Here is a 72,089-nt window from a genome sequence, read left to right as displayed (position 1 = left end):
CTTAAAATCTCAATGCACCAATACTTATAGTACTACATCCTGCATATACTGGTAGTCTTAATTAATGCTGGTGGGTGCTAACATGGAGAAACCGCCGATTGTTGTAGGGCTGGGACGAGTCCAAATTTACTACCCGGGTACCCACCCCCCTATTACCCGACCCTACCCATGTACTTGCTGTAGGTCTCAATAGATAAATACTAAATGTTTGATTGGGAATAGTTTGACCGTACCCCCTGGCAAAATGTATTGAGATACACGTATAAAACAATCTGGTCATGCATACACTGAAGTTGACTGAAGTTTTATCTTTATTTAGACATATATACTGAGTAAAGTCAGAAAGAATGCATGCATCATCAGAAAGAAATGCAAACACTTCTAGTGTAGCTATAGAGTTCTAGATAATTTTTGGCATTAAACAATATATCACATGGCTTACCACGGGTCCGGGTAGTCCTGTGGGTACCCAGGTCCTACTCAGTACCCACCCGAGTACCCATGTTACCCATCCCAGCCCTAGATTGTTGAGATTCATTTATGGTCCTGCCTCTGAAATATCACCAGGAAAAGAATACTGAAATAAAAATATTATTCTTCAGTGTCTTTTCTTCGACTTTATAACAAAGTTCCAAAACTATTGCAGACCTGGGAACTCAAACTAAGATTCTGTTCCATTTCCAGGATTTCATGACCCATATGAAGTCTTGTTTCATTTTTGAGTGAGTGAGTTGGGTTTAACGCCGCTTTTAACATTATTCCAGTTATATCACGGTGTGTCAGCTTAATGTGGGAGGAAAGCCCGAAGTGATGCAGGTCTCAGACGTTTACTTCTTCGGTGAAACCCACGAGCACGGGTATGGTACTGACAAACCTAGAAACATAATTGGGGCGAACTTGGATTCGAACCCACAATCATAGGTTTCTGGCGTGTCTAAGAGACACAACTCTGCACAGCGAATCGCGGCGCTTTTGACGACTGGGCCACCCTTGCCCTCAGTTTCATCTTTGATTAGACTCTTCAGAACATCAGTTTGGTGATGATATTTCTGTTGTAATACTCTCATTTCAATATCCACAGGACCAGGGGGGACTACGAACAGCTCGCCAGGAGGGACTCCCAGCTGTCTGGATGGAGGAGGTACTGCAGCGCCGCCACCAGGGAGGGGAGGGCCAGTGTGAGTACGAACCAAAGAATCAGCAATAATACCTTAACCAATTTAGACAGAACCTACGTCAATGTTCAGTTGAATTTGAACTCTTCACCAAATTGATAGCTGTGTGGCTAAAATATATAGAGGATATTTCATGTGTCCAGTGAAATATCATGTTTCTTTCATCGATCGACAGGGGGAGGGAAAGGAGATATTTTCACGAGTGGCATAAAATATTACATTTGATATTACTGATTGTTAATACTGAAAGGTAATTTATCATTGGGGGTGGGGATGGGAGTGGAATTATTCTTTCTCCTCTCCCTACACCCCCAATACATGCAGAGTTTTACTCGACGCACAAATGTTCGATTGGACAAAGAAGAAGAATATGCTGTGTCTCGAGGGATCAGCGTCATGTACCTACACCGCATCAAGAGCAGTTATGGTGTCTGTCATTTCATCCATCAATCATGACCGCTGTCCACATGATCATTGATTCATTCCAGGCTGTTAAGTTACTAACAAAACGTACAGTACACTACGCCATTTCATTACTTTACAGGACCCTCATATTGCCAGCGACCACCCTCAATATTTATCATTGGGGGTTCCTTGGACCCCATGTTTGTAAGTCAGGGTAAAACCTTGTACATGTGACATTTTTCCCTGCCCCCACCCCACCCACCCGTGTTAAATTACTTATCCCTAAAGTTGGTTGGTTGGTTTGTTGTTTAACGCCGCACTCAGCAATATTCCAGCTATATGACGGCGGTCTGTAAATAATCATCTCTGGACCAGACAATCCGGTGATTAATATCATAGGCATCGATCCATACAGTGGGGATCGATGACATGCATCAACAAAGTCAGCAAGCCTGACCACCCGATCCCGTTAGTCGCCTTTTACGACAAGCATAGTCACCTTTTACAGCAAGCATGGGTTGCTGAAGACCTATCCTACCCTGGAATCTTTACGGGTCACTTGTCCCCAAAGAATTTTCAAAATTAAAAATAAAAAATATTTGAAAACATAGAACTGTAATTTTGAACAGTACTTCAGTCAAGTCACGGCGTGTCAGCTTGATGTGGGAAGAAAGACGGAATTGATTCAAGTTTTAGACACTTATCAGTTTGTTTAAACCTATGAGCATGGGCTTTTATCCATACAAAGATTATTATGTCTTCATGTTCAATCAAAATTCTGAATTGCAATCAGAGACTTATGAAATATGTTGCAAATTTTAAGATGTAACATCTACTGGAGTTTTGTTACTTTTAGGTGTTTTGTATAATTTATCAGTGTGTTGTTTTTTTCAGATTGTCGTTGCCACCTATGCAGTAACAGCAATTACAGGCTACCTCATGTGGAAGAAATACACCTCGTCAAAGGAGGTCCAGTCAGGATTAGGACAAGACTGAATGTGAGCCAGTTCTTCAAGAAGCTGTGGCAAACAGGATACGTATAGGTGTGATATAAACAGGATACTTATAGCCTAAAAGTATCCTGTTTATATCACACCTATATGTATCCTGTATATAAGTTATAGGGGTGATACAAACAGGATACTTATCGCTGTGATACAGATAGTGTTTGCCTCATAACACTGGCGGACCTAAATGGATACAGGATGATTTCATACATCTTGTGAGACATTGTGTGGGGTTGTTTTTGTTAATTTTTGATATTGATAGAGTGCACTGCTACTTCCTCAAAATGTTGTATCAGTTGCATTGTGAAAGTGAGTGAGGGGAGGTGAAATGAGCGTTAGAGTGATGTTTAAGATTATTGTGCATGTTCTTGTCTGTGGCTGCTTGTACTAGTCCTGAGTAATGCAGGTGTAATAATAATAATAATAATAATTGATTTGTAAAGCGCCTAATATCCATCGACAGTTGCTCACTGGCACTGTGACAAAGTTAAAAAGTAATGTTTATGTACATATGCCAACAATCACAAGATCTATTAAAAAGCTGAAGTGAAGAAGTGGGTTTTGAGGAGAGACTTAAACGTTTCCTTAGAAGCAAAGTTTCTCAAATTCAAAGGCAAAGAGTTCCATAACTGTGGACTGCAAAAGGAGAAGGCACGGTCAGACATAGCAGAAGTAGACAGAGGCTGATACAGTAGAGTTCCACCAGAGGATCAGAGAGCTACTCTGGAGAGTACAGGGATATAAGATCTTTGAGATAGTCTGGATAGTCGCTATTGTTAATAGTGCCAACCACTGAGATACTATGTCTCAGTTTAACATGGATACCCCCCTCGGACACAGACCAGGTATCAAGTACCATCTACTAACATCCTGTGGTTTGAGGGGTGATGGGTTAGCCTTGTGGTTAAGGCGTTCGCTTCTCACGCTGAAGGTCTCTGTCCACCATGAAAGCGGTCTTGTTATGTCAGTGGGTCTGCAAGACAGCACAGTAGTCAATGGTAGTGATGATTAACATTGACTGACAAGGGTGATATACAGAGACATCGGTACAAAAGAGATTGGGCATGGACAAGTGGAAGAAGAGGAGTAAAATGTCCAGATATTTCTGGCTGTGTCCTTGGGTATATACAGTTATGTTACCCGCAACCAACTTGCCAATAATTCCATCCTCACCTTGCTGTGTACTGCATTTATATAATGAGAATAAAATCCATTTTTACATGGCCATACACATTTGACTTTTGGGGGCGGTGGGGTAGTCTAGTGGTTAAAGCGTTCCCATGTCACGCTGAAGTCCTGGGGTCGATTCCCGACATGGGTACAATGTGTGAAGCCCATTTCTGGTGTCCCCCGCCGTGATTTTGCTGGAATATTGCTAAAAGCGGAGTAAAACAATACTGACTCACTCACTCCCTCCCTTATTTGACTGTTGAAAATGATCAGCATTTTATTACCAAAGGTTAGAGTGGTCGAAAACAACATTCTAATCGCCCTCACAATCATAAAATCTGATGCGTGTTTCGTTTTTATTTCCATTAAAAAAAAAAAATCCTAATACTTACAAAAACTGCGATCCAATATAGCACGCAGTTACTTCCCTTTTCATGAGCATTGCTTTAATGCGCATCTCGTGTTTTGGTCATCGTGGCAACAGGAGATTGTATTGTATGTTTATTTATGTAGGGAGGCCTTTTCCCAGGTTGAATACACAACTGTTTATTTGGTTACATACCAGTTTGAACAAGCAAAAACAAACACTCCATACACTATATTTTCAACAGTCATTGCTCTTTAATTTTTTAAGCCTTACTACTTATTTAGCTCAACAGTTGCCACATCATTCATCACTTCCACTGTGATTAAAGGTTAAGTGCTAATATACTGACCGAAAAAGGTGCAACTATAATTATTTATTTCTTATTCAAGTTAACTTTCACAAGGAAAAATGTTTTCTTTAAAAAAAAAAATCCGGTGAGGTGGGGGTCTGGCTACGGCACTGCTGCTACTTCCATTTTCTGGCTGCTGCACATGGCAAACACGTGCGCCACTTGTGATTCTCACGATGTTACCAGACTGAGAAAGACATGTTTGTTGACTGCACTGTATTTTTAAACTCTGATTGTTATACGTGAGAAACGTGACATCGAATAAGTTTCTTTGTACAGCTGCAGACGTGTGACAAGTCTTTTCCTTTGTAAGCGTGTATATATTACAGGCAATTTGTAAAATGTGATTCTCTCAGGCAATTTATAAAATGTGTAAATATTTCAGTCATTTTGACTGAAAAATCTGTCCATTTCTTTTACAGATTGACTAAAACTGAGGCAATCAAAAGGGCCTTTAAACATCACAATAGATTATTATGTAGGATTAGAAGCCAAACAATTTAGAAATGTACATTTTATCGTAACATTTCAATCTCTTGGGGATGATATTAAACATAAAAATGTTTGGAATTCGTTATCATAATAATACAGATGGACATATTTTTCTGTCAATTTGTAAAATAACTGAATATTCAGGCTTTTAAGAAATTTCTTAAGTGAAAAATTCGCACTTTTTGACTGTACAAAATATAAACACGATAAAATAAGCAATGCTCAGGAGAAATATTTATTTTGTGTAGCAAGTCAAAATAGTGTAAACGAAAATCGCACAATTACCAAGCAAATGACTTATCAAAAGTTCGTCACCATTACCGATGCTACCCACAAAGATACCTACATTTCCTTATTATTTCCAAAACTGTATTTCATTTTGTTGATAGATGTGACCATACGCTCTTATACTATCAATAAAAGTGACAAATGCGCTTACGAATTGCGCAGCACAGGTCGCGAACTTGTCTAGGTCGCTGCTATATCATCCGGGTACTCACGGGAAAAACAATAACAAAGGCAACAACCAGTCCCGGGGGATTGCTTTAGGTCAGTGCCCCTTTAAAAGGGGCACTGATCTAACGCAATTCCCCGGACTGGTTGTTGCCTTTGTTATTGTTTTTTCCCCCGTGAATACCCGGATGATACGCAACGCAACTGAGCGTGACCAGAGACTGGGCTACCGTCTGCAAGGACAGCTAAATAAACTTGGAGGCTGGAAGCAATATTTGTTTTACGCATTTTTGCATAAACACTGATTGGTTAACTGTGATCTATAAAGATTTCGACAAAGGGCGCATGTTAATTAATTTCTTCAGCCTAAACAAACAGACAAAAAGAACGTCGGAGCTCATCGGATGTCGTCATTTGGAAATACCCCAGATGGTTATAGTTTAATACTAAAAAAAGGATCCATGCAGTGAAAGCATTTTCGGATTTCGGATTGCCTCGATAATACGATTACTACTCCCTTGTTGTCATTCACGTTTTCTCGTATAACCCTACACTTGTGTATTTGTTGTCATTCACTTGATGCTCAGTTAATGAATTTATTACAGGTACAATTAGTGGTAGCACCACTTAGATTACCTGACAAAGGTTCCCATTTGGCATTTATTGTGTCTGGGGTAATTATTCAATCTAAATCCAGGTTTGAAGTGAGGTGAAATGTGTGTTATGTAATATGCACGTGGCAGCCCAGCAAGAGATGATACTTTTTTTTGTAAATCAACGGATCGTTCCTAGTCATCAAAGGATTAACAGAAAACACGTTGATTGATTAATCACTGTTATCTTGCGCAGTGGATATGTCAAAAGGGAGTGTTTACATGTCTAGGTTTACTAAAACAAAGGGAATACACTCATATCATGGCGTGAAGTGCCGATGTAAAAACAACATACTGATAATACGTTGATTGACTGCTCATTGGTATCAATCACTCAATGGATTTTTTAGGAACCGTGGAGTTATGAAAATAGTTGTCACGTCGGGCTTTCTCAGCCGACCTTTGAGACGTGACACCTATGTGAAACACCTGAAACAATACCAAGTGATCAGTTGAGAAACGAACACGGGTTATAATATACCGAAACGATATATATCTTTTAAAATATTTGATTTTTACAGAGACACGTGACATCGAATGCGTTTCTTTGTACAGCTGCAGACGAGTGGGATATTGTTCCTTTGTGTGGATATTCAAGGATACATTCCTCGAACAAGGAAGCTGCCTACAATTTATACACATAAATTTGGTAGGTTGTAATTATGGTATTTGCATTTTGTTTTCCTTCATTTGAACCGATTCGTTCTTGTTTCTCTACGTCTTGGTTGGGAAATTCTTCAATGCGCGATAGACGTTGTTTTCACAGGTCTTTTCCTTTGTAAGCGTGTATATATTACCGTCAATTTGTAAAATGTGATTCTCTTAGGCAATTTATGAAATGTGTAAATATTTTAGTCATTTTGACTAAAAAATCTGTCCAGATTGATTAAGACGATCAAAAGGGCCTTTAAACATCACAACAGATTATTATGTAGGATTAGAAGCCAAACAACATAGAAATGTACTTTTCAAGGTAACATTTTCAGTCTCTTGGTGATGACATTAAAAATCAAAATGTTTGGAATTCGTTATCATAATAATAGAGATGGAAATGTTTTTCAGTCACTGTGTAAAATAACTGAATATTTAGACGTTTAATAAATATGTTACACATTTTGACAGTAAAAAAATACACACACTATAAAAAAAATGCTCAGGTGAAATATTTACTTTGTGTTGCAAGTCAAAATAGTGTAAACGAAAATCGCAAAATTACCAAGCAAGTGACTTATCAAAAGTTCGTCACCATTACCGATGCTACCCACAAAGATACCTACATTTCCTTATTATCTCGAAAACTGTATTTCATTTTGTTGATCAATGTGACCATACGCCCTTATTGCTACCCATAAAAGTGACTAATGCGCTTACGAATGGCGCAACAACCATTCCCGGGGAATTGTTTTAGATCAGTGCCCCTTTAAGTAGTGCCTGGAGTAGTTTAGGGGGTGTCTAGCCGGGAGAGCCACATTTCAGAAATGGCTATTGCCGGTAAAGCCACATTTTCAGCTGAGTGCATTTCGCCTATTCTAGCGGGTAATTAATTAATCCGATTACCGATACCTTTATATGAGTGTCCCACATTTAAATTACTAAGCGCGGTACTCCCAGACTGAGGGAGGCGACCAGTTCCTACACCGTGTTAGTGACGACATCATCATCTTCACTACAGACAAGAACATTGAACATTTGTGTACTGCAGACATTGTATTTTGTGATGGTACATTTTATGCCTGTCCCAAGATGTTTGATCAGATTTATTGTTTACATGCTGAGGTGTTTGGCCCTATGTTTCCATTAGTTTACTGTTTGTTGTCCAATCGAACAAAAGTTATGTCAACATGTTTCAGTACCTATGCGATTTTGCTAGTAGAGGAGGTCTAGAGTTTGCCCCACTTACAATTCAGTTGGACTTTGAACGTGCAGCTCACAATGCCGTGACTGAGGTATTTCCTGGGACATTAGTTAGAGGGTGTTTCTTTCACTTCACCCAATGTATCTGGAGGAGGGTGCAGAAAGAAGGTCTGGTGTTGGACTATAAGGAAGATGAGGAGGTGAAGAAGCTGGTGACAAGAGCTGCTGCCCTCCCTCTAGTACCTCGTGACAAAGTGGATGATGTGTGGCTTGATGCCATTGCTGACTCTCCTGCTGGCCCTAAAGTGACTGCCTTCATGGACTACGTGACAACCTGTTGGGTTCAAAGAGGGGCCTTCATGCCAGAGATTTGGAACCATTTCGAAAACCAAGGCCACCGTACCAACAATCACCTGGAAGGGTTGCACAACAAGATAAAGAAACTTGCCAAGAAGTGCCACCCGAACATCTACGAGGTAGTGAAGCTATTTCAGCGAGAGCAGTCACTCAAAGAGGTTGCAGTCCTTAGACTCTCACACCAGTGATCAGAACCTTCACGAAGAAAGAAGTACAAGGCAATCGATGCACGTATTGCGTCCCTCAAGATCCAGCTCCTGAACCCACACCTGAGTGAGATGGAATATGCTGACCACGTGGGCGACCTCCTTCATCTGCATTATGATATTCATATGCTATTCATATTCATCAATGTAAAGTTTTGATGAATATGTTATCCTTGTTGAATAGAAAATGAGAAAACAAGACTTGTTTTGTTATATACGGTAACCTGTTAGAATCACAAAGCATGTTTTGACAGCATAGCCGCGAGAGCCACATTATACAATCACGCAACCATAACCATTGCCGCGAGAGCCACATCAATTTGGGCTATCTATTTTCGAAATGTGGCTTTGCCGGCCTGTAACCGTTTAGGGTTGTTGTTTTTAATTAGTTGGTAGGAAGTTAGGTCCAATCCTGGGGCTGTGCCCTTTTTCCTGTTTTGGATGACGTAGAGTAGCTCCTCCATTGTGTAAGGGTGATTTATTTCTAGGTTGTCATTATTTGGTTCTTTGGTGGATTTGTTTTCTTTTTTAAGTTTATCTTGATTTTTTTTGGCTAAAGTTGTTGTTACTGCTTACGACCGAAAACTGGTTGGCGAGGTTATTTGCCTTTTCGGCGGGGTTTGTTGAATTAGTAATGTTAGGTGTTTTTTTATGACGTTTTAAGCCTCTAATGGCGTGGATTTTGCGCCAGACCGTTCTGGCGTCTGTACGGTTATTTATTTCCAGTTTCTGGTTTTAGATATTTTGACTAGACTTTTGAACTTGGTGGTTTAGTTTGTGAGCTATTTTTAGATGTTTATAGTCGCGTTTGGCTTTATTGAAGGCTGATTTACGTTTACGTCTAGTTTGTTCTATTTCCTCGTTCCACCATGGTACCGTAGGTTTGCCTGTTTTAGTTGTTTTAAAAGGGATGGATGTTTTGGCTGCTTTTATTATGTAATCTGTTAGGTTTTTACAGTAGATTTCTGGATCATTATTTTCTAATTCGTTTAAATTAGCCTGATTGCAGATCTCTTGAAATTGGTCCCAGTTAGCTTGGTTATAACGGAATTTTAGTTCTTGTTTTTCTGTTTGTATTGGTAAGTTTGTATCTCCTATGGTTATGTTTATGGGGAAGTGATCACTACTTAATGGAACATCGTGTACTTCCCATTGAGTACTTTGGGCTTGATCTGCAGTGCATATAGGTCGATAGACGACATTTTGTGGTTAATCTTATCGTACCTCTTGGGTTGGTTGTTATTTAGAAGTACTAGGTCGTTTGTTTCTATCCATTCGGATATTAGTTTGCCATGATTATCTATTTTATCATTTATGCTCCAGGTAGGATGGTGAGCGTTAAAGTCTCCTAGGAATATAGTGGATTTGTTGCTTATTTGGAGTAGCTTATCTAGATCCTCAGGTTGGACTTTTTGTTCTACCCAGTGGTACATATTAATGATGTTTATCTTTTTGTTATTTAATGTGATTTGAATGCTGTTAGCTTCTAGGTTTGGCTTGTCTATCTTTATTTCTTCGTAGTTTATATCTTCTCTGATATATATATACTGAACAGCATTGAAAACCCACCACCATGAAAATGGATGTATTTTTATACGGGCTTAAGTCATATGAAATATATAAGTGAATGAGTAATATACGACGTTCTGGACGAAGCATGAAGAACAGCTCGTCAAAACACATACCTATTTTTTTGTGAGCGAAATCGACAAAACGCAACAAATTGCGTGCACATGATGGAAAACGTGTTTGTTTCACGGGAAGCATGCAGAATAGGGCTATAAAAGACAGACTTTTAAAAGCCACATCACTTGTTGCTGCAGACGTAAAGGGTACTGACACAAGAAATGCCAAGATTAACAGCAGAGGAACGTGAACGTGAACGTGAACGTGCCTTCAAGTTGGTACGTCAAGTAGAGTCGTTGCACAACGGTTTCAATGTCATCATTCAACAGTCCTCAGGCTACTTAGCAGATACCAGCAGACAAGAACCACCAGAGATCGACCACGTCCGGGTCAACGTCGTGTAACTACACCACGTCAGGATCGCCATATTGTTCGTCGGCATCTTCGTGATCGTACAGTTTCGGCCAACAGGACTGCAGCAACCGTACAAGGCCGACGGAATTGATCAGTGCTGACACCGTTCGTCGACGTACTATCTGTTCTAACTGAGTTATAGTTCGGTAGTGTGAATTAGGATTTTTTGGAGAATTTAGTTTCCTGAATACAAGCAATATGTGGGCCTTTATCTCGTTTAAATTAAGCTTTTAGTTCATGGCCGTGGGAGGTGAGTCCGTTGGCGTTCCACTGACAAATATTTAGTCCTTCCATTATTGGGGTCGGGTGTTTGGTAATTTTGGTTTTAGTTTTATTTTACTTGGTGACTTCTTTTAGGTGGAGGTTAAAGAGGAAGAAGGGGAGATTGGTTAAGTTTAGATTGAATGCTACTTTGTGGAAGGATTTCATGCTAGCGTTTGGTGAGTTTTGACTATGCATGTAAGCTAGGAGTAAAGTGAGACTATTTCGGATTTTGATGTTGGTTACTTGGTTTTTTTGCGGTTTAGTTTTTTGTTTCTTTTAGGGGCTGAGAAGGTAGTTTCATTTGCTTTAGTTGGAGTAGCTTCGATTGTTTCTTCTGTTGTGGAGTACTCTTCTTCATCAGTTAAATTAGATTTAGCTGTTTGGGTTTCCATAGGGGTGGCTTGCGGTGTGGAGGGTTGTGTTTGAGCTTGCGGGGTGGGCGTAGCTGTGGATTTAGGTTTGTGTTTTTTTGTTGTGCTTGCTTATGGGGTTGTGTTGTTGCCTTGTGGGCTGTAGAATGTTTGGATGAGGGTCGTGTTGTGGTGGTCGTTTTGTGGTTCGTTTTGCATGCGGGTGTTGATGTTGTGGCTATGTGAGGTATGGGAGAATTGGTGGGTGGTTGTGTGGCTGCATGTGTGTGTGGGGTGGGTGCGGTTCTATGTCGTCGCCCCAGACAGAGCTTGCGGTTATGGATGTGGTGTTTGTTTGAGGGATGGTGTTTGGGTGCGGTGTAAGGATAAGTGGTTTTGATGCGGATGATGCAAATTTTCGTGTTTGGATTTTGGCCGTTTCTATGTTAATGTGTTTGTTGGCCTTTATTATTTCGTAGAAGGCTACGATTTAAATTCAATTCTAAATGGTAATTCAAATGTAACGACAGTAACAAATCTTGAAATTTTGAAACCAGTGCACAGTTTTATTCTATCGTCTTGTTATGCGATGTTGTGCTGAATGTAAATAATAATGTAACTGTAGTTATGGAAGATAATCCAGTAATTAAACACTTACAGAACAATACTTACCTTTAATGCCAATTATACAATGTATGCTATTGCTATTTCTCATGTCACTATCAATACATTGCTATTCGTATATGTATCATGTTTGGGAGAGGCATTCAGATAAGCAAAATTGGCTTGTTTGCCAATCCCTCCACTTTATGGAAATAAATATGTTTATATCACATATATAAAGTGTTTTAGCTACAACAATTCTAGAAATGTTTCGCAGGAGGACGCAGACTAAAGACGTGCTAAAGATTGCCAGGTGTGGTCAGCCTGTTGGTTGGGATCTCTCTCTCTCTCTCTCTCTCTTCCACTGATGCTTGACAGGAGGGGCCATGCTAAACAAACACGGATCCAAACATCGCTAAAAACATTTCATTAGAATACATCCACGAGAAATGGCGAGACTGGTGCCACATTTACACAGACGGATCCTCTGATCCGCCCTCAAAGCACACCGGCTTTGGCGTCCACATCTCAACCTCTAAAACAAAATCTTACCGACTCCCCAATAATCAATCTTTACGGCCGAACTCATGGGCATGGCCACAGCCCTTCAAAACCCACAAATAAAAACCAACCGAAACATCCTCATCCTCAAAGACTCACTCACAGTGGACTCCAGGCCCTAACAACTAGAGACACTAAAAACCGCCCCAAACTAGTTAATCAAATACTAAAAAAACCTAATGAACTAACTATAGCAGGCAAACAGAATTCGTTTGGATACCCGCACATGTAGGAATTGATGGTAATTAACATGCCGACCAAGCAGCTTAACTTTCAAACTGTCAGCTCAAAAAAGTACTAAAAAAAACCTAACTAAAGCTAACATTCTTCACCCATCCAAAAAAATCGACAGGGAGATAACTAAATTACAAACAGGTCACACCAAACTAAACAGCCACCTTCAAACACTAAAAATACACGCAACAGGCACATGCCCATACTGCACTCAAAAAGAAACCACAGGATATACATTCATCCGCTGCCCACACAAGACACACAGAACAACACTCCAAAACACACTAAACTTAAACTCCGAGTTAACTCGAGAAAAAATCTTAAAGCCACTAAATAACACCTTCAACTTTAAAGCCCCAGGCAAATACCTAATTAAAACAGATCTTATTAACTGAATATAAATATAATATAAATAATTAATAAATAAACCAAACAACTTACCCAACACTCACACCTCCCTTAACCCCCCCCCCCCCCCCCTCCTGGGTTGCACAAATCCCTTCCTTCATAATTTTTGGCAAATATACTAAATGGCCTGGCGGGCCCGTGTGCGACATACGCTGGCAGTCGGAAAGCGCACGTAAAATCCCCAACCTCAGTCAGTCAGAGAGGAAGGGGTGTCGCATTCATATTGAGTCACATGTTTGGCTAAGGGCCAGCGGTCGCAATGTTTTGGAGACGCATTTATTTACAGTATTTGAAAAAATACGTGTATCTCCTACATTGGATAAGTATTAGATAAACAGTATGATAGCATGTGATTGTCAGGTTGACTGAGGAGTGAGTGAGTTGGGTTTAACGCCGCTTTTAAACAGTATTCCAGTTATATCACGGTGTGTCAGCTTAATGTGGGAGGAAAGCACGAAGTAATGCGGGTCTCAGACGTTTACCACTTTGGCAAAACCCACTAGCACGGGTATGGTGCTGTCAAACCTAGAAACATAATCGGGTCGAACCGGGGTTTGAACCCACAATCATAGGTTTCTGGCGTGCCCAAAGGACGCAACTCGGCACAGCGAATCCTGCGCCTCAGACGACTGGGCCACCCATGCCCCGATTGACTGAGGATATTAGCCCTCTTGTCTACGACATTAGTAGGCAGACCTGCTATGTTCTAACTAAAATACTGTTCAAAGCAGTGTTAAACACGCCCCTTACACACATGGATTGCAGTGCATGCTCTCACAAGGTTTGTCTAGTCCAGGCTCCATCTGTTTAAGGCAAAAAAAATAAAGAATTGGTTCTCATGCAATAACTTTTGAAAATATATTGTGGACAGTCAGTGTTTTTTTGGTTGCTTGTTCAAACTAGTACATAACCAAACAAGCATGAAATACTCATATCCCCCGCCAATATGACATGTCCGGTTGCGTGCAATGCATTTGCTCCTGTGAGCTATGTTCACTTGACCTTTTTGTAAATGGCCTTAATACAGCACTAAAAAAGTTATTACTGGTGGTGTTTTGTCATATGCAGGTTATGATAGAATATGTAACTGTATTTGCAATGAGTTGTGTTATTACTTAAACATTGACCAGAGAAGTAAGGGAGTTCTTACTTAACTTAGAGATCAATGAGAGCAGGGGTCACCATGAGGTGTACTGAGAAGTACAGCACCAATCATCTGATGATCTGCGTAGTAGACTAGAGTCTGGAATGCTACAGCACTGGTATGATCAGTAAACAACAAGTCCAGTGTAGGTCGAAGACAGTGAGTTGGAGAGTGAATGAATTGAGTCATTTTCCGCACATCAAAGAAATCTTTAAGTTTCAGCTTTTCACGCAGATCACAGTTGAAAGCCCCAGTAACTAGGACATGTTCACATTCAGGCTGCTTGGAGACATCCTGATGTTTCTGCATGAAATGAGTAAGTGAATGTGACAACTTTGTCCATGACTCTTTTGGAGGAACATACACACAAGCAATGCAGAACTTACCAACAAGAAAGGAAATGTATTCAATACTGCCAGATGACATAACATCACACAGCTGGACACATACATGTTGAAACATATACACAAATACCATGTGTAGTGTCTCCTTGATAGTCTTGATATCATGCCAGGTCACTTTCACTGTAGTCATTGATGTGTGTTTCTGTGAAACACTAAACATCAAGCACACCAACAAACTTGCACTGCCAGGAAGGCTGGTTGGGTGCCACTGTTCATGATACCGGCATGCACTGCGAGGAAGTAGGCTGGTTGGGGTGCCCCTGTTCATGTTACCACTACCCACTGCGAGGAAGTAGGCTGGTTGGGGTGCCCCTGTTCATGTTACCACTACCCACTGTGAGGAGGTAGGCTGGTTCAGGGTGCCCCTGTTCATGTTACCACTACCCACTGTGAGGAGGTAGGCTGGTTCAGGGTGTCCCTGTTCATGTTACCACTACCCACTGTGAGGAAGTAGGCTGGTTCAGGGTGCCCCTGTTCATGTTACCGGTACCCACTGCGAGGAAGTAGGCTGGTTGGGGTGCCCCTGTTCATGTTACCACTACCCACTGTGAGGAGGTAGGCTGGTTCAGGGTGCCCCTGTTCATGTTACCGGTACCCACTGCGAGGAAGTAGGCTGGTTGGGGTGCCCCTGTTCATGTTACCGGTACCCACTGCGAGGAAGTAGGCTGGTTGGGGTGCCCCTGTCCATGTTATCGGTACTCACTGTGAGGAAGTAAGCTAGGTCAGGTGCCACTGTACGGTATGGTATAGGTTCTCAGACATCCCTACATAGATGTTTTTGTAGAATATGTAAACGGTTTTCGAGTTATGCTCTTGCTAAGGAAACATTTTTAAAAATTCACAAACTATCAAAAGGCACCAGTTTAGCACTAGACCTATTTATATGCCAAGTTTGGAAGAAATATTGTACGGTTTTCAAGATCTGTGCCAAGTTTGGTGATTTTCAGTGCAAGTCAAAGTCGTTGCCAGGGAACCTCAAAAAATTATTTTTTTAAAATCCCAAACTATCAAAAGGCACCAGTTCACCACTAGACCTATCTATGTGCCAAGTTTGGTTAAGATATCTCTCATGTTTTTTGTGTTCTGCTCTGGAAACAAAATGTGATGGACGGAAAGACGGCACCCATTCCTATACCCCCCTTCCACTTCATGGCAGGGGATAATAAACAGTCGCATACCATCAACCTTGGAAAGGGCCTCCCTACAAAAACAAGCAAACAAACTCCTATTGCTGCCATAACCATAACACAAGATGCACTGTAATGACGTGCGCATGTAAAGGGAAGTAACTGTGCTATATTGGATGGCATTGTTTCTAAGGCTAAAATCATAATAATCTTGGTTCACAGGCACCGCCTGCATCATCTCAAAGTTCGCTGCTAGTTTTGTTTTTATTTCCATTTAAAAAAAATAAAAAATCCTTAAATATTCCAAGTCCAACAGTAGTCAAATACTGTATTCCAGTATTTTACTCATCAAGGAATACATTTAAGTTGGGAGGACCTTTCCCAGGTTGATTGCACACAACTTTTTTTTAGGTTACATACTAGTTTGAACAACCCGCCCCAAAAAGAAAGACACCGCCCATACTATATTTTCAAGAACCATTAGCCTGAGAACCAATTCTTTTCTTTTATTAAGCCTAAGTATTAGGATTTTTTTTTAAATTTTGAAAATGGAATAAAAAATGAAACGTACGGCAGACTTTATGATGATGCGGGCGGTGCCTGAGAACTAAGACGATTATAATTTTTTTAGTCTATGGTGACCATGGAACATGGTGGAGTTGAGACCTGAGTGTGCTTTCAAACTTCAAATTTTATTCCATTTCGGGACCTTTTCAAAGCTGAACAAACTTTGGCAGACATGTTTGCATCCCTGGAATGAAACAAAGACATCGAAGCATGTTTGCAAATAAATTATGACTTTATTTGGGTACATAGATTCACAAACTATATTTCTGAACCTATATATACATCAAGCATATTGATAATTTACAGTAGAATGGACAAACTGTACAATTACTTGAAAGAGTTGCTTCTGGTCTTGAGCACACAGTAACTGGTGCTCTGCTATAATCAATCTCAAAACTAGGGATTTATTGGCTCCTGAAGAAATAGCTTATGAATTTTGTGATCATACCTGGACAAAAAAAATCATCCTGAAACAGGATAACAATGTATCACAACAAAACATACCATATTCAACGTAATAAGCGCACAGGGCGCTCTCAAAATTAGAAATTGGGGGCTCTTATTAGAATATTATTTTGGAGAGAAAAACAGAGTTGAAAGATAAATTTCGTGGTTTATGCTGACAGCCTGAAATGTTCATATATGACAAATATATTTTTCCAGAATTTAATTGCCTATAATTAAGGGTGCATATAACACACACGTGCGTATTATCCGCAAATAAATAAGTCTTTTGTACATTGACAAATCAGAAGGGGTGCTACTTGGGATTGTTCACTAGCCAACATGTTAGCAAATATCGCCGTGGAGGCTTATTAGAGCGGGGCGCTTATTACGTCGAATACGGCAATATAACTTTACCAGTATATGAACATCTTACATAGTTAAAGTTAAGAATCATTGGAATGGCACCCAGTTTAAGTGATACCTACAGGCAAATGTCATATCAAATGACTTTCAACAAGGCTCACTGTATTATATATTCTTGGGGATCCTAAATGGGAAAGAGAAAATTGAAAGATATGTTATGGACGGTACATAATTTACTTGACTTCAAAAATAAAGAGTTTGTGAAGGAACTTAACTGTTTCATCAAGGTGGTATGCCACACTCAGCACATGCTCAGTTGACAACAAGGAAGAGTAACTACTGGACGGTTTTTACACAGAGGTGGAAATAGAAAATCATAAATCTGCTCAAAGCATGTTAATAAGACATGGCTTGTATCATCCAAGCGCTTCTGATAAGCCAAATTAAGTATTATTTGCCCTTTTCAAAAATGCATTGACACAGCGGTGGGTTGTTTAAAAAGAAATATCCTTGATTAGGAATACCAACAAAAACACTATCAGCAAGAATGCTAGGACCCTAAAACGCTAAAACAAAAGGCAAAAATATACATCAAGTCTTGGCAACAAATGTGGAGACATTAATTACATATTTACAGTTGATGCATGTTAATTGTAAGACTTGGATGAAAAGTGATATGATGACTGATAAACGATATATTTCAAACAAAATTAAATTAACATGAATCATTATAAACACAATCACCTCCTGATGAATGACTTTGGTTTTGTGAATAAAGCATGTAGACTCTAGGTGTCAGAAATAGCTAACCTGAGGTATTGGAGCTCACCTTTAAAATGCTTAATTTCTACCTATACTTAAGATATGTGTCAACAATTATACAATTTATTCGAAAGTGGAATATGTGCACAAGGTACAAAGATTGACAAAAATTCTATGGCCAACGCTTGCATTCATCTGTTTTGACTATGTTAAAGGGAAGTCTTTTGGCAAATTTTTACAAAATAAATCTTGAATATATTACAAAAAAACACAAATATCTACATTAGCTGTGATTGACTAGTTCTACAATGGTCAAAAAAGGTATAAATTATAAAAAGAACACTAATGAAAATCTATTCATATGGAATAGATTTAATAGTTTTTATGCTGAAGTCAGCAATATTCCAGCTATGTCACAGCGACCTGTAAACAATCGAGGATGGGTCAGATTGACCAGTGACTGAAACTGTATGGATACAATGACCAACAGGCAGTCTGGCCTCACATTTTAACCATCCAATCCTCACTTGTCTGAACTTAGACCTGGGATTCCCCCACCAAATACGCCGCGTAAGGAGAGTCTTACGCTGCTCTTAGCACTATTCCAGCAATATTACCGCGGGGAACACGAGAAATGGGCTTAACAAATTGTAAGGAGAAATGGAACCAGGCAAAATAACAGGCTCCCCAACCCTGCCTAATTCAATGAAATACCACACATTGTTGACAGTGTCCTTAACAATTTGTACCTTTATTTTGACATAATTATCAACCTTTCTTTGGTTTAGCCTGTCTTGGCCCTCTCCGCTGAACATTCCTCTGTCCATGGTGATGGAATGTTTTATTACTAAGCGACTGTTAACAAACATTTCTGCTACTTTCTCATCAGATGATCAGTATCTTAAGTCTTCGATAAAAAGAAGAGAAAATATAAAATAACATGACTGGCTGTGATTCCACTCATGGCAGTTTGCGAATCCCAGGTAAATATTTGTCATCTCGTTTCTATTCCACAGTATTACCCACACAAACAGTTCATAACAAACTTAATGATGTCTGTGAATAAAGAAGCTGTATAATTACTTGCTGGGACTTGGGCACAAATCTGTTGAGGTGTGATACACACTCTGATAGTGTATACAAGCAAATACCAGTGAACTTTTGACATTATCTGGACACCAAGAAATCAGACACTGTTACAAACCTCAGAAGTATATTTACCTGATGGAAATATTTCACGTCAATACCAACTCAAATGCAGCTGAAAAACATCAGCTTGACTGCAATACTGAATACTATTTGCATGACAACGCAGTCACATTTAGTCCTCATTTGGAATAAAATATTCCTATCAAAAGCCCAGTAGTATATGTTTACTGGGTTTATTTTTCAAAACGGTTGTTGGTCAAAGAAACAATATATTTTTAATGTTCTTAGGGTCAGGGAAGCTACACCTTCCTTGTCACCTCGCTTACTTTGTTTTTTCCATAACCGATTCTGTGGGCAGAAATAGAAACAGTTGTCAAAACTTTAAACTTATTCCACATATTTGTAATTATGGGCTGTTGGATAAAAAATACTGTGCCTAGTCATCAGAGGGCTGCCTATGGAATGGAGGACAACAACCGCCAACTGAACTGGCCTTCTGCTGCTCTGAGCAAAATCACTCTAAATCCTGTGCTGGAAGCAACGTATACAATGAAGTCAAACAAACACAATCCTTTAAAGCTCAAATCCTCACGAAGAAAACATCACATGGTCATCCACATTATCAATATATACATCAGGTTTGTCACCCTCGAGTAAAAGATGACCTCTTCCATTCTTCAACAGTCATTATAAATCTGGACTGATCCATATCATCTGGGGATGAAAGGCTAGAGTCTGATATTGTCACACTAAGGCTTAAACACATTCCTACATACACAAACATTCATATAATTGGTGTCGTCTTTCTCGTTCTTGAATCATAGATAAATTCTCCATCTGCTCTCAAGGTTGTCTCTTCTGTTCATGAGGTTCTTCCTCAGCACTGAGTACAAATGGACTTGTTCTCGGAAAATTCCCAAAAATTATGCCGTGTTGAATTGAACCGGTCACATGACACATAACACCAATCAGAATCTTCCTCCATCAGACATTCACACATTCCTAGTCGCAGAAGTGCCGACACACTTGTTGCAACGATTAGAAAATGAAAGCCCTAAGACAAGTTGTCACATAAGTAGTACCTCCACTACAAGTAGCTATGTAACTTTTATCAACACTGATTCTGTTTTGTGTTTTCGATATGTTTGCTGTCCTCAATCTTAAGGCATTTTTCTTCTATCTCTTGTGACCGTACCATAGTATACAGGGTTTTCTTCACTCGCAACATCGGCAGCCGAGCCTTGGGGTTCTGTGCCCAACACTCCTTCATCAGCTTTGACATCTGCACCATGATCTGAAAGTTCACAAAGGAAATTCAATGGACTTCAAGGTCATGTTCTCCAAACGTCAGGCGTCTCTCTCTCAAGTATGTTGTTATCATGTCTGGCGCTCGGCATTAAGGGGCTAAGACAAGGACTGGTCGGCTCGGAGTCAGTATACTGTGTCTGAGTGGAGTATTCATGTTAAACTGCGCCATGGTATCTCAGTTGGATAGCACTATGGATCAGCATCACTCCGGACTAGTACAAACAGCCACCCACTTGGGGCTAATGTCGCATTCAAGATTATTGCACTTATATAGCGCCGTGCATGGATGCAAGCATGAGTGTGTGGCTGCTTGTACTAGTGTGGACTAATACCAGTTTTATAGTGCCAGTCCACTGAGATACCATGCCGCAGTTTGATAAGTATACCCAACTCAGAGTACACTGACTTCGAGCCTACCAGTCCTGTTTTAGCCCCTTAATGCCGAGCACCAGGCAGGGTAACAACAAGTACCTTTTAACATATTTTGGTATTATGCAGCCAGGGATCGAACCACTGACATTCCACTCTCCTTGCAGACGCTCTATCCACTAGACCAACATTCTTAAGGAACCAAAACACCATTGTTAATGGAATAATAAAGATTTGTTTGTTTGTGTGTTGTTTAATGCAGCACTCAGCAATATTCCAGCTATAAATATCAAGTCTGGACCAGACAATCCTGTGACTGACATCATGCGCATCAATCTTCACAATTGGGACATGATGACATGCATCAACCAAGTCAGTGAGCCTGACCACCCGATCCCTTTAGTTGCCTCTTACGACAAGCACGGGGTGCTGAAGACCAATTCTAACACAGATGTTCACGGGACAGAAGTATTATAAAGAATGAAGTATTAAGTGTCATGTGGTACATTTAGCATGTTTAAAGGCACTGATATCTACTAACCACATGTGAGACGAGTTAACAAACATGATCAATAATAACCCTTTAAAAAGTATTTCATATCCCTGTATAGCAGCTTAATGTTGGAGGTGGACCCCATTTACCACTAAGAAGTCAGGGAGCTAAATAGGGTTAGTGAGTGAGTTTGGTTTAACACCGCTTTTAACAGTATTCCAGTAATATTGCAGCATGTCAGCTTAATGTGGGGCGAATGCCCGAAGTGATTCAGGTCTCCGACGTTTACCACTTCGGTGAAACCCACCACACAGGTATGGTGCTGACAAACCTAGATACATAATCGGGGCAAACCAGGATTCGAAACCACAATCATATGTTTCGGGGGTGCCGATGGGACGCAACGCTGCACAGCAAATCCCGTTTCCTTAGACGACTAGGCCACCCCTGCCCCCTAATAATAGGGTTAACTCTGGGATTCGAACTCCTAACAGCAGATTCTTGCATGGTAAGGTAGATAACTCTAATAATGATCCCTCAGAAAGAAGCTAAGTATGGGTGGTACAAACCGGGTCGGAGGCCCATCTGTTGGGGATGACCGGTCGCTGCCCATCTGTCACCACCACTTTCTTCATGTCCTCGTAGCTCGGATCACTCGGCACAGACTCCCCGAACGGAAGCTTGTAATCTTCAGGAAAGCCTGAAAATACATCCAGTTTACAATGATTTGTTTTGTTTTGTTTGTTGTTTAACGCCGCACTCAGCAATATTCCAGCTATATGATGGCGGTCTGTAAATAATCGAGTCTGGACCAGACAATCCAGTGATTGACATCATGAGCATCGATCCATGCAATTGGGATCGAAGACATGTATCAACCAAGCAGTTTACAATGACTGATAATACTAGGGCATAGTTCTAGTTCAATACATTTCACCACATTCCGTCTAAACATATTCATGATAATATATAGACGGCGGAATAGACAAGTGATTAAGGCTTATTTCGATTCCCCACATGGGTACAATGTGTGAAGCCTGTTTCTGGTGTCCCCCTAATTCATAAACGTCATAAACCGCCGGCAACCCATACTAACTCTCATATGACAAACACACAAATTCAGCCATTAGCAAAGAGAAACAGAGTTATGCCCCTTTAACTAAAGCCTCTCGTTAGTCAACACCAGAAAAACAACACTTGGACTTTCTGACTAGTATGGGGTAAACAGCTTCATACGTCTTCACTGGCAGGCCCAGCAACACAACCCAACACATACAGCTAGTGAGGACATGCTGATCAAACCCACAGTATGTTTATTCCGGCTATATTACGGCAGACTAGATAATAAAAAAACATCACAGCTTGATGATAAAAGGTTTTGATTATCCACCGAAACAAGATTCCATTGGGCATAGAAAGCAAAATAGCAGTGAAAATTATGTGAATGGACACCTGAGAATGATAGCAAAAGCAAACTATGATCCAATATAGCATGCAGTTACTTCCCTTTACATGCACAGTCCTTTACTGTGCATCTCGTGTTATGGTCATGGCAGCAATAGGAGTTTGTATGTTTGTTTATGTAGGGAGGCCCTTTCCCACGATGATGGTACACAACTGTTTATTTGCTTACATACCAGTTTGAACATGCAACAACAACAAAAACTACCGCCCGCCCAAACTATATTTTCAAAAGTCATTGTCTGCAAACCAGTTCTTAAATTTTTTAAGGCTAAGAATACTAATTTATTTCTGGTACATCCCAAACTTTAACTATATAAGAACATAAAATTGTTTGGCAAGAAGAATTTAATTTTAGATTAAGCCCATTAAGAAGAGGTCTATCTTAAGCCCAATATAACAAGACACCAGCGTCCTCTGTTACTATCTTCGGCTAGAACCACACAAAGATCAATCAGTTGTGCCAGTAACATGAAGTCTAGGGCATTACAGGTTCTACTACACCAAATCAGAATCAGTCGTCCAACAAGCAGTTCTCGTAGCCTTCAGTGTAGACTGAATCATCTGGCAGCTGTGATTGGATGATTCGGGGTAAGATTTTTATGTTTTTGAAATGTACATCCATCCAGTAATTAAAACTGACCATGTTTTTCTATATTTAGGGCTGTCTTTTTCAACATGATGACTTATGCTGAATGTGACCACACATATTTTCAAGCAAGTGACATTTGGTGCGGAACAGGGGGTGTTTAGCTTCCTGTTCTCGGAAAAGGAGCTGGCTAAGCTAGTCACTTATTTGTTTTTATTGCTGCCCTAAGGCCAAACTGTGCACATACGTACAGGTAATAACTGTTGATGCTCAATTATTTAAAAAAAAATATAATGTTACTATAGATATCTATGGGAAAACATTGTGTGTAACCAATGACCCACCTCCTGTGCAGCACTTGCGACAAATCTCCCACAGAACCAGGCCAAATGCATACACATCCACACACTTGAATGAGTCAAAGAAATCAGGGTTAAGAGTCTCTGCTAAAAGCTCCGGCGCCATGTATCTCTTCGTGCCAACTTTGTTATTCCGCCCTAAATCCAATTTATTATCCTCTTGCGTATGCGTGACAGCCAATCCCAAATCTCCAATACAACACGTTCCGTTGGACCGTACTAAAATATTTTTCGACTTTATATCTCGATGTGCGATGGCAGGTTTTCCGTGGTTTCCGACAATTTCCGTGTGCAGATGAACGAGTCCTGCAGCTGCCGAGTGAGCCAGATCCAACATCTGTAAGTGAGTGAGAACGTTCCATTGGAGATGGTCGTACAGAGACCCGTGTTTGTGGTAGTGGGTTATGAGCCACAACTGTGTGCACGAGTTCCTGCTTGTCATGTCTGACGCATAATACCCAAGAACATATTCGTGACGTAATAGGCATGTGTTGTAGATTTCTGATTCCCTCAACCAGCTGGCTTCATCACGCGATGAGAAAATTTTAACAGCGACGTCCTCGTCGTGATACTTTCCACGCCATACTTCTCCGTAGCGGCCTTTACCTGAAATATAAAAAAAGGTGTTAAATCCTGAAGTCATGGCAACCAAAGTGTGGTTGAATGGGTTACCACGCTCAACACCATGACTCTTGAGAGTTTCTAGGGCTTTGGCCCTGCTTAACTCATGATACAAATGACTTTGATCGAAATATGTCTCTGTTAACATGGTTAACCCAGCAGTAAATGGGTCCCCGGTAGGATGAGATGGAAATGGGACTGTTAACCTTCTACCGTCGCACAGACAGCTTGGGTTCTATACTCTAATGTGCAAATTGACTCTAATGACAAATTAAGTACAGTGATATGAAAGATTACGGTGTTCTTTGCCATGACAGATTAACTACAGTAATATGAAAGAATCGGGTGTTCTTTAACATCTTTTGAGCAGTATACATACAGCTAACTATTTTTTTTTAAAAGAAATTAGACCTAATGAGTTTGTTGTGTTCGTTGGTATTGTAATAGGTCTAATTTTAGTACATCTGATCAACAATAAAATCCTCATATAATGTACCACCATTTTCTCCACAAATATCATGAAACACATGTCCAAGTTTTCAAGAATATCACAGAAAAAGCAATTTTCTTTCTACTGCCATTGTATCAAGGATGTTGTGTGGCACAACCCCAACGATTATCGTTATGAAAATTGTGTCATCGATCATATCAAACAAACTGTGATGAAATAAAGTTTAGATTTACCAAAACAGACTTGTTATTATCGATCATATCAATTGCCAAAGACTGAAAGCAACTGTTTCCACAGAGTAATCCATGCATAGATGTGTTACCAGTGGCATGAAATGTGTTGATTTCTTTCGGACTTTTTTGCATATTTGCTCAAAGTTACTTCTCCGATAGTTATCGATAATTGACCGATATTCCGTAAATGATTATCGACCTCTATGATCTGTATCCATAGCCAGCCCTAACCACATGTTAACTTGTTTTACATACCAATGCACTCGTCCAGTCGGACCTGCCTGGCAACTGTCTGTTGGACCAGGAAGGGGAGACCTGACCCCGACCCTGAGGTCATCGACTCGTCATACAGCTCCTGTGACAAAGCAAAAGGTCAAGGTCAATGAAACTAACAATCCAGCCAATCATATGTCTGGTGATGATTGAAATGTTTATGAACAATTTTAGAATTTGATGTAAATTGATGCCAACCTACTTAATTCCAGATTCATCCGGTCTGATTATTTAAAATGTGACAAAACACCTAATTAGAAGAAAACGTTGATTTTCAAAGTTCAATCTGACAGGAACTGACAGAACCATTACAAAAGTTAGCCCAAAATAAGAACAAGACAAGTAAAAAGTAATGTTTGTTTCTTGTTTAATGTCACACTCAGCAATATTCCAGCTATATGACAGCGGTCTGTAAATATTAAAAAATCGAGTCTGAACCAAGACAATCCAGTGGTTGACATCATGAGCATCGACGACATGCTTCAACCCTGACCACCCAATCCCATTAGTCGCCTCTTGAGACAAGTATGGGTTGCTGATGACCAATTCTTCACAGGTACTCTTTTTGTGTGTAAAACTCAAAGATGAAATTTTAATTAGTGTTTAAAACATATTTTGAACACATCATGAAATGGCTTGCCCCAGGGAGAAACATTGATAAGGACTTTCACTAGATTGTTCCTGTCAGCCACACAATACCGAGGTGTTGTGAGTGGAATTATTGTGTCTACCGTCTACTGATTGTAAAACCCTCACAGCTGTAATCACAAAGGACACAGCTGGAGCATTAGTTCGCACTGCAATGTCTACCAAAACACACTATCACAGACATAACTTGTCACACTTTTGTTACGTATGTCAGCAGAATTGTTAGAGCTGGCACTGAAATAAGGGTTGGTTGAGTAATTCAAATCTCAATTTTTGGTGAGATTCCACTGTTCACACTATATGACCACAGACATGACAAGCTGACTGACATTGATACACACTCATGACACGTCATGTGAAACATGTTTGACAGTTTACATGACCCAGTGTAGACAGTGACTGTCACACCTGCACAAAGCTTCTGCGGTTTCTAAATTCGGGGATGTCTAACTGACCGTTTGTTTGAGCAGGACCTTACACATCCACATAATATTTAATTTCTACTCCTAATCCCAATTTCTGGAAAAATCCAAAAATACTTCTCCAAAGACAATTTTTGACATGAAGATGCCATGACAGATTCACAAAAGTAATAAGAAAGAATCAGGTGTTCTTTGACCATTGTTGACTTCCTTTTTGCATTATATTTGAAAAAAAAGTATTGTCATGTAAATTTTCAGTCATAGTAGAGAGCGCTTATGTTAGTATGGTTTTACGCCACTTTTAGAAATATTCCAACAATATCATGGCGGGGACCACTAGAAATGGGCTCCACTCATTGAACCAATGTGGGGAATCAAACCTGGATCTTCGGCGTGATGAGCGTACGCTTTAACCACTAGGCTAGCTAACTGCCCCTGCTTATAAAGATTACCTACAGGTTAATCTAGAAGTTGGAGAGGGGAGCTTATTGGAGCAGAGTGCTTAATACGGTGAATACGGTATTCCAGTTTTGGCTTCATGGTGCTTGAGAATCAAGAGTATTTGTTAAGGGTACCGAAGTGTCTGTTTGAGATGCGACAATCGTAGCGTTAGGAATAAGTCTGCTTCATCACCAACCTGTAGAGTACTGTCTCCAACTTGCGCTGCACGTATCCCATCTTCCTCCAGTAAGCGTCTCTCACGGGCGAACAGCGCCTCCATCCGGCGCTGATGGACGCGTCGGAAGAGGAAAATGATGATGGGCATGAGGACAGCCACGATGATGATGGGGATGATGATGGCGAGGATGAGGGGGAGGTGGGATATCAGGTCTGGGAACAGTGCTGCTGAAACAATAACCATCACCAATCAAATAGCATTCATCTCAAACATATTGTTATATTATTTATTGTTTAACGCCATACTCAGCAATGTGCCAGCAGTCTGGAGATAACCACATCTGGACCAGACAATCCAGTGATCGATATTATCGATTTTGTGAGCAACTGTCCATTCTGTCGGGGAATGCTGACATGTTATCAACCTAGTCACCTAGTCCGACCACATGATCCTTTGTTTGTGTGTTTGTTTGATGTGTGACGCCACCCTCAGCAATATTCCAGCTATATGACGACGGTCTGTAAATAATCAAGTCTGGACCAGTCAATCCAGTGGTTGACATCAAGACCATTGATCTACGCAATTGAGATATGATGACATGCATCATCCAAGTCAGCAAGCCTGACCACCCGATCGCCTCTACAAAACAGAGGGCAAGCATGGGTTGCTGAAGACCTATTTTCTACCCGGATCTTCACGGGTCACATGATCCTTTGACCCACCAACTTGTCTTATGATCAGTAACAGATAGTACCATTATTCAAGTTGTATGATAACAAGATGCCGTACACAGGGATATACACCACATCATGAATATAATAGTTATACCCCATGGACATTATTCATATTCAGAACATCAAACACTGGAGTGAGTGAGTCGGAGTTAACTCCATTTTAAACAGTATTTCAGTTACATCATTGAGTCAGCTATTGTGACTTTAATCTCCTCAGAGAAACCCCACTCTGACCCTGAATCCTAGTCCATCTCACAGTCCCTGAACCAGACTATTTTCCCTTCTGACCAGCCCTTACTATAATGCCATAATCCTGAATAAAGCAAGTCGAGATTTTCCAAAGGTGAATCCTAGTCCATCTCACAGTCCCTGAACCAGACTATTTTCCCTTCTGACCAGCCCTAACTATAATGCCATAATCCTGAATAAAGCAAGTCTAGATTTTCCAAAGTGTTCACTCTCACTGGGGCTCCTTTTCAATTTAAATGCAGTTGCCTCCTACTATCAAAATTACATATTTTTATTAAGCGTCAGTGAATCTTATTGATATCTAAACTAACAAAGGCATAGGTGTGTTGTTCGAACAACTGTCGTACCGTCTCCTGGCTTTGCCGGTTCCGGCAGCAGCAATGGGATGTCCTTGTTGCAGAAGTTGGTGTTGTTGCAGCAGTCGGTTGCCAGGGTGTCCTGGTTCTTCTGCTTGCACATGGTATGGAGCATGAGGTCCATGTCCGTGCATCCGTACGCTCGCCGCTCTTCTCCATTTACTTTATTTAAGGATGCAAAACACTGAAAAGCAGTTGAGGAATTTGTGAAATACATTCTGTACTACCTTCACTGAACGTGATTTCAATCAGAAAAACTTGTTGGTTGTTGGTGGTTTGTTGTTTAACGCCGCATGCAGCAATATTCCAGCTATATGACGGCGATCTGTAAAATAATCGAGTATGGACCAGACAATCCAGTGATTGATATCATGAGCATCGATCCACGCAGTTGGGATCGATGACATGCATCAACCAAGTCAGCGAGCCTGACCACCCGATCCCGTTAGTCGCCTTTCACACCAAGCATAGTCACCTTTTACGACAAGCATGGGTTGCTGAAGACCTATTCTACCCCAGAATCTTCAGGGTCCAGAAAAACTAATCTGATTACAGGATGAAGGGCAAAAGTGCTGAAACTACACCAGAAGGAATTCATCTGGATCTGCTAAGGAGCCTGACATCATCCCCCAGTCTGCTGTAAATTTCAGCCAACTTGGAATTACGATTTTTCCTCTTTGTTTTAATCATGTTTATATATTAATAACTCATATCACGGCATTATAGAGGTGACTCGTATTTCACTGATAACAGGACCAATAAACATTATAGTGATAAAAAGGAAGACACATTATAGTATTGGATACAATGTTGTAATATCTCTGAATTAAAAAAAATAAGGACTGTTAAAACAAGCAGATTTTGCACAAAATGATGAATTTTTCCCAATTTGTCTGGAATACTGGATCCAACCATGACCAGTTGTGCTACTAGTTTGTTACCATGGTTACAGTGGTACTCATCATATTTATTTGTGTGGGTCAGGATCTAGCACTTTCTTTATTAATCGGACAACGCTGAATAACAGAAAGACAAAAGTAGTCACATTTACTAACTCTAATGATGTACGAATGATATTGCCTCTTGATTTCTAGATGTACAGTAGTACATATTTGTAGACATTTGTTTGGGCTGCAAACCCTTTGGATAAACCATGTTTGTTCTGTTCTGTTTTGTTTTGTTTGTTCATTGATTAACGTCGCACTCAGCAATGTTCCAGCTATATGACGGCAGTCTGTCAACAATCAAGACTGGACATGACAATCCAGTGATTGATGTCACGAGCATCGATTCTTGCAATTGGGATACGATGACATGCACAACAAAGTCTGCAAGCCTGACCACCCGATCCCATTTGTCGCCTCCTTTTACGGTGTACGATGTCACACGAAGGATGGTAATACTCACATTTCCATTGGTGACGCAGTAGTTGGTATCACATGTGCTGCAAACACAGGTGATGTTGTACGTGGGGTCCAGTGGCAGATTCACACCTGTAACAGAGTCAAATCATGAGGATGCATGGTACACAGGTGACGGAGAAGGTTAGATGTAGCACTGTCTTTGGTCAAGTCATACAACATCACTACAGGTCCTGAACAAAGAATGCGCTTCCTGACCTTTTTCTGAAATTGATGAGTGGTGACAGCTTTAAGATGGTGAGGTGAAATGGGGTTTAACATCACATTTCAGATTGTGTGCATGCATATGCGGGTACCAAAGTACTCACGGAAATGAAAAAACACCCTGTTTTTTCGACCTCAGATCTTAAATAAATGCAGTTAATATACAAAATATGTAAATATTCAAACAACTCAATTAGTACTAATTGGGCTTTGGCACAAATACAGCGTATCAAAGGTTTTTATGCCTTTTTACAAGTAAAAGTGTGTAAAAATGTGAATAAAACAGACTATTGTGAAACAAGGCATAACTAGGTGTAAGTAGATCAAGGTGAATGTCCATGACCTATGACACCTTGACAACAGGTGAGAACAGGTGCATAATGCCTATAGTCTGTTTCTGCTATGTCAATTTGGACTTAGTTTTATTATTGAATGTTGAAAGAGACGACAAATTCCCTCCTGTAAAGTACATTTTGTATTGTTCACTGAGATCAAACTAGCAAATCCAGACTAGTACTTTTCGAGTTGTTTTGTTATTTCGTATTTACAGCCACGCAACACTTTGTGTCGATTTTTAAATTGAGGAAAACAGTTTTTTTCCATTTCCGTGAGTACTTTAATGCCGTTTTAATAGTGCTAGCCCTGTGAGATATTGTGCTGCAGTTTAACATGAATACCTTATCAGACACAGCATAATGATTCCGAGCCTTGTGTCCTTGTTTTAGCCCCTTAATGCTGAGTTCCAGGCAGGGTAACAACAAGTACCATCTTTTAACATGTTTTAATATGATGTGACCGTGGACTGAACCACCAACCTCCACACAAGCCTTGTGTCCTTGTTTTAGCGCCTTAATGCTGAGTTCCAGGCAGGGTAACAACAAGTACCATCTTTTAACATGTTTTAATATGATGTGACCGTGGACTGAACCACCAACCTCCACACAAGCCTTGTGTCCTTGTTTTAGCGCCTTAATGCTGAGTTCCAGGCAGGGTAACAACAAGTACCATCTTTTAACATGTTTTAATATGATGTGACCGTGGACTGAACCACCAACTTCCACACAAGCCTTGTGTCCTTGTTTTAGCCCCTTAATGCTGAGTTCCAGGCAGGGTAACAACAAGTACCATCTTTTAACATGTTTTAATATGATGTGACCGTGGACTGAACCACCAACCTCCACACAAGCCTTGTGTCCTTGTTTTAGCCCCTTAATGCTGAGTTCCAGGCAGGGTAACAACAAGTACCATCTTTTAACATGTTTTAATATGATGTGACCGTGGACTGAACCACCAACCTCCACACGAGCCTTGTGTCCTTGTTTTAGCCCCTTAATGCTGAGTTCCAGGCAGGGTAACAACAAGTACCATCTTTTAACATGTTTTAATATGATGTGACCGTGGACTGAACCACCAACCTCCACACAAGCCTTGTGTCCTTGTTTTAGCGCCTTAATGCTGAGTTCCAGGCAGGGTAACAACAAGTACCATCTTTTTACATGTTTTAATATGATGTGACCGTGGACTGAACCACCTACCTCCACACGAGCCTTGTGTCCTTGTTTTAGCCCTATATGCTGAGTTCCAGGCAGGGTAACATCAAGTACCATCTTTTAACATGTTTTAATATGATGTGACTGGGGATTGAACCACCATCCTCCACTTTCATAGCTTAAAGAAACACCAAGTAGCATGTATATTTCCTTTTAAACAATTGATCACCATTAAGATCACCATCCACCTACTGGCAATAACCCAAACCATTGACAGAAATCAAGTACCTACTGTATGCTTACACTCTCTACAGATACTGCAACCAAAATGAAGACCATCCACTAAAAAAGTTTGTTTGTTTGTTGTTTAACGCAGTACTCGGCAATATTTTAGTTATATCAGTATATAATGGCAGTCTGTAAATAATCCAGTCCAGGCCAGACAATCCAGTGATTAGCAACATGAGCAGTGATCGACACAATAGGGATAAGTTGAGATGAATCAACCAAGTCAGCAAGCTTGACCACCTGATCACGTTAGTTCCCATTAGAACAAGCATGGGTTGCTGAAGACCAATATCCCATGTCTTCAAAAGGATTGACAAAAGAAATTATTTCAAATTTTGATATTATTCATGAAACAGAAAATATGAGGCAACTCAAAATCATGAGGACACGGCCTCAACAACGTCCCAGCAACAAGCAGGACAAAGTGGGAAATGTATTTCAGCATAAAACTGAGTTGGGGGGAGCCATGAGTGGATCACAGTGTATGTCCTGTACAGCTACCATAATGGGAATGTCACATGGCATTCATAGCTGAAAGGCTCCCCTCATCTGAGGTCAATGGCAACCATCTGGCTCTGGACCAGATCATCATGGCCAGCAGCCACCTCGTCTAAGCCTTGCTCCACAGAGCGGTCTCTGAACAACTTGACTAAAGCTACAGTCACACAGACAATGCGAACGCAATGCAACCTATTGGCGACCGACTGGCGATCGCTGAAACCGGTGCAACTACTTCTGCACATATTTGGAATTTGGGTATGATCGTTGATCAATCAGCGATAGGTTTTGCAACTTGTCAGTGATTGATCGGCAACTGTTCACCGCAGATATGGCAAAATGTTTGCAACTAGTTGAGACCGCTCGTGACTAGTCAGCAAATCTTTGCGACTGCTCTGAAACCTTGAGGCGACCTCACTAGGACCTTTCAGAAACCCCTGGAACCTCACTGCGATTGTCAAATATTTTGGTCGCAAGGAGGTTGCATCGCAGTCGCATTGTCTGTGTGACTTAGGCTTTAGTCTATGTTAAGGTTTCGGAGTTACAAGTCATGTTCATTCCTTGTACTCTGCCCCCTGTGGGTATTTATGTACAAGAAATCTTCTTCTTCTGGCTGTCTTCAGAGGCTGTCTGGGTGTGTGGTGAGCATGTCAGACGGAATTAAGTGTGTGGGGTACAAGCCAGAAACCTATGATTGTGGGTTCGAATCCCGGTTCACCCCGATATGTTTCTATATTTGTCAACACCATACCCGTGCTCTTGGGTTTCACCGAAGTGGTAAACGTCTGAGACCTGAATCACTTCGGGCTTTCCTCCCACATTAAGCTGACACGCCACGATATAACTGGAATACTGTAAAAAGCAGCGTAAAACCAGACTCACTCACTCACATAGTATAGGAGTACAATCTAAATAGAGATAAGATTCCTTTGTGGAGTGGCTAAGGGTATGGTAGTAAGGCAACAAGAAGTAATCTCATAACCGATCAGTTGTGTAGCTTATGTCTTCCATCACGAAGGAGTATACTGAGCCAGCATTGTACACACGGAATAACAGTGAAAATGGGGACAGGAGACCACAGATGTTAGATGTACAATACAAATGATACATAGTTGCCCAGGCTATTATCTGATAACTATGCATTGGAAATCATAAGTCAACACCATAATGCTATTCATAGTCTTATCTTGGTAACATGAAAAATGCAACAGTGTCCAACAGAACCCTTTTGTGTGACATTAACACCAGGGATGAATTGACTTCAGAAACCCATTTGGATTGGTCAGAAGACCAAAGTTTTATGCTGCAGTCGGCAATATTCCAGCCATACCACAACAGTCATCAACAGTCCAGTGCATGTAAACACAATTTCAAATCTGTGTTTGACTTATCCTTACTGGATCGCACAACATTGATCTTTGAACATTAATACCTTTTAGCTTTATTTACCATACTATATCACTAATCCCTGGGTGTTGTGTTATTTGTCATGCTTTCTTGGGTATGACGTCAATCTTTGGACACTTAAGATTATGTGCACATGTTCCTGTAATGTTTTACAGCAAAACATCATTAATTTATGGGAAACTTCATTCAGTGAGCTAACATAACATTTAATAATCTCGGGCCTTAGGGATATTGAAGCTGATCCAGAAAGGTTCTTAACACGTTTTGGGACTAGGGATGAAACCTGGCTTCACCACTTCCAGCCACAGTCCAAACAAGTTCAAATATGCAAGTAATTGATTACTGCATGTTCCTCAAGTTTGTCACTTTTCCAGGGCTCAGAATTTCAAACAAAGTGATATCCCTGATTCTATTGTACAGTGAGTGAGTGAGTGAGTGAGTGAGTGAGTGAGTGAGAGAGAGAGAGAGAGAGAGAGAGAGAGAGAGAGAGAGAGAGAGAGAGAGAGAGAGGGGGTGGTATAGGTTGGTGAGAAAGAGAGAGAGAGAGGAGAGAAAGAGAGAGAGAGAGGGAAGAGGGGGGAGGGAGAGTGTATGTGTATGAATACATATACTGCTCAAAACAAAGAAGTTAAAGAACACCCACAATTGGAAGACTGTGTGTTGCATGACCTAACAGCCATAACAGATGATGTCTATGGTCATATGAACAAATCCGGTGTTCTTTAACTTCTTGTGAGTAGTATATATAGCAGTCACCGCAGAGCAGTTCTCACCATATGTTTTCTAGATACCTTCATCTACGTGAAAGACGAATCTTCACTTCACGGGCTACAAATGCAGTTGTCACACACTTAGTTTTAAACGGTTTGAAAATGAAATATGTATGAATTAATTTTATGTGAATAGGCCAGAACCTAAACATCTGATTGATGATAAGAAGGGACATGATTCTCATATTTTGAATGACGAAAAATTTGAAATCACACCAGCAAATTTTAAGCCACACAGTGATACCATAATTATGTTGAAACTCGGAACTTGATTAATGTGATGCAAGAATGACACTATATAAATAATACATCCCTCGACACAATACCTAAAAAAGTATCATTTACTACCATGTTGTACAATTTATTTTGAAAATTTGTTCAACATAAACATGACCAAACTTACATGAAAAATGAAGATATATTATCTCAAAGCAACAGTCATTAATTTCTCATGAGTTTAAAGAATTTGATATCCATAAGGCTAGAACAGAGCTCCTAAAAATAGTATGCGCACTTGTGCAATTAACACTTCTCATGCACCAGGTTATTGTTTACGCCATGTGAGTGAGTGAGTTTGGTTTTACGCCGCTTTTAGCAATATTCCAGCAATATCATGGCGAGGGACACCAGAAATGGGCTTCACACATTGTACCCATGTTGGGATTCGAACCCGGGTCTTCGGCGTGACGAGCGAACGCTTTAACCACTAGGCTACCCAACCGTCCCATACGTCATGTGGATGGGCATTGTTGACATCAATTAAATCTTATTGTGATGTAGGATCGGAATGATGTCCCACTAGAAAGAACGTCATAGCTGAAGACTGCTGACGTCATTCAACAATTCTCACTTTCCATGACGGCAGCCGTGATAAGTGCTATTTTCCTAAAGGGGAGCTCATCAAGATTAAGAAATAATAATAAAGAATTCATTACACTCGCAAGTGTGTCATACTGATTTTACGAAACTTGCGTAAGAATTCATGTATTACCCTCAGTATCTCTTGGGAAATACAACAATTCTCACACTTGTTTTGTAAAATCAGTAGGGACGCACATGCTCGTTAATAATCTATATGCATGTATCAGGGGAAGTCTCTGACACCTGTCTTCCATACAGAAGACAATTCAACATCAGGAAAGCCAGGCCAAGAAGACACTTGGCCAGGGATCTGTTGTTAAATCATGTTATCTCAGCTAAGACCAATCCTGCCTCTGGGTTAATCTCCAAGACCATGTATCTTTACACATGAGTTTTCACTTGAGCCTTGTTATTACTTTGAACAAATACTTTAACCACACATCAGCGTCATCAGAGAAAGGGCAAAAAAATGTAAAATATATCAGGATTTAATTGTTGTGCAACATGCATGGAGAGAACCCTGCCTGACACGGTACCTCCGATCTTATTCACATATTTTTTCAAACAGCCCCGTTTTTTTGCGGTCCCTTTGCACTGCTCGAAACTTCACAGCAATTATATTCAAATTAACATAACTGAGATATAATCAAAGCTGTGGTGTACGAGGCAGACTCCTCGTTCTCGGAACATGGCGATGCCTTCCTCAGCTTGGGAGACGCAGGACATCAACAGACAGGCTGGCCCACCCAGGGAAGCACTAATGATATAAACAGTCATCTTGGCGGCACACATGCACGTGGGGGTAAAGACCGTAATGAAGAGCTGCACCAACAAACAAAGCTGCAAAAGCAATCATCAATCTGACGTATCCAATACTTTTTTCACATTTTTCTCTTTTAAACCTAGTCCTAATATCTGGTATATAACATCTGAGCTGCAAGCAGGTAGACGTATCATCCACCAAACCGAAGCAAAGTATCTACTAAGCTGCTACTTACATGTGTGCATGCTCTTGTTTAACCTATTACTTCAAGGTAGCTGGTCTTTAAAAAGGTAGGTAAATGGTGAATTATTATTTCCCTATGTCACGAGGAACACTTAAGGTGTGTTAAGGGAGTGTTAAATAGGAAGGGAGTCATGAATTTGAAGAGTTGGGTTTTTTACACATATAGAATGGCACAGTTTTAGTAATGATCATATGGAAATAAAAAAAAGACTTTTCACAAATAATGAGTGAGTGAGTGTGTATGGTTTTATGCCGCTTTTAGCAATATTCCAGCAATATCATGGCGGGGGACACCAGAAATGGGTTTCACACATTGTACCCATGTCGGGAATCGAACCCGGGTCTTCGGCTTGACGAGCGAACGCTTTAACCACTAGGCTACCCGACCGCCCCACTTTCACACATAAAACTGCCAGTTTTGTACTCAATCGGGTACCTGTGAAGGTAATATAAAAATAATAAGCCACACATGCACACAATCCAGCATTGACAAAAGAGTAAGTTAAAATCGTTTTACACCACTTTCCAACAAATCATTCCAGCACATGCATGCAGGGAACACCACAATTGTACCCTATGGTGAATCACACCCAGGTCTAACACTTTAACCAATAGGCTACACCACCCCCATTGTCAAAAAAACAAGAAGAAGTCCAATCACAATACTGTCATTGTCTTTGAACAGGCTAAACTGGGTACAAAGAGGATGTCAGGTAACAAGAGACTGAGTGAACGAGTATGGTTTAACTGCTCAAACTGCTTCGAACAGTATTCAAGTTATATTACGGCATGCCAGCTTCATGCGGGAGGAGAGCCCGAAGTGATACGGGTCTCAGACATGCAAGATTTTGGTGAAACCCACAAGCACAATTATAGCACTGACCAACCTAGTAACATAATCAGGGCATGCACAAGTACTGCACAAGCAAAATTGACACAATACTAATGTCTATTACAGATACAGAATTATTTTTAAAATATTTCTCGCCAGACCTGAATTCTGTTTTCCATGTTCTCCAAGTATTTATTTTCATTTTCATCCTGTCCAACCATGCCGATCAAACCGAGGCTTCAGCACCATTGTTTTTTTTGCAAAAGTATCATGTTGGCAGACCATATTTGGTTTTGAGGGCCAGTCTAAATAATCTGTGCTTTTGGACATGATATGAACATTGTCATGTCTTTCTTTTGTGTTGGTTTAGTTTAAGAAATCACAGACAATTCATTGCATATGATCGGCGTGTTCTTACAGCCAAGCATTGGCATTTTTGTTTCTCAAAAGAAAACTGGCGACCGGAACTATTATTCTGGCTCCAAAATCTAGCAATTATGTCCTGCCCGATTACCAGGAAGACTATTATCGTAAACCAAACTCATCAACTTTAAAATAATCCTTTCATGGGGCAAGAATTCCATGTGCATCAAATAAATCTTGCTTCACATCCATTTTCAAACAAAAAATTCCATGATTTGCATTCAACCAAACTAATCAAAAAACAAACCTTTACTACTGTAGATCAATCACTGGTAAAAATACCTGGCTAAAAGTAACAGTTAAAACAGTCTTGTACAATGTGAGCTGTTTTTTTTCTAGGGCAAGGATACATCAGCTTGTAAAAACACTCCAACCATGTGACAAGCAGAGGCTCGTCGACCTTTCATATATGACCTCGCTGTGAGAACCTTGCAGGAAAAAACACCACAGACACCTGATAAATGTGTTAACAATAGTGTGAATTAACAGCTCTATTGCAGACAATACGAGGAGGATTGGAGAGGTAGTACCAGACACGACACAACTCCAATAACAGACAGTATAGCGAGATACTGCTTAATCTACAGCTATGTCTAGAGTCAGGGTAAACCATCTGTCAACATCTCATCTTCATTTGGAAACATCTTTTAGTTCAAGCCAAGAATTATTTTGGGACTTTTGGGATTACGTCGTATGGAGGAAATTGCATTTTTTGAGTTGACGATATACAAGGAGGTGAGGTGAAAAGGGGATTAACATCGCATTCGCTATTATTGCACTGCCATAGAAAAAATGTGCATGCACGTGTGGGGCTTATGCTAGTTTTCCAGTGCTAGTTCACTGAGATACCATGCCGCAGTTTTACGAATACCCCACTCAGACACATTGTTTTAGCCTCTTAATACCGGGCAAAGTAACAAGAAGTAGCACATTATAAAGTCTTTTAATATGATGCAGCCTGACTGAACCACCAACCAACCATCCAGGCAGACACTCTGTCCACAAAACCATCATGGTGGTCTGATGGACAATGAACTTCAGCATATTGGCCATAACATTAACAAAGATCTGCAGAGTCAAACCTACATGTTCAAACATTGTGCCAAAGGCACTTTGTTTTTCTGAGAACTTAATATGGTTTATTATTATAACTGATGCCACTGTGAGTTTCTTAAACATGGGGGGTAGGTGGGGTAGGCTTGCGTTTTAATTGTTCGCTCGGGATGCCGAAGACCTGAGTTTGATTCTCCAAAAGGGTACAATGTGTAAAACCCATTTATGGTGTCTTCCCACTGTGATTTTGCTAAAATATTGTTAAAACTGCGTAAAATGCAACACACTCACACATTCTTACACATGATAAAGAACATAAAGAATATTTTTCTATAATAAAGCAGCACATTACACATACAGCCGCTGACAGACTCAGAACAAAACTACTTCCTAGTATATGGTTGGATTCCAAGCCATGTCATTGATCAGATAGGACAAGATGTAACAACATTTCAATACTCTCAACCCAAAGATGTCCTGGACGTTATGCAAATAATTATGTAGTCTCATTAAAAACGTATCTCCCAATGAAGGAAACATGTGCACCCTTGAAGACATACTGGCATGGGCTTCCTGTATATTCAGTTTACAGAATGTCAAAGAATTATTTCAATTTTACACAATAAAACGCGCTGCCATATGCCTTGCCCATCAAATCTACAGAAAAGATAAAAAAAACCCTGACCCTTATTTAATAATAATAATAATAATAATAATTATTATAATTATAATAATGGGTATTTATACTTAGACAATTAAGAGTTGCAGCATTATAAAAATGAGGGAAAAAATATTCATGTACATATAAGACTTTAAGACGAGTAGGCCTGTACATTTAGAAGAAAAGATATGAGCATGCAATTGTGAATAGAGGTGTTTATACAGGATTTAAAAATGTCCATTACAATCAGCTCCGCAGCAATTTTAAGCTGCATCATAAACCCAACAGCAGTTCTACCATGCAGCATGACCTGAACTTAAACGCGCACAAATCGTGAAATCTTAGTTGTGGTGTATCCCAGATTCCTATGAAAACACAAGACATCTGTCTGAGTAGGGCAGCCATACAGTAACAATCCTGGATTCTCCGAGCCCACTAATCTCCTCCCCAACCCAGGAGTCGGGGAGACTACAGCAGTGCCCGATGACTCCCCGAGCCAGATGTCTTTGGACACATGTACAACCTGGTGCAGTAATTGGCTCTATTGGGACGGAAAACAGCTGCTTCTCTGCTAGGAAGGGAGATAAATCATAAGCTAAATAGCAGGTGATTACGACGATATTTTCCTATACTGAAATGGAGCGGTGTGCAATATTCCATGGTAAATTGGCTGTACTTCGTGTTTAGCTTTACCTCCAGTCTATCTGCCATAGCAGGTGTTATTGCTAGAAGCAGCTCAAATTGCTTATGCTATTTTGAAAGATGATCGACTACAAGATCCATTTATTTGCAATTTGATTGAAATTTGACATTTTCCGAGCAAACTTGGTTATGTTATTAAATGAGAGCACAAACATCTCATGCATAAATCTCATCGGAATTGTTTGCGATCACAATTATAGGATGCAGTTCCTGATATATAACACTAAAGCCCGACTACAAACATTCCAAAGTCCCATCACTTCGTTTCATTTTATGAATCAGTTATGGAACAAATCAATGGTTATATCTAATTTCACTGAAGAGTAGCCAGTGATGAACGTTCCACTTTATTGATATTGAAAGGTTAAACCCCAACAATACTCCATCAGCAGGAAACGACTGTCTGCCTTCCGCCAGCCTTATGCAATAACAATGGGACCAGCTCCCACTTCTTGAGGTATTACTCTACAACGTTCACACAGACAAATCTCATACAGTACTTTCATATTCCTTAAGGATTTCCCACTTTGGGTAAGCTCTCAAAACCAGATCTGCCGTACTGCCATTGAGAATGAAAGCCATCAGACTGAAATCCATTGCAGCCATTTGCTTTCCCACATGTCATTAGCTTATATTCAGCAGGTATTTTTCGCGGCTGAATCTGGTGATTGTAAAATGGCTCCACTGCGTCTCAACAAATACACGCTGTGGTAACCAGACGCCAGTCTTTCCTGCTCTCTTCGCACGACACACCACATGCAAACATGCCGAGTCAGCACGATCTATACCAACAAAAACAACTTTGCAATAAAAGTGATGACCCTTCATATTACTATTTCAATAAAAAGAAAATTTCGAGAATTTGATGCCTGCTTAACCAGACGAATCATAATTTTTGCCTGTTTTAAGGCCGTCTGCTCCAGCTAATTACATTGGTTTCTGCACTTCACCATGAGCAGTGTTGCAGGTGCATGCACATTTGTTGCGAACCTTAACCTTCTCATGGGTTTCAAACAATAAACAAAATCATTAGCTTTCTTTGAAACTTTCAACTCTGTTAAACATACTTTCCAACATTCTTAAAAACACATCATATGAAGATATTCTAACCTCGGATATTACCCCATCTTCAATATTTCTGTATCTGAAAGCTTCAATTTGCACGACATGTTCCATGATTTTTAAGGTCATGCTGAAAGAATGGGCGTATCTATGCATACAATGAACTCTAATTGTGTTATTGATTTCTGATTGGTTAAACGGACCTCAACATGTATAAACAATGATTAAAAAAATTAGTCAAGCTGTGAAAGATCATAAGCTCCTGTCAAAAAGTTAAAAAGGCTATATTTATTTTGATCTTTGTAAAGATCTTTATTGAGCAGGTCAATGACATGAACAAATTAACATATTGGAAGCAAAGTTAATATGCTCGGGCCTTAGGGATATTGAAGCTGATCCAGAAAGTTTCTTAACACGTTTTGGGACTAGGGATGAAACCTGGCTTCACCACTTCCAGCCGCAGTCCAAACAAGTTCAAATATGCAAGTAATTGATTACTGCAAGTTCCTCAAGTTTGTCACTTTTCCAGGGATCAGAGTTTCAAACAAAGTGATATCCCTGATTCTATTGTAGAGTTTGGAGATGTGTGAGTGAGAGTGAGAGAGAGAGAGAGAGAGAGAGAGAGAGAGAGAGAGAGAGAGAGAGAGATCCCAACCAACAGGCTGACCACACCTGGCAATCTTACAAACATGGAACCTATTCTTGCTCAGCATCCACCTCAGCATGGTTCAGCAATCAGACAGACTGTCACCCCACTCAATGATCCTTCTCAAAAGCAGTCACCTGCATTAGGACTGAGGGTCCATCTTGTGTATAATTTACGTCTTTTTGATGAGGTCAAGAACTGTTTTGTTATCTCATCAGTTATCATGCGTCTGTGTATTGTGTTTTCTGAGATCTCTTAGAGTACAGATTATACGTCACACTGATATGTAAAAAAACAATCAATTTTTCCTTTCGTTTTATACCACTACATTGTTACGGCCAGGAAAAGGATCTACAAAAAATGTCCAAACTTAATTCCTGAAGTGGACCTGAAGAGAAAGCCCCAAATGATTATGCAACATCATCTTCCACTCATGAAGTTAAGTAAGTAACGGACTGGTAATTTACTATGGGGGTGGGCGCTGGTCATACTTTTGGATGACCCTCCCAATGACTTGTACATTTTTTTCCTGAACCTCTCTGAAAAGACGCCGCTTTTGCAATATTCCAGCAATATCACGGCGGGGGACACACAGAAATGGGCTTCACACATTGTACCCATGTTGGGAATCGAACCCGGGTCTTGGCATGACGAGTGAACGCTTTAACCACTAGGCTACCCGACCGCCCCCCTCTCTGAAAAGAGACATGCAGACACACTTATGATCTAATATATAATGTCCATTTCTGCATGGCCTTCTCATATATGTGTATTTTTTTTATAACCTTCCCCTAGATATTTTTTGGTGTTCCCCTCCTCCACAATATATGACCAGTCCTAAAAACTCTGGATTGACAACGTTTCTTCCAAATATAGTTCAGAGGTTAAATTGAATGCTCAGGATGCTTTTAACAAATTTAAAAAAAAAATGAAACATTTCTTGTCATCCACCACATTCTCAACAACTGGGCCCACTTGCACAAAGCGATCTTAGGGCTAAGACTATTGTAAGCCTATGTTAAAGTATGGAAGTTACGATCATCTTAGCGCTAAGATCGCTTTGTGCAAGTGGGCCCAGGACTTTTGTCTCAGAACATAGATTCACCAAATGCGTGATGTTATCAATACAACTTTATTCTCACACCTTGGACAGATGATTAAAAGTAAAAAAAGCAAACAGAAAAGTGTACCCATTCACTCAAAACATTCCTAAACTGTACAAAAGCAGCCCTTACGGAAAAGACCGAAAGTCACAGAGCCTGCCTCCTCAGCTGTGAAGGTGATAAACTGACATTTCATATTGCAATGACTGAAGAAAGGCAGGTTCAGCCAAGCGCTCATGTTTATCAGATATTACATCAATTAAGCACCAGGTATGGCTGGCGCCCATCCACCATTACTTCAAGCTATAGGTCACTAGTGTGTGATCCCTCTTCTTGTCAAGCAGCAGGAAACTACTGCCATGATAGACGTCCCGTCTCATAAACTTTGCATTTAAAAATACAAGCCTGGAGGAGCTTGATCACGTTGATGTCTGAATAATTGATGGGTCCCATGTCGTCAGAAATCCTAGCCTGATTTCAATCTAGCTGACAATTTGAATGATGCTCTGGAATACCCTTTCACCCATTATGGATTTATCCAAAGTTTCGAATATGATTTTAATGTTTTTGGCTACCTGAGAGATTAAATGTTGACATAAAGCACAAACACAAACTACAACTTGGTCTAGCACAGAAAATCTGACTGCTGTCTGACGTTAAATTGTCCTGAAACAAATTCCTTTAAATTGAGACTACAAAACACGCTGACAATATGATATCTTAACAATGATCACATGAAGACTTGTTTTTGCAGGACTTGAAATATGTATTGAGCAGTTTTAAAGCCCATTCCAAATAGGTCATGTAGAGCTTTATTTGCTTTACTTGAAATGGAAAAAACATTCAATATAGTTTGCAATGGCTTGTGAGTGAGTGAGTGAGTGAGTGAGTGAGTGAGTGAGTGAGTGAGATTGCGAGTGTGAGTTGGATGAGTTAGTGAGTGAGAGTGAGTGAGTTGTGAGAGTGAGTGAGTGAGTGAGTGTCAATAATCAACACACCATCTACCCTTTATACATATCTGTAGTGGTTCAAACTCTGCTTGCCAAGTCGGTGCATAAAATATTTCTATTTTCCCCTTTCAAGGTGTTTGTTTGACGGTAAACACCAGCATCTACATACCTGACAGAAACATTCTTGTCATGAGCAAACAGTCGTGCTGCCAACATTCCAAGATACTATTATCTGTACCACTGACCACCTGTGAACATTACACTGGACTCGGGGTGTGAAAAGAAGTCACGGGTGGTGAACACTAAGAAAGGATGCCCAAATCCGATTGGATTTACACAAAGGTGTAACGACTGCGAGGCCAAGTTCCCGTGAAAGGTTTAGGCACACACGGTGTCATTGTTTGCCTGGGTTTTCTTTCATTATGTAACAAGCTTAGCTGGAGCTCTGTTGACGGTAAGTATCATGTATATTCAGCTGGCTAAATGCTAGTATGGTTTCTCATTACATAGTCTGTGACTTCAGCTACTTGTCCGAAGCCTGACATGTAAGAAGTAAAATATACTGAAAAAGATCTGATGAAGAAAACTTTGGCTTGTAGACTCAAATGTTTTCGGCAAAGACTAATATTATGATGGGGTACTCATATTTATGAAACCGCCTCTGTAGTATAGTGGTAGAGTGTCCGCCCGGAGAGCGGAAGGTCTGGGGTTCGATCCCCGGTCGCGTCATACCAAAAGACATTAAAAGATGGTACTTGTTGTTACCCTGTCTGGCGCTCGACATTAAGGGGCTAAAATAAGGACTGGTCAGCTTGGATTCAGTATACTGTGTCTGAGTGGGGTATTCATGTTAAACTGCGGCATGGTATCTCAGTGAGCTAGCACTATAAATCAGCATCAGTCCGGACTAGTACAAGCATATACACACACACACACGTACACGCACGTGGCTATATAAGTGCAATAATCTTGGACGCAACGTTAAACCCAATTTCACCTCACCGCACCTCACCTCACCTCACCTCACCTCACATTATTTATGAAACATGTGAATCATGTCATGCTTGACAACAGTATAAGGATCTATACCAAAACATTGCATTTACAGATTTAAAGAAGTTTTTATCCATAAATTGTGTCTACTTTGTCATTCGTCAACTTTTAGTAATGCCTATCAAACAATTCATGCGAATCATGATCTAGGCCTCCGTTCAACAAAGCAATCTTTGTGTTGCGAATATTATGATCACAATCTGTGCCAAATTTTTTTTAACCTACTCATCTGAACATGTTGATATCATTTTCAGTTAATGTATGGACATTAATTTGCAAAGTTTACTGGACTCAAGAAATTTTTACTAGACTCGGGCTATGGACTAGAGGCTAAATCACAGACTGTGATCATAACTCCCTGACCAAAACATATATTAATGATAGTCATAGCCTTAAGATAGTTTTGTAGAAAGGGATACTGATTGGTTGAATAAAATAAAACTAGAATCTATTCCAGATGGTGGTGTTTTTCAGTATGGATAATAAAACTATTACAATGACATGTTTCCTCTATCTCTACTTTTGTTTGTTGGTTTGTTGTTTAATGCTGCACTCAGCAATATTCCAGCTATATGACGGCAGTCTGTAAATATCCGAATGTGGACCAGACAACCCAGTTATTGATATCATGAGCATCAATCCATGCAATTGGGATACAATGACATGCATCAACCAAGTCAGCGAGTCTGACCACCCGATCCTGTTAGCCGCCTCTTACGATAAGCATAGTTGCCTTTCATGGCAAGCATGGGTTGCTGACAGCCTATTCTACCCTGGATCTTTACGGGTCCCTCTATCTCTGCACATGTTACAGATGCTGGCAGGTTGGAAAAGGCAAGAATGACAAAGAATGTATTAGAATTGTCAATGAAATTATTGTTAATCAAATTGTCCATCAATCATTGTTAATCAAATTGTCAATCGAAATCATTTTCTTCTAATATATTTCATGGCGTTTGTTCCATCAGAACAGATGTCTTAATTTCACTGATTCATGCTATTTCTGCAGGTGGCGATGACTCAGCAATTAAATAAATGAGGATTTATGCCAGTCAGGGTAATTACTGTGTGTAAAAGCCTTTTAAATTATTTTTTTAGAGAAGCCAGGAGATTCTTATTGAGAGTTTTGCTTGAACGAGACAAATATTTACTACGTTTACATTTTTATTCAGTTCCAAATAGTAACAAAATTGAAGCATTTAAAACTGGTTCACAATTAATAGTCCTCAAACGCCACTAATAAATTTTGACCTCATTATAGTTTATTTGTCTTGGGCTAGCTGACTAGCATGAATTTCAAAGGCAGGTGGCAAAGTAGTCCACACTGTCAGGGTTGAAATGAAAGACAATCAGACAGGCCAACCTCAGTAGCCATTGTAGCCAATCAATCCCCAGGGGGACACAAGACATGGCTTCCCACATTATACCCATTGTGTGACTGCCTTAACCACTGGACTACCCTGCCATTGAGGTGAGGAGAGGTGAGGTGGGGTTGCAGCATGGGGTTAAACATCACGTCAAAGATTATTGCACTTATATAGTGACGTGCATGTACGGTGGACACAAGAAACAATTTGGTGTCTGGTGTCATTTAACAATTTGCAGCTAAGTTACGAAAGAGAGGGCAGTTTAGAAAAGACTTCATGAACTTTAAAGCGAATTCCAGAATATCCAAAACGAATGATCACTCTTGACGACGTAAATATGCAAAAACAATGACCCTCAGACCTGACCTCATCGGGTCCTTGTTTTCGCATATTGACCTCGTCAAAAGTAACTATTTGTATAATGTAGCACTCAACAATAGTCCAGCTGTATGATGGCAGTTTGAACAATCATCGAGACTGGATCAGGCACCACAAAATCCACATCATCAGTAAATAGTGAGTGAGTGAGTATGGTTTTACGCCGCTTTTAGCAATATTCCAGCAATATCACTGCGGGGGACACCACAAATGGGCTTCACACATTGTACCCATGTCGGGAATCGAACCCGGGTCTTCAGCATGACGAGCAAACGCTTTAACCACTAGGCTACCCGACCGCCCCTCATCAGAAAATAATGACACAGAGTCAGCTAAGTCAGAGAGCCTGACCACCCAATCCATGTTCATCAACTCCTTCGACAAGCATGAGGAACCGAGGATGACTATCTCAGAATTGGTACAAGCCTGCCTCTGGCTGGAAACTTGTGCTGGCATTGTGCTTACTGACATACATGATTCATTTTAACATTAAGATCCAGGTTTGAATTGATCTTCAGCAACCCATGCATGTCACAAGAGGTGACTAACGGTTTCAGATGGTCAGTTTCAGTTACTTGGTTGATGCATGTCATTGCATCCAAATTGCATAGATCGATGCTCATGATCCCAATCACTGGATTGCCTGGTCCTGACTCAATTATTTAGAAACTGCCATCACATATCTGGAATATTGCTGAGTATGGAGTTAAAAAACAAACAAAACAAACAATGTGATTCATTTGAGTGCATTTTACTGAAACCCAGATACTCAAGAGTCTTGAAATCGTGCAAGTGAGTCTCTCCAACTCCGTGTATGATATACCCTAACCTAATTTTTCTGACAACCCATCCAAAATTCCATCCGTATTCTTGAATTTTTTTCCCTTCTAACCAAACAGCTCAAAATTCATAATTAGATGTATAGTATATCTCTAAGTAGTACTGAGAAGTGTTATTGTCAAGGCAGTTCTCCAGCAAACACATGTGCAGATGTGCAGGTGCTTGTTTAAAATGGTTTAGGGAGAACATGGATTCCATGTGTGGACTGCCTTCCCTCTCGGAGGGGCACAGAGCTATCACCCACCTGGGACTGGAATGGCAGAATTAATTTACCAAGAGTTTGCACTCCTTCTGAAGTTTGACCCACTGATAGGCATCAAGGTGGGAGAGAGAGGAAGGGAATATTGATGAGCAACAGCATGGCAATATTTTGGGGTGTCTATGGTGAGAAGGTGGTTAAATCTGACCCTCTGATGAAAGTCAAGGTGAGCCGAACGTGACACAGGGCCAACTGTTGTGTGTTACAACATGGTGAGGTCTGAAGCTGAGGAACCAGTGAGATGGATGGATTTGACAGTGTTTCATGATGCAGTGCCCAGTGCCATATGTAACAGCTCAGCCATGGCATCGCAGCGAGTCTCCCTGACAGAACCTAGAGCTGCAATGTTTTTATGTAATAATCAGCCTCGTTCCATTCTCAGTCCCAGCAACCCGTCATCTTCCTTTCAGCTCTAGAAATTCAGACACTGGAGAGTTCCTTTATACTCAAGAGTTCCTTTGAGTGAGTGAGTGAGTGAGTGAGTGAGTGAGTGAGTGAGTGAGTGAGTGAGTGAGTTTAACACTGCACTCAGCAATATTCCAGCTATATGACAGCGGTCTGTAAATAATTGAGTCTGGACCAGAAAATTCAGTGATTGGGATCATGAGCATTGATCCACACAACTGGGATCTAATGACATGCTTCAGCCACGTTTACGAGCCTGACCACCCGATCCCATCAGTCGCCTCTTACAGCAAGCATGGGTTGCTGAAGACCTATTCTACATCAGATTTTCACAGATCAAGTGAGTGAGTGAGTGAGTGAGTGAGTGAGTGCGTGCAAGTATGAGGTAGAGGGGACATTGTGACAATACGCCCTTCAGTGAATCTCGAGGCAAGCATGAGTAAGTGAAGTTTGTTTGGTTTATCTCTGGTTTGAACAGTTTACAAGTTATATCACGTCATGTCCGATTAAAGTGGGAGGAAAGCCTGTAGTGATGACAGTCTCCCATGTTTACTAAAAACATGATCAGGGCGAACCAGGATTCAAACCAACGCTCATAGGTTCTGTGATGTATGCCTTTCAGTGGTTCTTGTGGCAAGCATTATGCGCAAGGGATATTGTGACAATATGCCTGTCTGTGGATCTTGTGGCAAGCATTTGGTACAAGGGACATTGTGACAAAATGGCCTTCATTGTCCGGTGTCGAGATTAGTCCTCCGATGTCAGAAGGTCGACCTCAAAAACAGAACCCATTCAGTCATAGAGGCATGACTCAGAACCACCTCAATGATTCCGTCATAATGGTCTGTAGACGGAAGAATGCATTAAATCCTCATTACAGGCGAAGCTCAGAGACCTTTGAATATCGGTTTCTAGCCACATCAATTGTTAATGAAGGGTCAAGGGTCATCTTGACTGTCACACCATAGTCCCATGAGCAGGACACTCTCTTCCACTTTGTCCCAGCTCACCCAGTTGAAAACCACTTTCCACCAAAGCACTTTGTCCTCGCACGGAATACCTGCACTCCACTTAACTGTGTACTTAACCATGTGTTTACAGGCGTCATGCATGGTGTTAAAATGTACCGAGGCCAAAATTGGGACCAAATCGAGAAGAAGTTTTTCTCACAAATGACAAGCATTGATTTCACATTTGTCCATAGTACCCTAGTCTCAAGCAGTGGTCATTTACCTGAGCTATTTCTGAATGTCAACTTACAAAACACCTACAGGGTCAAGAACTGCCAGACCATTAAACTGTTAATACCATCATACCAGTGTTTTACAAGCCACAGAAATGTAAGACCAGTACGCACAAAAGTCTACAATGGACGAGGGGAGGCACATTAACGTTACTTGCACCAAAATTAAAGTAATTATCAAATCTTACATCCCAAAGATGTTCGAAATTCTACCAGCCCTTTGAATACCTTCAACTATAGCATAAGTAAAACTACATCAGGCCATGCAAGCTCGTGGCCTAGTGCTAATTTCTATCCCTGACAGTACACTACACCATTTCATTACTGTACACGACCCTTGACATGAATTATTGGGGGTCCCCTGGACCCCTAGTTTTGAAAGTCAAGGTAAAACCCTGATCATGCATATAAATCTTGTCAACTGTTTGATAACAAAGACAGAATTCCAACTTCGATACGAATGAGTGAGTGAGTTAACATTTACAGTTGCATCGGCTGGAATTCAGCCATATCGTGACTATCAAATGTTATACATAGTATATACATTTAAACAATAAAAACCTGTCAACAAAGGACAGTAAAATAACTAGAATATCCAATTTAATATTTAAAACTAGCATATAACCATAAAAAGATATCACCATATATAAGAATAAAATATAAAAATATATCAACTGCAAGTAGCTCAGCACACGAGGGACCATGGGGATTTACAGTACCTTTGCTACCTGCATGGACTTCAGAGGGATTTACACCATCCCTTCAGTTGCTGGCGATTGTACACAAGATTAGCCACAATTAAAATAACAAATATTCTATGTTTAAAGGAGTAGTAGAAATAAATATTCTTTGAATGACATGGATGGACGATATCCTCTCAGGAGAACAATAGTTTTACACTACTTCAACCCCCTTGTAGGATACAGCCACCCAACTTCTATATATTGATTAAGGTGCAAGCACCTGTTAGTATGTACGGAAACATCATATTAAAAAAAAAAACGAAGCTGAAATCTAAGTGATTCTGTCTTCAGTGATACTGCAGCTCTTTACAAAGCCATTTACAGATATTATTTGAAAATAATTAAATTTAATATATGTTTTGTCAAAAGAAACTATTTTCTTATAAATAAAGATGACAAACAAGAATTATTTTAAATTTGATTTAAATCACTTATAGAACTTGCAACATGTTCAAACTATGTTGACAATACATAGTACACATTTTAACCCAAACGTTCACCTCAAGTAATTTGAGATCGAGATGCTAAATTATTAGAGACAGATAATGTGGTTTTTAAAGACATCAAACTTTTTGGAGGAGTCATTGCTGACTGTTGGCACCAGAGAGGTTGGACGTTATAGCATTAAAAACGTGAATTATTCACAAACCAGCTCATTATCATACAGCATCAATACTGTCCCCATCCTTCAATGTCCACCTGTCTCCTGTTGAATCTTCAGGTTAAAGCAATTTATTCTCCTAGTTCAATTTTTAAACTTGCTTCATGTTAATATGCAGTCTATACCGAAGCACCTTAGACCAGTGGGGATTCTGGATAAGTATATACGTCCCCAGCAGCCTATGCTTGTAAGAGGCGACCAAGAGGTGTTGGTCAGATTCAGTGAATTTGTTGATGGCATGTCATAGTATTCCAATCGCATGGATCGATGCTCATGACATTAATCGGGGGCACGGGTGGCACAGTCGTCTTAGGCGCAGCGATTCGCCGTGCAGAGTTGCATCCCTTGGGCACGCCAGAAACCTATGATTGTGGGTTCGAACCACGGTTGGCCCCGATTATGTTTCTAGGTTTGTCAGCACCATAACCGTGCTCGTGGTAGACGTCTGAGACATGCATCACTTCGAGCTTTCCTCCCACATTAAGCTGACCTGCCGTGATATAACTGGAATACAGTTAAAAGCGGTGTTAAACCCAACTCACTCACTCATGACATTAATCACTACATTGCTGGTCCAGACTTGACTATTAGAAGCCAGCTGTCATAGTTGTAATATTGCAGCGTTATCTATCTGAACAATAGAACTTGTACAGTCAGATAGTTGAAGCATCTCATGAAGATTGTTTGTTTCTTGTTTAACGTTGCACTCAGCAATATTCCAGCTACTGTAAATAATCAAGTTTGCCCCAGACATTCCAGTAATTGACATCATGAGCATCGACCCACACAATTGGGATACGATGACATGCATCAATCAAGTCAGCGAGCCTGAACACCTGATCCTCATAGTCACCTCTTACAACATGCAGTCGCCTTTTACGGCAAGCATGGGTTGCTGAAGACCTATTCTAACCCGTATCTTCACATTTAAGATACTCGCAGCATGATCTGCCGAAGAGGTATCTGTTCATATCATGAATAATTCCGATAAACAATTACCAGTTATCACTGTTCGAGCTTTAATGAATTAGTTTCAAATATAAGTCTAAAAGATATGTCAAGTTTGTTGTGAAAATAACATTGCTAAAACTACTCAAAGATCCCTTGAGGTATGCTTCATGTCTTTATAGAGTTTCAAATATGCAAAACGCAACACAAATATTTACAAAGACATCACATTCCCCTGAATGCTCTTGAAATATTTCCAGCATATATCCACCAATCTTAATCAAATAAACCTCCTACAACACACTTTTCATTCAGACCTCCATAAATAAAGCGATCGTAAACAAGCGAGCACAAACATTTTGCGATCATGTCTGGAATATCCATGAAGACAAAAATATGCAAAACAAATGAAAATTCCTGTTGTAACAAGAATGAAATGCAGCTAAGCTGATTGCCCTGTGTCAGACAACTCTGAAGGCGTTGTAATGGAATGCATAGCATGAAACACACACACACTTTCAGAGTACTCAAGAAATGGTGTTGCCATTTGTCAGCCAGTAGCAGAGCTACATCCACAGTAAACTCAGATACTTGGTGTTAAAGAGGAGCTTTTCATGAGTGTAGCTTGCTAACTAGGCCCACATCATCCAGCAATATCTGAGGCCATATATTATCATACTCATTTACCCATCATGTCAACATGATCTATTATTCACTGAGCATAACCCAGTGGCATAGGATTTCAGACAGCAAACTGCTAACATGACTAACATACTTAACTTAATATTCTTAGTCCAGATCAATTTTTATTTCTTGTTGTGTCAGACCGAATAAATCATAAGTCTCACAAATCCAACAACCACTTAATATTGATTGTAAAAAATATGATAAAACAAATAAAATATCTTTAATATGAAATAATTGCAGCTAGTAACTTCTTGTCTGAATGACATTGACAATTGGAATAAATACATTTTCTTCTGCCTCATCCACAAAAGCGAACAGATTTTCACAAAGAAATATTAAACCCCTCAGGTGTGTACATAATGCAGTAATAAATTAAGTCATTGACTTTTTAATTTAAAAAAAAAATATTTAAAAAGAATTATTTAAAGATTCTTTTCTCCCTTTTGATTACAATACACAAATATTTAATTGGTATATACTTTTTAGTGATTTCTTCCACAAAAGTAGCAGATGAAACAGAACAATAATCATCATGTTCCACATCAAATATTTTCAATCCATAATGATTTAATTCTCAAAAGTTCATTTAGTTCCATCATAGTTCCATCACAGATTTGTATAACCATAGGTCCATGGTTCCATAAACAAAACACACAAGAAAAACAAATTTGTCTTGCCATGGGATCAGTTAGCTGTAAGACCCAAAAAGTGATTTTCAAAAAGATGACCAACATATAAATTTCATCAACAGAAATCATTAGAGAGTACCACCAACACACAAAAAAGTGTTTTTGAACGGGCACAAACTTTCAAGTATTTCATCTCATTTCATCTATGACAGTGATGTTTAGTTGTAAATTCATTGACTTTAGTGATAAAATCCCTAAAAGTTGATTTTGACAGACGGAAAACTTGTGTTAGAAATGTGCTAGACCCACCCTGAAAACATTTATTATCCAATACAGTCCTGAAAATTGACATTTCCTGATGCCCCCCTCTGAACACAGAGGTCATGTCATTGTGAACAACCAATCTTCATTTTAACAGGTGCTTGTTACATGCAAGTCTTGTTTCTTGTCAAGACACCTACCTGAATGATATGCACTTAAAACATCTTACAACTCTTTCAAATCATTAACTTATTGTACAAAATTCAACTCCCCTAACCAGTAGTTTCAAGAAAATATAATTTATTCAGATATGTTACTCATATAGAAAATCTAAATATAGCCACCTCCAGTTTAGACTCATAGAAATACACCACACCTGTCTACCCATGCTATAGAAACTATACTAATCCTATACAGTTACAAAAACCAATATTTATATTAAAAAAACAATTAAATCAGGTATATATTTCACTGCTGAAAAGCTAAAACCATCCAACTTAAATTTAAATTCCTAGGAACAACCCAGCACAGCCACCTCCTGTGTGTGACATGTTCAGTGTGAATATTGAGCAGCCATGTCTGGCGGTGACACCTGGTTCAGTATATTAGAAAGGCAATCGCCTGGATCCGCTTTCATCATAGACCTGATACAATGAAAGTCATTCAGACTCGCTCGGCTTTGTGAAGCAATTTTACACTTCTCCAAAGAAGAGTCAATATAAAGTAAACCCAGTGCAGGCTTGGGATGAAATGTCTCTATGCTGATCAATTCAAGCACGAGATGATTGTGCGCAAGTGAATAAAAACTTTCTACTTGCTCTCCATGGTGAATTTTACATGTGGGGAAAACTGTAGAAATCACTGTAGGCCATGATATGATCATGATTCTAGCCTGATTCACTATCAGTTCAGCCTACAATTGTGGAAATGTCTTAAATGAGTTGATTGAACAGAATTATTCGTCGGTAGAATGAGCCCCATTGCTGATTGACGTGTCATTATCTGAGCTTATCAGCATGTAGGTCCCAATAACTGTGAACGGCGTGTGTAAACTTAATGCCTCCAACAGACTTAGCTTTCTGAGACATACTAATAAGATTTTGATATTAATATTCCTCTCAGGCTAGTTTGCCTTAGAGATATTGGAAATTGGAAGAGGCTTGTTTTAGAAATTTTGACATGATGTCCGCAAGATAAATTGCTCCAAGAAATATTGGCTGCACAGCACACAGCCAATTTCCTGTGGTTGTGGCAGCTTCTCACTCTCTTTCCTGTCTTCAGTTTGTTTGCTGCAGGAATTTCTGTAATTCCTCTCATGACTTTAAAATATTCTGTCTACAAGCAATTTCACATTATTACACAAATAATTGACATTATTTCCATGTAATAAGATTTTTATCTTAGGTGAAGAGAAATGGGTTTAATGTTGCATTCAAGATTATTGCACTGATATAGCGTGAGTGTGTGGCTGATTGTACTCATCTGGACTTATGCTGGTTTTACAGTGATAACCAAGGGAGATACCTATTACCATGCCGCAGTTTAACATGAATACCCCACTCAGACACAGTATACTGACTCCGAGCCCACCAGTCCTGGTTTCATCCCCTTAACCCCAAGTGCCAGGCAGGGTAACAACAAGTACCATCTTTTACCATCTTTTGGTAAGACGCGGCCGGGGTTCGAACCACCAAATTTTCACTCTCAATGCAGATGCTCTGCGGCGGTAATTTCTATCTTAATGGAATCAGACAGTACACTGACTCTGAGCCGACCAGTCCTTGTTTTATCCCCTGAATACCAAGTGCCAGGCAGGGTAACATCAAGTACCATCTTTTGGTAAGACGCGGCCGGGGTTTGAACCACCAAATTTCCACTCTCCATGCAGATGCTCTGCGGCAGTCATTTTTATCTTAATGGAATCTGATCAAATACATGATTAGGAATAAAGCACACCCTCATTAGTCAGGACAACGTGGCTTTACAGACGTCCATATTTGGGAATTTCTATGTATTAATAAAGCTAGTGGATTTTCACACCTCTATCAACAGTATTTCAGTTATATCATATCTTGTCAGCTTGATGTGGGAGGAAAGCCTGAAGTGATGCAGGTCTTAGATATTTACCAACTTGGTGAAACCATTGAAGCTTTAACGACTGGACCACACAATTAAAGAGCTATTAAGTAACTTTCATCATAGATTTATTCATGGAACTATTTACACAAAGAAAGAACTATTGAACATGAAAATAATTGATGTAAATGTTTGCACTTTTTGTAACGTGGAGCCAGAAAATATTGTCCATGTGTTTTTATCAAGTGCATTTGTGAATCGATTCTGGAATGAATTGACGGTCTACTTAAATACAATCCTGGACGAAAATATAGTTCTTTCAGAGATTGCAATACTTTTGGGACTTAAAGCATGGCATTATTAACCGTGTGGCCTACGCTGCTAAAAGGTACAGTCATATCTCGAGAATCCAAGGAAAAAACTTGTCTTTGGAAATGTTTCTGAAAAATATGCAAAGAAAAAAAGAAAATGTCATGCACATTTAAACCAACGCAAAAACACAAAGTCTCTTGTCACTTTAAATACGCCATGGTTACATTGGTCATATGCCGACTGCAATGGAGGGAAAATATGAAGAAAAATAAGTACCCATTATCTGTAAATTAGGAAATTTGTTAATCGGAACCATTTTCACTGGGAATGGTTCATTTCTGATTTAGAGGTTTTTACTGTATACTTAAACATTCTTTCATTGTTGTTAAATTAAGTTTAATGCTGCAGTGAATACTACTTTACTCATATATAATCAGCTTGATAATGGGACGAAAAAAGTGACATGGGTCTTAGGCATTACCGCTTTGCAGAAACCCACAAGCTGACAAACCTAGAAACAATCAGGGCGAAACTGGGATTCAAAAAATGTCTTTTAACGTTTGTGTCACAATGCATGTGGTCCAAATACTTCCCAGAAAAACAAAGACTTGAATTTGGTTGACCAAGTACAAAATTTACTCACAAATACCCCATTTCATGACAATGGCATCTTGACCAAATTAATTTGACTCTTATGATTTGAATTACCACACTAACGATTAATCATTTATAAATTCACAATGATTGATTTATACGTCTAGTACAAATTAACACAAAGAATGAATACAATAGGTCTGTATTTCAAAGAAACCAATTTTCAAACCATCTGACCATCTGTGAATTATCAATATCTACTGGGGAATAAATTTCTATAGCACACTTGAAGAATGATAACCTATTATATATACCTGTACTGCTAACAGGGTCAGAAAATATCACCTGTTCTTCATATGATACAATGTTGTGTGTGAATAGTAACAAACAATACAAGACAAACTGGTCCACACTGAAATTGATTAATATATTCTTTCAATTAACTTATCTAAATGTAACACAAAGTCTTCGAGAAAATACATCACCACACAAATATCTTGTTATACATGTTTCAGGATTAAGTGACTGAGGGCAATTCTTTGTGAAAAATATTTTGTATTTCCATGAAGTACTTTCCATGAAGTTCTCTGAGAATTCACAATGCCATTAAGAAAGTGGTCAAATGTAACAAATGTTATATTTGGGATAACACTTTCTGAGTAAAGTACAGATTCTCATACTTTTTGGGGGTTGAGTCCAGTCAGGATTGGAACCTACTTTTTCTGAATTGTCAATGCTTTTATTTTATCTACAAAATGCATGCATAAATAATTAAAATATTTGTTACAATGAAAGGTATTTTATATCCCAATCTGATACATTCAGTTGATTGTTACAGTTTATTTTCAGATCAAACTACTGAATAGAATTGTCATCTCTACCGATGTCCCATATATTTCAATAAGGAATTCAGAGGTGATTCCATCACAGTTACACAAACATGTGCATGTAAAATTTAAAGACACTACAATCCTGATATAACCTCTTCAGCTTCTTGTAGTTTCTTTGATTTTTACATCTAACACATACTCAACAAGCTATTATGGAATTCATAATACAAAAAACTTACCTAATACAAATGGTATAGCGTGTTTGTGCACAGCATGTTAGAAATGTCAGATGCAGCCCTCTATAGGTTCCACCACAGAGGCACTATTTAACATTTAAATTATTTTTTGTTATCATAATTATCATGTATAAAGTCATACTTTATTTTTGAATAATATCCTGACAGTTTGTACCTGTTATCAAGTGGGTGCATACGTACAATAAGATTATCTTGTCCTTATCATTTTATTCTTGACAAGATGTTGACCTGATAATACCCAATCTCTTGGATTTGGGAAAGTAGACTGATACTTGTTATCTATGAAGATCTGAAATTTGAATCAGGAAACTATAACAGTGAGGATCTCACATTAATTTTGATTTGTTTGTTTGTTGTTTAATGCCGCACTCAGCAATAATCCAGCTATATGATGGCGGTCTGTAAAAAAATAGAGACTTGACCAGACAATCCAGTGATTAACATCATGAGCATCGATCCACGTAATTGGGAGAAAACTGAGTTAGTCCATTGTTAATGAGCTTAATTTCAATCAGGGAGTTGTATTATTAATCAAAAGTTTACAGAAATCAATACAGATATTTTGCCATGTTTGGAAGTTACTTAAAATAATACGCATTACATGCAATAACAGTTGTGACGAAAATGCCCCAGGAAAGTAGGGTTGATCCAAGTATGTTTGTTTGAGCAAACAATTTCATCCCTAAATCAACATAACAGTCATATAGCCTTGTTACCACTTCTAAATACCACAGTAACAAGCTTGCAGCAGCTCTAGACATATTAATCATAGATGGTTGCCCAAAATGACTTCACAAAGCAAATATTTCTCTTCCCAACACCCTGGGATCAATACAAAATGTTAGAAAGGGCCAGCCATCCGACCACATAGTCGTTATCTTGGGAGATTGTCTAGATCAACTTGTATTTATCACACAGATCTCTGTTTCATCATAGCTTTCTTTGCTAACGTTCCTGTAATTCTCAGAACACATTCATAAATCACAGAGAGTTGCGTTTCTTATGGCATTTCAGAATCAGAGTGGAAAGAACAATGGCTCAAAATGTTTGCAGTGTGATCTGTGACCTTTATTAACGACTTGTGCTCAAGTAGATATTTCAGATTCAAAACTCCAGGAGAAAATGTCTTCGTCCCTCCTGGTCAATGAACAGGACAGGGTTCCTCTGAACTCACAATGCACTAGGCGTGCTCTCGTCACTGCGGCTCCAGCAAGTCGCTCCAATCACATTCAACATGGCTTCTTCGCAGCGCCTAGGGATGTTTTAATGTGTTTGAGTAAAACACTACACGAATTAACATGGAGACAAAAAGATGCACAGACGGTAACTGGTTTCTTTTCTAGGGTAATTACTGGTTTGGGAGTGAAAATGGAGGAGACCAATGATTGAGCTTGCCAATGAAATATGAACTTTAATAAAGGTTATTTACACTTTTCAGATTCCGCCACATGAATTTTTTATGCTCACAATCTTGGGTTTCATAATTACAGTATTAGCATATTGTTTGAAATTGTTATTTTACATGTGCAAGAACGTATACTCAGCAGGTAGGGATTGTTAACAATTACTGTAAAACACTTGACAAAAGTATTATAAGTCAATATGTCGCCTCCTCCAAAGATGTTTAGATTGAAAAAAGGCCTAATACATGCTGTAAAACACATCTAGTTACCAATTTCTTGTGATTAATGTACTTACGGTAAAAAACGTATACCATAAATAATCGCCAATCTTAATCATATTTCCCTAAAACACTTCGTAATGGCCACATATGAGACAAGGAGACGTCATATGTTAACAAGGTCAGATTGTCATGAATGACGACCCTTTGGGTCTCCGTTTTTATTTGTCAATTGCCAGAATGAGTGACAGTAATTAGTAAGCTTCTTTCCCTGTGTAACTGACAATTACACGACAAGTTCGTCCTCAAGTGTGATGAGTTTTTAACTCAATCATTCCTAGACAGTCCTGGAGCCAACGTGCCGTGATATTCACGCCCATCTCGCTATTTTCTCAATTTCATGTGATTGTTGTGGCGACAAAGAAATTATGCCCTTGGTGATCACAGCTATCCCAATTTATCAAGCACTGCGTTCTTTATTTTAAGGAAATTTAATATTCAAGCCTCTGGATTTCCCCATTTTTTTTGCAGGTGCCACATCAGTGGAACAATTCTTCCAGGATTCCCTTCAGCGTTTACTTGATTTGCACGAAAATAATTATAATGACAAACATGATCATAGCCATGACTTTGGTTTTCATGTTATTTTCATTGCTTTATGACCATAACGGATCATTATGATTGTTATAATTTTATAATGATAATTTACATAATTATACCTACGAACACTTTTAGTTTGTATCAACTGCAGTACGTCGTATGTTTAAATGACCTAAAAAATATGTTTTTATACAATAAGAAAGTGTAAAAAAAAATGTATTGCGATATATTGCGATACGGGTATCTGTACTGCGATATATTGTGAGCTAAAGTGTTTGACAGTGATTGACACTGACTGTACACGCAGATGCTATTATGTACATTGCAAAGTCAATATTATGATGTCAAAGTCAGCATGGTCAGGGACAGAGAAAAATCACTTACACCTTTTTGTCGAAAGAGAAAATCATTTGTGAACAAATTTCTGAGTAGATTTTAGGTTTTAAACGATACAAATAATAACAAAACTTGTTATATATTTTTAACCCAATAAACCAGAACACAGAAAAAAATACTGCAATTGGCATTGTTTGAAAAGTGTATTGCAGTATACCGTTAATACTTTATAGTCCTAATAAGAAATAAACGTATCAGGTTACCAAACACTCCTGGCAACCTCTGCTAATTATTATTTAGTAACAGCAAACACAAAGTCATCTACAAGGCCTGCTTCTAACAGAACGACCAATTATGGTAGGAAGGGCTTATTACCCCAAACCTGGCACACATACTGATATAAGCAAACAGGCTAATATAAACAAATACATAATTACAGGCCAGTGTGCGTATGAAGCAAAGACAAATTAAATATATGCAAATATCAAATGAATGTCAACACAGTTTCAATGCTGACAATAATCTGACATTTAGAGCTGCCTTAAACCTTTGCGTATCTGATCTTACACAAAATATAAAATATATTCCCTATTAAGCATATACATCCAGGGTTACTGTTTACATCACGTTTCTTGTGTACTCCTTCATTTAGGGTTCGAAAATAAATGATATAAATATTTATTCCATTATTCCATCTTTTCAACATATTTATTTATTCCATCGAGATATTTTTTTTATATTTGATAACAGGGAAACCTTACCAAATTCTAAACTATAATTTTATATTGGTAACAAAACTGTTTAGGTTTCTAAACATTTTTGACAGAATTATCGAATAGTTGATGTCTTAATTATTTCATGAAATTATAGCTAAAGGGGAACACATCCAGTGTTCATCCTGCACCTCATCCTGTCATCCTCCTGCTGCTGGGGTGATGTTTTTTTAAATTCCATTGCCTCGGAGCTGAGTACTGAGCAGTTTAAAAACATATTATCGGATATATTTTTTTTAGCTGAGTCAGTTATTAGGTTCAGTTGCTCCATAAACCAACAAACCGGAGACATAATGGGTTTAGGAGGAATATTGGGCCCGTTCAACTTGAACAGAGCAATTCTACTCTCCACCTTCGGCACGGCAAAATTGCTATGAACATCTGGTGGTGAAGAAAATAACATCATTTCACAAAATTTTAATAGAATAGCAACATCTCCTGTATAAATATTGGTGGTGAATTGGGAAAATATTCCCTCCCTCTTCAGCGTAGAGCAAAAGGTTGTTGAAGCATTTAGGAGTGTGGGATAAGGCGAATCAAGATGAAGCATTCTCGGGGCTGGGGTAGCTCGGTCAGGTGTGTTGACAAAACATTTGTTGCTTCAGGCGATGGAAGGGAACGCCCTGGCAGTCGTGTAAATCTGTCCCTACAATTAGCTGGTGGATTCAAAATATCTCACCTTCGTTTGTCAATAAAGACCCTATCTTCTACCCAGCCTTCAACATCCACCTGCAAACCCCTCCACAAACTCGAGTGGTTGTGTCTATCTCGGACATACACATCTTGGCGATATACTTCTTCAGCTGCTTTTTCCTCATGCATACCAATGAACATGAATTGCTTATATTTCAATTGCTGGCAAACTTACCATGGACAACAAACCCAAAACTGGAGGTGAAGATTAGTTTGAAAAAGAAAATTATAATCTTGAACTCTACCTGTTGGGAATAAAAACACTTGGGACTCAATTACTGGGCAAAACATATTATGAAAAATCTAATCCAGGGTATTACCACTTCTACATTACCGAGGTAATTTAACATACATGAAAACTTAATAGATGGGTTATATAAACACTAACGTCTACTGCCGGGTGGCAAAAACACCATAATTCTTGTGGATAACAATTACAGTGTAGCTATACTGCTGGGTAACAACAACACTATAGTTCTACTGCTGGGTAATAACAAACCCATAGCTGGGTAATAAGAACATGGATATACTGCTGGGTAGTAACAATACTATAGTTCTACTGTTGCGTAATAACAACATTATAGCTATACTGCTGGGTAATACCTCTATAGTTCTACTGTTGCATAGTAACATCATTATAGCTAAACAGTTGGGTAATATCAACATTAAAGCTATATAACTTGGTAATAACAACACTATAGTTCTACTGTTGCATAATAACAACACTATAGCTCTACTGTTGGGTAATAACACCATAGCAAAATTGATGGGTAATAACATTATAGCAATACTGCTGGGTAACAACACTACAGCTCTACTGCTGGGTAATAACAATACTATAGCTTTACTGCTGGGTAATAACCATATTTTAGCTATACTGTTGGGGAATAACAAAACTTAGCACTTCTTACAAGTGATAATAGAAAAGCTTTACTGTTGGGCAACAAACAATAGCTATACTGTTGGGTAATAACACAACCATAGCTCTACAGCTGGACAATAACCGCTGGGCAGTAACAGAATTTTAGTGCTCCTGCATAATGACACCTATATAGCTATACTGCTTGGTAAACAACACCATAGCTGTCCTGCTGGGCAATAACACTACAGCTATACTGCTGGGTAATATCAACGGCATAGCTCTACTGCTGTGTAATCAGATGAATATAACTAAACCATGAACATTGTCCACGAAATGTTAGGAAATTTTTTACCTTATCTAACTATATTTGATACCGAGATAGAAAGTACAAATCGTCTTCAGCTTCAATAACCATCTGTGTATGTATGAACTGACACCGCCTGATACAGAACACAGAAGAATATCAAATATTGCTCTCCTTCCTACAACCAACATTGTCACCTAATGATACACATTACAACCAGAACTACATTTCAATCGTAACTCGTGTCTGTTATAACCACCCTGTCTAACTAACACACAGAGAAAAACTGTCGAATAATCTACAGTGGCGTTTCCTTTTCTCGTTCCCTGCTGTTTCATCTGTCTACCCAATAATTTCATCTTACATCCAGTCATTAAGTGAGGTGAAGATATAACGTTGCATTCAAGATTATTGCAGTTGTATATCGACCAATCCAGTCATTAACAAAATGATTATGTACATAAGCATTTATGACATATTCCCCTTTTCCCCTAATAATGATAATAATACATGACATAGCAGATATAAATAAGTCATAATACATGATTATAACAGACATTTGTGGGCCAAATGACATTGTGGAGGAGTTCTTCCTCCTCCTCATCCTCGCCCTTCTGTCATCACGGCCAGGTGCAGGACTTAGTCATCACAAGCACATGCAGCTCATATTTAGATGTGGCCATAAACTATCTTCATTATTACGCCCCTACAATTATCAGTATATACTCATTATACCAGTGCATGATGTACAGCCGGGCTAAAATTAGCCAACATTGAATACTCACAGTTGCAATCATATTCTATTTTCCCTGGCTTCTCCTCTCACTATTTGTCTATGTAGCATGAGGTGCTTTCTGTCTAGTTACGATACTAAACATGTACATACTAAAACTATTTCACATTAAATTAAATTCCTAGACACTCAAATTCTATTTTTTAAATTTATTAATTCTAAAAAGGAGATAAATTTTGAATTTCTTCAAAATTTCAAAATTATTCAATAAGATTTATCAGCAATAAAATCAATGATAATTTATTGCGAATGAATAAATATTCTTTAAATCTACTTTAAGAAGTATTTATTATGATATTTATAGAACTGAACCCATTACTGATTTAATTACATCATAAAAATATGTGTTTAGCTATTACTCTCCCTCTAATGTTCTTCCTCTTCTATCAAGCAATGTCTTTACGTTTCACTGGAATCACTCTTTATCGAACTCAACAAAGCAACAGCTATTAGGCAAGTACACTTAAAGTGAAAATCACTTTAACATGGGAAAATAATTAACATAAGTGTTCAGTTGTTTGAACATGAATTATGTTTGCAAACAAAAAACACCACTTGCCATTTCATCAAGAAAGCATTTGAACCTAAGAATCAGACATAATTACAGTACACTACCATGGGGTGAAACATCAATACGCTTGCTCTTACCATGAACCCTATAGGCTAGAAAAATGATATCGCAATTATTCCACTTGACAGAGACGATCAATGGAGAAATGTTATTGTGTTTTGAGAGATACCTTCACAATAACTGGCAGGAGTTTGGACACCGTTTAAAGCTACTGGCTTAATACACATGCTTTGAGTCATTAGGCTTCCTCAGTCTCCAAACATTATAAGGAAAAATGACAGTCATATCCTGTATCAGTGTACATTGTCGGTAACCATGGTAACAGGACAAAGTTTAGCGGACACCAAACAGGACACATCTACGTTTAACACATTTAAAAATATTTCATTCAAAACAAATAGTTTTCATATCATATTAATATTTTCTTTAACATGTTTAAACCACTTATCAATGCAGATTTTCATAAATACCTGTAATAAGAAAAGCAAATGTTAATCAATGGCCTCTACTTTATGTTCTAGTTTTAAGATGATTAATACCTTTCAAATACGTAACCAAATATTGTAATTTATTTTTTTACAAATGAAGATATTAATCATATGAAATATCATTTATTAAAAAAACATGAAGATGCAATATTCTCATTTTTCTATCATATACTATAAGAAAACTGAAAAATGTGTGAATTTTTAGGCTCTTTCTCTCACTTCTTTATGTTTCCTTATTAGTTTTGTTTCCAAATTTAAGAGGACATTGAAAAATAACAAATTGTTCTCAAACATGAAATGAAATGTATTTTTATTTAATGTTGCCTAAATATTCCTTTCTCTAATATTATTTAAATCCATAATATACCCCCTGAAGCCTAAAACATCTGGCATATTCATTAAAAAATAAAATTTATGTTAATAATTCCATTATAAATAACAAGAAATCATAGATTTACAACACTCTCAATATAGTGTATACATACATTTATCCCTATACACATATATATTTTCAACTTAAAACTTTCAAATTTAAAGAAAATGGTTTTACAATGGTACGTTAAATCTTTAAAAGTATATGGCTCGTAATACCACCCACACATCAACTCTGGAATATAACCAGGACAAATTTAAAAACCTAACTGTAATACTGCTAGCCAGAACACATCTCGACAGGTGCTTGGGGGATTCAGACAGGAACTGCATCATAATCCTTCCCCAACATCTTTCTGGTCAGCTCTGTGTCAAGTGGCCAGCAGTCTCAACAAATGCTCAAGTGCGGCTATTTTTTGGCGCTTCATGTCTAATGCTACTATTACCGTGATTATAGTCGGGGCCTACGTCGCGACCACTGGAGCCAGAGAGGGATGATGGCATTATTGGACGCCAACAAATAAATGACCACTCTTTTCCTATAATTCGTAACTCGGGGCAAAAATTGGTGTGGTTGAGATTCCCGTCCATCATTTCGGAAAGAAGAAAGTCACGTAGAACGCTGTGATCTGATTCACCCAACTATCTGACAATAACCCTTGGTTATTCTAATTCCAAACCAGGCTTGGGCAAACAAACCTCAAACATCACATGTACTGGAATAATATCTGAATATTCTGTACCTATGATTTAATCTTCCTTTATTATATAAAATTCTTTTCAAAATGAAATTAAAATTGTTCAGCATGCTTCAGCTGCTTATCACTTTCTTAACAATGTTAAGCCAGACAAGCCACATTTTACATTTATTTTATTGCGACCCATGATATGAATACAAGTATTCTAGGTTGGATAACAGTATTAGAATTATCTCAGACACCTAATTCAATATTAAACTTGAGTTAACAAATATGTCTGTATTGAAACCAAAAGCTTAGACCTTGGAAGCCCAAAAACATTGATACAGGTCTCATGTGCTAACCCTAAAGACATCAAGTGAAGGTGATCTTGTCTATTGACTCCACAATGTTGTGTACTGTACAACAATTATACACACCACATATGATAAAAGGCATATATAGCCTCCTAAATAGTCTTATAAGCCATTTTCCCAGTGGTATGCTAATAGTAACACTTCCTTTGACACCTTGTTTTAAACTGTTGTAGATATATACTTGAAGTAAACAAAAGACACAAAACCTTTCCATATCAAATAGAAATCCCTGCATAAATCAGAGTTGATTGTACGACTCTGACTATATCATGAGCATGTGTTTATGAACCACTATCAAATAGTAATACTGGAATAAAAGAAATGAAGAATATTGATTATGTCCTTTAATGTAATTACAAACAATCACATTTAGGCCAATAATACTTGTTTCTCATTTTATAATGGATAATGATAGACCTTCTGTTTCATAAGAACGCAGATGTCCCAATGTCCGAGAAATGTGTATAGAGTTACCTGCCCTTGGGTTCCAAATACTTGGGTGGGGACTAAGGAAACGAGATGAGAGGAAATTGGGTTTAACATCGCGTTCCAAGATTATTGCACTTACATTGCATGCATATATGGCTGTGTAGCCTAGACTGATGACGGCTTACAGAGCTAGCCCACTTAGATATCATACTTAGTTGAAACAGATACCCAACTCGGACATAGTATACTGACTCAGAGACGACAACTCAATGTTTTATCCCCATAATGACAGGTGCCAGGCAATGTAACAACAAGTACCATCTTCCGGCGTCTAATTGTGTGATAGAGGCTGGGGATCGAACCAGTAACCTTCCGCTAGATGTAGATCCACAAGACCACCAAGGCAGTCAACATGGGGAACTAACCCCGTCAAGCAGTTGTAAATGATCAGTCAGAAAGAGACACAAACGTTTCTCTTTAGTCTACCAAGTTGTTACTGTTTAAAGTGCTTGGTAAAGACTGCAGCCTACAGTCCACATAAGACGATTATTCTTTATCTACTATGTCCTCCAGTCTGCATACTGGACAATCATGATAATAAATAACTAAGTACCCTGAATTTAATATAAGTTTGAAATATGAACACCTGTCCTCCTTTCCTAATTTGGCATGAAGCTATTTGTTATTTGCCCCGAATGTTGCTGACAAGTGGAACTGAACATCCCCATTACTTGGGACATTACTTGGGACATTGATTGACAAGCCAGGTTCCACTGTCAACACATTGCTATTGTGTTATGACAAGAGCAGCAAACTGTCCATAACAACTAAATATTATGTACTTGAATAGTGATGGCATAATTGAATATATTGGACTATTATTCAAAATAGACAACTGCTTGATTTGGTAACCTAATTAGTTCAGTTTTATATAGTATTATATACATCTATACACACGTTTTCTTTGTTGAAATGCATGTACTACTAAAAAGCAAATATTTGAATGATAACGTCAACGAAACTGATATCAAGGAAGCAAAACAAGATGAGTCTTTAAGCAAATATTACCTGATTCCGAAAATAGACAATATCAGTAATAAATTTCCACATGTTCCAGTGTTCATCCTCAAAATAAGTCAAATAAAAATTTAATGGCACATTTTCAACTATAAAGGAACTTTGGTATGCAGAGTCCAATTTCAGGTGATATAAACATTAAGTTGTTGTTTTTTCATAAAACATGGAATGTTATGTACTTTACTTTTCTGTAGTAACAGTTATCCTTAATATCTTTTAAATCACTTTACTACAAAGGTGCTTGTGGGCGTCCAACTGGTACATACAATCATTGACATCAATTATTAAATAATGTGATTAGGTAATCACATTTTCCAAAAATATTTCCTTCTAAGATTGATTTTGATTTCAAGTATTTATTGAATTTCAGAGAAGAAAGGTTGAGGACACAAGTTCAAGACTTAACAGCATATTATTGTAACATGTATCCTTAATACAATTTGGATTTTTGACAAAACAAAGTCAGGTTATTTTTTTTATCTCAAACACAAGTTAAGTTGACTTAGTATAGTCTACTTCTTATCTGTATTGAAACCAATTAAGATAAGTTTCATGTTAAAAGAAACACAAGAACACAAATTTCATGATAAAATTATACATATTAAAATATTTTCAGAATAGACTTTATCACAAGTTTAGAAAACTGATAACACCTTTTTGTGTTCAAATGAATCCAACATTCTCTATTCTGAATGTCAAGTACCGTATCTGACGTAATAAGCGCCCAGGGCGCTCTCAAAATTAGAAATAGTGGGCTCTTATTAGAATATCATTTTGGTGGAAAAACAGAGTTAAAGGATAAATTTCGTGGTTTATGCTGACAGCCTGAAAGGTTTATATACGACAGATATATTTTTCCAGAATTTTATTGCCCATAATTGAGGGTGCGTATTATACACGAATAAATAGGTCTTGTGTACATTGATCAATCGGAAGGGGTGCTAATTGGGATTGTTCAATAGCCAATATATTAGCAAATATCGCCATGGGCACTTATTTGAGCAGAGCGCTTATAACATCGAATACGGTATCCTACTCCACTTTTGATAGGGATATTTCTATCTTTCCATGATACACAAAACGGATTCCCATATGCCAAGTGTATATTTAAATAGAATGACATATCCGATTATCCCTATCAAATTTTGAGTAGCATATATATGTGATGAAATTAACTCAATAAAACTGCCATTATCAGGAATTAAGAATTAACTTGAGTTTAATTTTAGAAAAGTATTTATTCAGGACTAAAAATTCCCTGAAATTCCAAACATGACAAAATTATTTCCAATCTTTGTCATCCGTTACGCAGATAGTACATTTTGTGTTGCTGTTCCCTATCGTTCAGCCATGTACCTGATTGCCCCAAGCGGAGCCCTTATCACAGAATCTTTATGGTCGAGTAAAATATTTATTCATTTTCATATACAACCTTTTCCCATACACAATGGAAACCATATGACAGGGGAAGGAAATTAAATCATGTGTTCGTTAGCGATATTCTAATGTCACAGGGGCAATGTAACAAGGTTATATTGCCTCGATCAATTAACTGTTCCGAATGCATTTTGGGGGACAACATGCTCTTGAAAATATACAATCACATTTGTGTTGATGGAAAAGCCACAATTGTATGCAACATGGAGGATAAATTTTTAACTATCATATCGCTAAACAAAGGATGACAGCAGACTTAGCACATGTAAGTCCTTTGTTACCAATGAACCAGAAATTGAAAAAGAATTGCAGGTAAGAAAATAATATTTTGGAATATTTGAGTATTTGAAACCAATATATGAAATCAAAAATATATATTTGTTAAAAAAAGAGGAAAGAAAGTTTTACTAAGACATTTTAACCTCAAACAAAATAATTAAATTAAAGCCATCAATGATAAATTAAAATAAACTGGTCAAAAACAAAATATTTCAGATCAGAGGAGTCCTACAAAATTTATCGTATGATAGATTCAACAATCGAACTTTGATTAACACGTCTTGCACATAACACAGTATAATACACAGCGGATATGAAGAAAATGCTCAGGCACACTCAACGACTTCACTTTCGAGAAGTTTGTTAGAATTTACAGATTTTCTTCAAACAATTCAAATATTCAACAGCCGGTTGATCCTTCTGTGGGCTATTTGGCTTCGGGGGAGCTAAAGTCAATGTTATTGTGTTTGTTCTAGTCGGTTCGGGCCTAAACTTCCACAGTGGTGTACGCTTGGTGCAATATTCCTGTCGAGATTTTTATCTTCACAAATAAATTGTAACTAGGCAAGCCGTGAAAGTATTTTATAATTCGTTCTGTCACAAGAAGATTCAAAAGGACCCACGACATATAGGGGACCACGTATCGAATCGTGAATCTTTCATTGCAAAGTACAATCGCCTAGCAAAGCTTTCCACTGTGTTTGTTTTGGTACAATTATCACCGAAGTGCTACCCCTCGATCCAGCAGTGGCGACATGAAGTCTGCACCCTGCAAACACACATCCAACACCCTTTTCTCCTTCATTTCACCCGCAGTTTCAAATATATGAACTTAAATCTGTTGGAAAATATCACAATTACAACTAGAAAAAGTAGTTTCTCGGTATAAACAACGGAATCCCGAGACGACCAACACAGAAATTGTTCTCTCGTAGCACAACACTGGAAAGCTCGTGAGATTTAGCGTTTCACATGACGAGTCGAGCAGTGATATGCAAGCACACAATACATATAGTTGTAATCTGCACAGACAACAAAAATTAGACAAATATACGTACCCAGTTCGATGGAAACCGCCGTTACACCTAACCACAGCCACGAGCCGAGCGACATCATGCCGCCATTAAAGTGTCCTCTCGTGAATTCATAGCCTGGCCTGACCTCATGAATATGAACGAGGCATGAATATTCATTAGCCGCCTGGCCCAGGGTTTCGTTCTTCACAAAATACCGCGAAATTGCCGGATGTTGATTCAATCGATTACATTGACCACCGAATTTTGTTCAAATGCATCGCGTAAATGCCTGAATTAAGTCTGAATAGAATTATTACAGAAATTTTATGTATAAATACGAACGGAAATCTTTGACCGGAGGCAATTGAATAGTTGACAAAGTAAACCTGTTTTTTGGTTCTCATCCCTTAATGTCCCTCGAAATCTCATAATCGATTCATTAATATATAATAGCCTTTTGATAAAAAATGCAGGATGTACATTGATTCTCAATATAGTATGTGGAATAGAATAACCAACAGGTGTTCTGAAAACACATCTACAAAACATCTTCGACACGAGGAATGTGCGCATAGCGTCATTCTTCTCACCGCTTTTAGTGTTTTGTTTACTTGTCATTTTTTGAACATTTTATAGGTGACCAAGATTATCACCCGTGACAAATATGAATATGAGATGCTCCCGTTTGAAATTCAATGCCTGCATGTGCATGGATGGATTGAATGTATGCACTCCATTAAGAGTTGACTATATGCGAAAGAATCATTCGCATATTGGTTGTGTTCAAAGACGTAATTAAAAAACAATCTAGACAAAACACAAAACAGACTTGGAGACCTACATCTTGAACATATGCAACGTTTGCTGTAGCATTCGTGACACAATAGTCAGATTGGATAATCTAGTTCAACCTAAAGACAAAACGATCGGTGGGAATTTTGATATTTAAAAATTGTCATAGTGTGATAGATTAGAACCACATAAATCTCTTTCTTTGAAAATGTAAATTATGCTGATGTGTATTTGGTATAAATTGTTTTTTTAATTACATTTTCAAAATTAAAATTTAAAAATCAAATTTAAAATTAAAATTCTGCGTGTAGCAATCATTGTTTTCTTAACACAGAGGTTTGATTGATATGTGGTCAGATTGTCCTTTTCAAAATTATTATTAATCTCCAGTTATCAATACATTTATATGATCACAGTAACGTGGCTTTGAGTACATTATTGGTACAGAATAAAATATCCACGATCCTTTGAAACCAAAACCTACAAAGTTTACAAGCAGGATATAATTCAGATACCCGTTTGAAGTTTCGATGTAATGGTTGAGTTTAAAGTACATGCACTTGTATACCATCATAAAGACGTGACCGTTTATGGGTTAAGGATTTTAAATGTCTCAAGGATCAAATATACATCACTGCCATCAAATGTCTTTAATTCATCTGCTTCGTGTACAAACACAAAGGTATTTCTAGTTATATATGTATGATATATTGCGTAGCTTAATTTGTCATTATGAACACGATTGTCATGATAGATGTGAGTGATTGAAATAGTGACATTTATTTGTTTTGTTTATTTGCTAAAAGACAATATCGTAATTTGGGGATTGATTTTAATTTTATTTTGTGAGATACGTCGCCGGGGTGTTCTACGGTGAAATGTAAACACGAATGATCTGACTCACCCGGTGTCAAACACTGGGCCGAGTTGCTTCTGTGGACGTAGGTGTATGGCATATATGCAGAAGAAATTCAGGTCAAACTGAGAACCTTTTGTGCTGCATTATATAGCGCCCGCGGGAGATGTTAATCTACATTTTTTATCATCATCATAGTCGTCATCATCATCATCATCATCCTCATTATCATCATCACCATCACGCCAGTTTAAGTTGAAGAAGTAGTATACGAGGACGTCACAACCACCACCACCACCACCACCATCATCATCATCATCATCATCATCATCATCATCATCATCATCACCACCACCACCACCATCATCATCATCACCACCACCACCACCATCATCATCATCATCATCATCATCATCAGGAATGAAGACTGAAATATTTCAATTTCTCTTCGATTCTTTGCTAACTGATGCGCAATAAGTATAGCTATAACTCTTACCATATCATTTCTACAGTACGCGTTGATATATTCACCCATTATTGCGACAAAAGATTCAGTTATTGGGCGATACGAGAGGGCATTCGGATGACAGAACAGGTTCACACAGGGGCGGAGACAGCGCGAGTCTGTATGGCCGGAGTAGGATCAGTGTGGTGTTAAGGTGTTCATAATTATCCTTCGACCTTTGCCAGGCCAGAAACATTGTCCTGCAACATGTAAGC

At 38.9% G+C, this 72,089-nt stretch overlaps 1 protein-coding gene across 2 annotated transcripts; it reads right to left on the bottom strand.

Moving 5' to 3' along the window:
- Window positions 1-19,475: 19,475 nt before the first annotated feature.
- Window positions 19,476-69,830, bottom strand: LOC139465770 (activin receptor type-1-like). Of its 2 annotated transcripts, none has more exons than XM_071247660.1 (8): window positions 69,764-69,830; window positions 29,504-29,589; window positions 28,088-28,280; window positions 26,776-26,984; window positions 25,051-25,150; window positions 23,476-24,096; window positions 21,651-21,781; window positions 19,476-20,205 (listed from the first exon to the last, which is right to left on the bottom strand). In XM_071247660.1, exons 1-8 carry the CDS (start codon window positions 69,819-69,821, stop codon window positions 20,023-20,025), a joined length of 1,581 nt encoding a protein of 526 aa, XP_071103761.1. In that variant the 5' UTR covers window positions 69,822-69,830; the 3' UTR covers window positions 19,476-20,022. The 2 variants fall into 2 exon arrangements, with proteins under 2 accessions (XP_071103761.1, XP_071103762.1); XM_071247661.1 differs by having other exon boundaries at window positions 26,776-26,981.
- Window positions 69,831-72,089: the final 2,259 nt, after the last annotated feature.

This window comes from Haliotis cracherodii, unplaced genomic scaffold, assembly GCF_022045235.1.
Source record: "Haliotis cracherodii isolate W230 unplaced genomic scaffold, xgHalCrac1.p SCAF_18, whole genome shotgun sequence".
NCBI lineage: Eukaryota > Metazoa > Mollusca > Gastropoda > Lepetellida > Haliotidae > Haliotis > Haliotis cracherodii.
This window is presented reverse-complemented; position numbering and strand designations above follow the sequence as displayed.

Coding starts and splice junctions, on each gene's coding strand:
- LOC139465770 (XM_071247660.1), bottom strand. CDS start 69,821: ATGATGTCGCTCGGCTCGTGGCTGTGGTTAGGTGTAACGGCGGTTTCC. Junction 26,985..28,087: donor ACCGGCAAAGCCAGGAGACG/GTACGACAGTTG, acceptor TTATTGTTTCAG/CAGCACTGTTCCCAGACCTG. Junction 24,097..25,050: donor CCGACTGGACGAGTGCATTG/GTATGTAAAACA, acceptor TTTATATTTCAG/GTAAAGGCCGCTACGGAGAA.